General features: G+C 38.0%; 2 protein-coding genes and 2 long non-coding RNA genes across 4 annotated transcripts; 1 reads left to right on the top strand and 3 right to left on the bottom strand.

Moving 5' to 3' along the window:
• Positions 1–28,393: 28,393 nt before the first annotated feature.
• On the bottom strand, positions 28,394–31,913 carry LOC113640978. Its single transcript, XR_003440169.2, has 4 exons — positions 31,834–31,913; positions 30,566–30,667; positions 29,330–29,390; positions 28,394–28,911 (listed from the first exon to the last, which is right to left on the bottom strand). It is a non-coding gene; the product is annotated as an uncharacterized LOC113640978 (long non-coding RNA).
• Positions 31,914–34,630: 2,717 nt separating this feature from the next.
• On the top strand, positions 34,631–34,983 carry LOC125140821. Its single transcript, XR_007140074.1, has 2 exons — positions 34,631–34,672; positions 34,797–34,983. It is a non-coding gene; the product is annotated as an uncharacterized LOC125140821 (long non-coding RNA).
• A 4,075-nt stretch (positions 34,984–39,058) lies between these two features.
• Positions 39,059–41,580, bottom strand: LOC113644262. The gene is made up of 2 exons (XM_027148940.2): positions 41,512–41,580; positions 39,059–40,876 (listed from the first exon to the last, which is right to left on the bottom strand). The coding sequence occupies exon 2, from the start codon at positions 40,857–40,859 to the stop codon at positions 39,336–39,338; it is 1,524 nt and encodes a 507-aa protein (XP_027004741.2). The 5' UTR covers positions 40,860–40,876; positions 41,512–41,580; the 3' UTR covers positions 39,059–39,335.
• A 1,513-nt stretch (positions 41,581–43,093) lies between these two features.
• Positions 43,094–48,278, bottom strand: LOC125140878. The gene is made up of 3 exons (XM_047811542.1): positions 48,077–48,278; positions 47,487–47,596; positions 43,094–46,869 (listed from the first exon to the last, which is right to left on the bottom strand). The coding sequence occupies exon 3, from the start codon at positions 46,850–46,852 to the stop codon at positions 45,338–45,340; it is 1,515 nt and encodes a 504-aa protein (XP_047667498.1). The 5' UTR covers positions 46,853–46,869; positions 47,487–47,596; positions 48,077–48,278; the 3' UTR covers positions 43,094–45,337.
• Between the last annotated feature and the right edge of the window lie 23,811 nt (positions 48,279–72,089).

The following is a 72,089-nucleotide window of genomic DNA, read 5'->3' as shown; positions in this document are numbered from 1 at the left end:
AAGAGAGGCTTCTGTGTTCTCCATTAGATGTCATTATTAATGTTTGAACTTCTGTAAGAAAAAAATTAATTAATTATGTTTTACATTGTTTCTTATTTCTGTGTTGCAGTTGTAAAATAAAAAAAACTCAATTTCAGATATCCCAAAAATAAAATTTTTTTGCAGTCAGCATGTGGTTCACATGAATTAATGAAATATTGAATCAGTCTACAGGACTTAGTGTACAAAGTGTCAATATACACAAGTTAATTACATTACTGTCACGCTGTGACATTGTGAAACAAAAGGCAAGAGAGGATCCAAATGCAGATAGGACTTTACTGGACAAAAACAAGAAACAAACATACAGGCAGGCAAAACAGATCAGGACACGGAACAGGAACAGAGAACAACATGAACCAAACACCTACAACGACCAACCCCAGGGAAGTGAACAGACAGAGTAGATATAGTGGACAGGAGCCAATAACAAAGCGGAGACAGACAAGGACTAAGACAAAACACCTGGGGAAGAGATTGAATGTAATTAGTGTCCATGGTAACAGATAGGTGGGCGGGGTCAACAATTAACATCAGGGAGAGACGGCAGACAGAAACAAGGGGAAACAGACCGACACGTTACAGAACCCCCCCCCTTCCCTACGAGCGGCTTCCAGACGCTCCCAAGTCCACAAAAACCAGTCCAGGACGGTGGAGCGAAGGCGCAACCAGGGTGGGAGGGCGGGTTTCGGGTTCGTGTAGTGGTGGCGCCCGCTGAGCAGGAGGCCGGGGTGGCGCCAGCCGAGCCGGAGGCCAGGGCGGCGCCGGCAGAGCGGGAGGCCAGGGCGGCGCCGGCAGAGCGGGAGGCCAGGGCGGCGCCGGCAGAACGGGAGGCCAGGGCGGCGCCGGCAGAGCGGGAGGCCAGGGCGGCGCCGGCAGAGCGGGAGGCCAGGGCGGCGCCGGCAGAGCGGGAGGCCAGGGCGGCGCCGGCAGAGCGGGAGGCCAGGGTGGTGCCGGAGGCAGAGCCAGAGACCAGAGCAGGACCGGAGACCAGGGCGGTGCCGGAGGAGGAGCCAGAGACCAGAGCAGGACCGGAGACCAGGGTGGTGCTGGAGGCGGAGCCAGAGACCAGAACGGAGTTGGCAGCCAGGGTGGTGCTCTGGGCCTGTGAACAGGGACAGGAGGTAGAAGGGCTGGCAAGTCCAGCAAAGCAAAACACAGGAAAACAGAAACATGCATAGGTTCAGGCCAGGCAGAGAGTTCAGGTAGTTTGGGTGTCATGATGTCGACCGCGTTCTCTGACTCAGTCATTTCGGTCGACCCGGCTGAGTCGGCTGGTTCCGTCAGCTCGGCCGGTTCCTTCGACCGGGTCGGTTCGGGCGAACCGGTCGGTTCGGGCGAACCGGTCGGTTCGGCAGGTTCCGTCGACCCGGTCGGTTCCGTCGGCCCGGTCGGTTCTGTCGACCCGGTCGGTTCGGCAGGTTCCGTCGACCCGGTCGGTTCCGTAGGTTCCGTCGACCCGGTCGGTTCCGTCGACCCGGTCGGTTCGGCAGGTTCCGTCGACCCGGTCGGTTCCGTCGACCCGGTCGGTTCGGCAGGTTCCGTCGACCCGGTCGGTTCCGTCGGCCCGGTCGGTTCGGCAGGTTCCGTCGACCCGGTTGGTTCCGTCGACCCGGTCGGTTCGGCAGGTTCCGTCGACCCGGTCGGTTCCGTCGGCCCGGTCGGTTCCGTCGGCCCGGTCAGTTCGGCAGGTTCCGTCGACCCGGTCGGTTCCGTTGGCCCGGTCGGTTCCGTCGACCCGGTCGGTTCGACAGGTTCCGTCGACCCGGTCGGTTCGGCAGGTTCCGTCGACCCGGTCGGTTCGGCAGGTTCCGTCGACCCAGCAGGTTCCGTCGACCCGGTCGGTTTCCGGCGACCCGGCTGGTTCCGGCGACCCGGCTGGTTCCGGCGACCCGGCTGGTTCCGGCGACCCGGCTGGTCCAGCTGGCGGCTTAGGGATGCCGGCCACCCGAGCCGACCTCATCGGGGTATCCGCCAGTTTGGAGGCCAGCCGGTTAGCACGGACCTCAGCCGAGCTCGCCGGTACGGTAGCCATGGGAACTGGCTCAATCACGGGTGTGCACGGGACTGGTCTGGGCGGAGGAACTGTGGAGCATTCCGGCGTCCGTGGCTGATTCCACTCTGTGGCCCACGGACCCCGATGCTTGCTGCCCCCCCCAAAAAATACTTACGGCCGGCTTCCGTCTCTACAGTGCTCACGCTCTGCGTGGACCCGTCCAGGAGCAACGCCAAGTTGACGAACTCCGAGAATGTCTTTATTTCTCTGGTAGACGGCATCAAATACCGCAGGATCACCCTTAGTCCGTGCTTAAAAATGTCTTTGAGCGCCTTCTCATCGAAGTTGACCTGATTGCACAGGTCCACGAATACCTCCGTATATTCCTCAACCGGGGAGTCCTCCTGACAAAGACAAAACAGTATTTCTGCTGGATCCATTGGGTTGGTCGTTCTGTCACGCTGTGACACGGTGAAACAAAAGGCAAGAGAGGATCCAAATGCAGATAGGACTTTACTGGACAAAAACAAGAAACAAACATACAGGCAGGCAAAACAGATCAGGACACGGAACAGGAACAGGAACAGGAACAGGAACAGGAACAGAGAACAACATGAACCAAACACCTACAACGACCAACCCCAGGTAAGTGAACAGACAGAGTAGATATAGTGGACAGGAGCCAATAACAAAGCAGAGACAGACAAGGACTAAGACAAAACACCTGGGGAAGAGATTGAATGTAATTAGTGTCCATGGTAACAGATAGGTGGGCGGGGTCAACAATTAACATCAGGGAGAGACGGCAGACAGAAACAAGGGGAAACAGACCGACACGTTACAATTACATATTTTCGCTAAACAGGGTTGGGTTATTTTATCGCTTTGAAAATTTATTTATTTATTTGTTTGTTTGTTTATTTATGTTTCTATAAGCTTTAAAGAAAAAAAAATAGGTTGAACAGAAAAACATTTGTGCAGATTTGCATAGGTTTTACTGCAAGAAACCAAGGAAGAAGCCATGCTATTTCGATAGACTATGAATTATTTACAAAAAAAATTATCAATCTATAAAACTCTTACACAGAGTTGTAGAGAGGATGCTTATTAATTAAAACGACATCAATAAAACAAACCAAAAATTCACAGTCACAGTCATTGTCTAAATTAAATAAAGTAAACTAAATAAACTCTTGGCTACATGTCTGTAGTGATTTCTTCATTTAATCTATGGCCAAAAAAAAAAAAAAAAACATTTCCCTTTGCATTCAATAAAACGAAACAGCAAAAGAAAATACTGCTTAACGTAATGTAAACCTAAGTTTTCATAGTAATATGTATGTGTTGAAATGAATAAAACTTTATTATTACAATTAAAAATATTACATTATTTATATTTGCTACAACCCAGATAATAACAAGAACTTGCCTGTGTATATTTCACAACTTTAAATCTGTCTATAAATGTTATTTCTTAATGTGTTCTATGGTTATGACAGTTACAATTACAATTTGCATCATTCCACATTACACCACATCAGTAATTGTTTTGCTATAACTGAAAAACTCTAATGTCAGTTATTCTGTTCTTATATAATATGCAGACAAAAAGATGAGTTAAGTTTCAGAAATGTTAGTACTTTATAAGTATTTTAAAAATAAATTAAGCGTACACTGTAAATAATCTATTTCCTTTTTGAATAAATATTACATATTAATGTTATTATGTAGAACTTACCTTGTGCACCCAGCAAAAATGAAGAAATTAATTAGATGAAGAATGAGATTAGTTATGCGATTTACAGGGACGCTCAAAAAAGTAGAAGTATTTTACATCAGAAAAGCAAATCACAGGTGCTGTAATTATTTGGTACAATGCTGGTCCATAAGATTTACAGCAAAGTGATTATGCTATGTAACTTCATTTAAAGCACAAAGCAAAAGACAGAGGGAAACAATAATGCAGCTTGATGTACACATCTTTGTGAGCCATTTGCATGAGGACCTGCCCATTTCCGCCATTGACTATGTATTTTTTAACCCTTTAAGAACTAAACCTAAGCCTGCTAGGGAATACGTGTTTCTAAACACAAGACTAATAAAACTGTATGCCTAAGGAAAAAAAATATTTATTTGCAAGTCTAGAAAGAACATATAACATGTTAAATACAGAAAGTCAAATAAATGCTACTGGAAATCTCATGTGTGCTATATGTACATGTATGTGCTTGTTTTTATGAGCTTCATATGTAAAGTTCAAGTTTAATCTACTGTATGTAAAGTTTGCTTGATCACATTTAATTCTCTTGCACTTGACCTCAAAGCAGCTGCTGCTTATAGCATGTGAAACATAAACACACAAACATAAACACACACCCCCCCCCCCCCCCCCTGTGCAAACCAAAGCTTTACCTATGACTATTTTTTTTTATGCAGCTGACCGGCTTGTTTTCAACCTGCCAAAGTTCTCGCATATCATACCGCTGCTGCGATCCCTCCACTGGCTTCCGGTAGCTGCACGCATCCGATTCAAAGCTAAAAATGGACCAGCTCCCTCTTACCTCAAAGCCCTCATCATTCCTCGCACTGCACCCCGCAACCTACGATCTACCAGCAGTGCTCGACTGGTTCCACCATCTCTCAGGATAAGAGGCAAGTATACTACAAGACTCTTCTCTGTTCTGGCACCAAGGTGGTGGAATGAACTTCCCCTAGAGGTCCGGACAGCTGAGTCACTGGCTATTTTCAAGCAGCGGTTGAAGACCTACTTATTCAGGAAACACTTCAACTAGCACTTCTTTCATTATCTTTTGCATTTAAAAAAAAAAAAAACCTTTGACACTTTTTTATTGTAACTTTGAACAAATGTTTTAAACTCATGGTATCTTAAGTATGTAATCTAGTGAACCAGCATTAATGTAATCAATGTTAGAGATTTAAGCACTTATGTACGTCGCTCTGGATAAGGGCGTCTGCCAAATGCTGTAAATGTAAATGTAAATGTATGCGCAAAGCCTGCATTCATTTGCAATGATATGAATAAGAAATTACCATCTTTTTTGCCTAGTAAAATCTAACCTAGGTGAAAATACATTTCTAAATTTGCTGTTCAGAAATTGTACAAAAAACTTATATTTATTTTATTGGTAATAATGAAATGCCCTGCGATGGGTTGGCACTCCGTCCAGGGTGTATCCTGCCTTGATGCCCGATGACTCCTGAGATAGGCACAGGCTCCCCGTGACCCGAGAAGTTCGGATAAAGCGGTAGAAAATGAGTGAGTGAGTGAGTGAGTGAGTGAGTAATAATGAAATGTGTCATGGAAATAGTAATGTTAATATTTATTTGTTTGTTTGTTTGTTTGTTTGTTTATTGTTTTATTGTTTTATTGTTTTATTTTATATTTAACAGTTGATGAAATACTATAGATCTAAGTATCAGTACTATATTTCTCTGGTCAAAAAGAAAAACTGTAGTAGATTAAAGTGAACTAAACCTGGTCACCTAACCTTAACTAAAATGTTTCTCAGAGCATGTTCCAACAAACACCATCTCAGGTTCCAATGGAACATACAGTACACTAGGTTGAGCAGGGGGTTCAGCCGATCATTATTGTCACTTCTATTCAGTATTATAATCATAAGACATTTCAAATTAGGCTCAGGGGTATAAAAAGTATGCATTGAAGGTTTATCATGTATCCCATACCATTTGGGACACTTTACATTATGTATCTTTGGACAACCTATGCATCTTATGTCTGTGATGTAGTACTCTAAGGTTGATACTCTAAGTTATCTTCACTAATTTTTTAATATGTTGTATTATATTTGTATTAAATAAACCAGGTAATCGATTAACTCTAACTGTAACTTGTTCCAAAGTATTGGTACATTAAACATACAGTACTTCAAAGACTACCCCTGACTAAACTTGCAAGAACCAGCCTCATATATCTAATCAAATAAAAACCTCTCACAAGAGTTAATCATATACCTATTTCTTAATTAGGCTAAAAAAAATCTTCTGACTTACAGTCAATGTAAGTCTCATTGTAACACTGCTATTATTATAATACAGTACTTCTAGTATTTACTAGAAGATTTCAAAAGTGACCTTATAAAATACACAATAGTTCAGCTGCCTCTTTTTCCATCTTTGGTTGTAGATGAGCAGAAGAATTAAGTTAAATTCAAGATTTCAAGAAAAGCCAACGTTATCTCCACCTTATTCTGAATCTACTGTAATAGACAATGATGTACTAAATGGATAGAACTTATACTCAAACATTAACTTGCAGAAACTCGTCTTTCTCTTCTAAAGAAGAGATATATTTGCTGTGGTAACAGGGAGACAGCAAATATAAGTTGTGTCAGTCAAGTGGGTGTTTTTATTATTATTCTGCACATCCTGGGCTTAAATAGTTCATTAAATAGTACAATTTCCCTGAGGGGATCAATAAAGTATTCTGATTCTGTTATTTATTAGTACCCTTATTTCAGGAGTGGAGAAGATTTATATTCTATAAGTTCTGTATTGTATACTCTCACACACACACACACACACACACACACACACACACACACACACATGTAAGAACTTGCAAACACATATGTTTTAAAAAAAAAAAACTATATGCATATTCTCTTATAGAGTTAACCAGCTTTGAACTATATATATATAAAGAAAAAATATATTCTAGAAAGCTCATGTTACGTCATGTTACACACATTAATCTATAACTATACAACAATTAATGTTATCTTTAAGTGATTTGTTTATATTATATTACAATTCTAACACAATTCAAACACATCTAAAACAATTTAAATATATTTTCTTATCATAGACACATTTGACAGTAACCAAGAGAATGATTTTTGTTTTGAGGTAAAGTCATCTTCTGATATCATATAGGAGACTTAATGGAGATTCTCACATGGTTCATCCACACATCAGTTTAGGCATTTGTCAAGCTTCTCATAAAATTCATTAGGAGAAATAAATTGAGATAAAAAGGAAAAATAAAGTCTAACAGGTGAAAACAGAGGAAAACCTTTGGACTGGATTGGAACCTAAATCCCCTAAACACAACACAAACAATGTACACTTTGTAAACAGCATACAATCATTGTCTAAATGAGAGAAAAGACTTTGAGATTTGTAATGAATTTGAGTAAACATGTAATGAATATGAGTCATTGTTGCAGTTTTTATGGCACTACAAAGGAAAATAGTTTGCGATTGCATTTTTTGCCAATGTCTCAGCTTAAAATAAAAGAGCACACTTGGGATTTGAAAATAAAACAAATCCCCCAACATTAGGATGACTTAAATGCTGTACATTCTTGTAAATAACACAATTTTTGTACATTCTGGTAAATATGCAGCTAAAAACCCAAGTTATATTGGTTTTTTTATTGTACTGGGTTAACATTCTCATATTTTGGATTCTTAAAACTATGAAATAATAAAGTTATGTTTACTTGAACTAGTTCATAGTAAAGTGGGGTCAGGGATTTTAAGCTTGATTTATGTTCACAGAATTTTAAACTGATTACATTTTAAATATTCAGAATCCAGCCCGGACTTTGGCCACGTGCTTTTGTTTATGTTCTGTGTCACCTGTCTGCCCCACCCTTGTCTCTTCCTCCCCACCTCTGCACACCTGCAAAATATTTTCCAACCATTTAAGAAAAGTTAAAGCTATTGTGACAAAGCAAAACAAATGACATTATGTTGGGTTGTAGATTAATAATGAATAGAAGATGATTCAATGGTTTTAATAATAATAGTGTTTTAATAAAATACCAACACAAATTTGAGCAAATGTAATGTGCACTAATTAAAAAGACAATTTAAAACTAAAATCAGTATCTGAGAAAAAAACTTGTGCATAACAAAAATACACATGAACATACTCATACATTTACTTAAACTGTCCTCAATTGTTATTGTGTTAGACTTCTGCTTTTAGGTAAAACAATATATAATAAAATAATGATTTCATATCGTCTAAGAAAGTTTGAAAATATGGTGTATAAAAACTGTACTTGTGTACTCGGCTGTTTGCAGAAGTCTCACGATATAAACATTCTGCCACCAGGCTTGACCAGATTCTTTACCCAGTTTAATTTCACTGTGACTTTCCAGCACCAAGAACGGTAAAGCAGATGCCCTTTTCCTGCTGCCATGACCCTTATGACAAACCTCCAACACCTGAACCCATCCTGCCACCATCCTCCATCATCGCACTCATCCAATGGAACATCATGGAAGAAATTCAGCATACTTAAGCCAATGAACCCATGCCCATGGAGAGCCCACCTACCAAGCTGTATGTCCCCCAAAATATGCGACAAAGAGTCATCCGATGGGAGTACACGGCACCCAGCTCAAGTCATACTGGGATTTGCCGCACCACCAAGATTGTCCAAAACGTGTTTTAGTGACCCTCATTGATTACATACATCAATGTTGAAGTGTATGCCAACTGTGCCTAGGTCAGAACACCCTGCCAGTTACCCTGTGGCTTTTTGGTACCTCCTAACATACTTCACTGCCCGTGGCCTCACATTGCAATAGACTTTGTAACAGACTGCCCAGACTACCAGTAATACAGCATCATCTTAGTAGTGGTAGACCGCTTCTCCAATGCCTGTAAACGTGTACCCTTGTCGGGCCTTCCAACATCCATGGATCTGCTAAAATGCTTGTAGACCACATCTACCCGAAAACACCTGAAGACACTGTTTCTGATTGTGGGACCCAGTTCATCTCTAGGGTGTGGCAGGCCTTCTGCAAAAGCTGGAAATTAATATCAGCCTCACCTCAGGGTACCACCCACAGCCAAGCTGAATGGCGCTCCGGAAAACTTTGTCCACATTATGAGGGGGATGACTACAGTACCTCTTTGACTGGGAGGGATATGGACCCGAGGAAAGATGTTGGGTGAAGCCTGGTGACATCTTAGACCCCTCACTCAGAGAAGAATTCCATAGAACAGACACTGATCAACACCTTTAAGATGTTCCTTACACCCATGTGCATTGTTGGTGATGTTCATGTGCACCTTTGAGATGGTTTTACAGAATTCTGCATGCAGGGTCTGCCCCATTAATGAATTCATAATTTATATTTGGATCTGCGGTGTAAAAAAATATGCTGCCAAATATGAATCATGACTCCAACACCACATTGACCAGACCATCTTAGTCAAGCTGATTAAAAGTAAAGAAAAAACAATTATAGAGTCTGGATGAATGTAGAGTTTATGTTTATTGTCCCCAGTGCTGATTACAAGTAATGATTGGCCAAATGAGCTTCCCAACATCCTCATGAGTCACACCTTCCAAGCACTGACCTTATATTCCTTTACGTATTCATAATCTTCTCTTAAATGTTCATTCACAAAATCAGTTGATTGTATCTATGTGCACAACCTGCCTTTGATAACAAACTGGCCTTACAGAAATTAACTAAAACTAAAGCTTCTAGCTGAAGCAGAGACAGATTACAGATAGTGTTGATGAGTGGACATCCAGGCTCCAACAGTCTGACTTTGTTTTTTCTAGAATGCTGATCTCTGGTGGGAGAGTAGAAGGGAAAAGTTTTATTTTTTCCACCCCAGTTTCCTTGAGCTTTGCCTCAAGAACAGAAAATTCTTGGTTTTCTGTGGGCCTGTCTCAAATGTCACTGTAATGTGTCTGTCTGTGTTTTCCCCTTGTTTCTGTCTGCTGTCTCTCCCTGATGTTAATTGTTGACCCCGCCCACCTATCTGTTACCATGGACACTAATTACATTCATTCTCTTCCCCAGGTGTTTTGTCTTAGTCCTTGTCTGTCTCTGTTTTGTGATTGGTTCTCGTTCACCATATATACTCTGTCTGTTCACTTCAATGTTGTTGGTCGTTGTTGGTGTGTGCATGTCCATGTTCCCGTTTCCTGTTTGTTCCGCGTTGCCTGCCGGTTTGTTTGTGTTGTGTTTATTAAAAAACCTTAAACTGCATTTGGATCCTCACTCGCCTGTGTCTCACCGTGTCACATCGTGACAGAACGACCAACCTCCAATGGATCCAGCAGAACTCCTGTTTTGCCTACGTCAGGAGGACGCCCCAGTTGAGGAGTATACGGAGGTATTCGTGGACCTATGCAATGAGGTCAACTTTGGGGAGAAGGCCCTAAAAGACATTTTTAAGCATGGACTAAGGGATATACTGCGGTATCTGATGCCGTCTACCCGGGAGATCAAAACATTCTCAGAGTTCGTCAACCTGGCATTGCTCCTGGACGGGTCCACGCTAACCTTGAGCACTGTAGAGACGGAAGCCGGCCGTAAGTATTTTTTGGGGGGGGGGCAGCAAGCATCGGGATCCGTGGGCCACAGAGTGGAATCAGCCACGGACGCTCGAATGCTCCACAGTGCCTCCGCCCAGACCAGTCCCGTGCACATCCGTGATTGAGCCAGTTCCCATGGCTACCGTACCGGCGAGCTCGGCTGAGGTCCGTGCTAACCGGCTGGTCTCCAAACTGGCGGATACCCCGATGAGGTCGGCTCGGGCGGCCGGCATCCCTAAGCCGCCAGCTGGACCAGCCGGGTTGCCGGAACCAGCCGGGTCGCCGGAACCGACCGGGTCGACGGAACCGACCGGGTCGAAGGAACCTGCCGAACCGTCCGGGTCGACGGAACCGACTGGGCCGAAGGAACCTGCCGGACCGACCGGGTCGACGGAACCGACCGGGTCGATGGAACCTGCCGAGCCGACCGGGTCGACGGAACCGACCGGGTCGACGGAACCGACCGGGTCGATGGAACCTGCCGAGCCGACCGGGTCGACGGAACCAACCGGGTCGACGGAACCGACCGGGTCGATGGAACCTGCCGAGCCGACCGGGTCGACGGAACCGACCGGGTCAACGGAACCTGCCGAACCGACCGGGTCGACGGAACCTGCAGGGTCGACAGAACCTGCCGAACCGACCGGGTCGACGGAACCTGCAGGGTCGACAGAACCCGCGGAACCGACCGGGTCGACGGAACCTGCAGGGTCGACAGAACCCGCGGAACCGACCGTGTCGACGGAACCTGCCGAACCGACCGGGTCGACGGAACCGGCCGAGCTGACGGAACCAGCCGAATCGGCCGGGTCGACCGAAATGACTGAGTCAGAGGACGCGGTCGACATCATAACACCCAAACTACCTGAACTCTCTGCCTGGCCTGAACCTATGCATGTTTCTGTTTTCCTGTGTTTTGCTTCGCTGGACTTGCCAGCCCTTCTACCTCCTGTCCCTGTTCATAGGCCCAAAGCACCACCCTGGCTGCCAACTCCGTTCCGGTCTCTGGCTCCGCCTCCAGCACCACCCTGGTCCCCGGTCCTGCTCTGGTCTCTGGCTCCGCCTCCAGCACCACCCTGGGCTCTGGTCCTGCTCTGGCCTCCGGCTCCGCCTCCAGCACCACCCTGGTCTCCGGTCCTGCTCTGGTCTCTGGCTCCGCCTCCAGCACCACCCTGGTCTCCGGTCCTGCTCTGGTCTCTGGCTCTGCCTCCGGCACCACCCTGGCCTCCTGCTCTGCCGGCGCCGCCCTGGCCTCCTGCTCTGCCGGCGCCGCCCTGGCCTCCGGCTCTGCCGGCGCCACCCCGGCCTCCGGCTCGGCCGGCGCCACCCCGGCCTCCTGCTCGGCGGGCGCCACCACTACACGAACCCGACCCGCCCTCCCACCCTGGTTGCGCCTTCGCTCCACCCGCCTGAACTGGGTTTTGTGGACTTGGGAGCGTCTGGAAGCCGCTCGTGGGGGGGGCTCTGTAATGTGTCTGTCTGTGTTTTCCCCTTGTTTCTGTCTGCCGTCTCTCCCTGATGTTAATTGTTGACCCCGCCCACCTATCTGTTACCATGGACACTAATTACATTCATTCTCTTCCCCAGGTGTTTTGTCTTAGTCCTTGTCTGTCTCTGTTTTGTGATTGGTTCTCGTTCACCATATATACTCTGTCTGTTCACTTCAATGTTGTTGGTCGTTGTTGGTGTGTGCATGTCCATGTTCCCATTTCCTGTTTGTTCCGCGTTGCCTGCCGGTTTGTTTGTGTTGTGTTTATTAAAAAACCTTAAACTGCATTTGGATCTTCACTCGCCTGTGTCTCACCGTGTCACATCGTGACAGTCACAGTAAAAAATGGATTAAGATTTGTCTATCTTTCCTTTGAAAGAAGGGGATATGCATTCACTGAGACGTTTTGCAAAAATCTGTGAGAATATCAAATGCTTAACATTAAAGGTGCAGATGTCTCCTACATCTTTGTTCTTAATCAGTGTATTGTATTATTTTTTAATATCTAAGACTGTTGAAAGTCATGCATTTTATAGTATTTCACATGTGATTAAGTCAGTCTAAGACTTAATGACACTTAGTATTTCTGTCCAACTAAAGGTTTCTGACATTCTGTCAGGTATGTATGTAAAAGGCCTAGACAGCTCTATGGCAACAATTAGATTATTTAATTAATGATACATACTTGGCTTTTTCAGTTCTGCACTGAACTGTGAGTTCTAGTACAAGAGGATTGGAAATATCCTGTAGTTCAGCTATATTGGGCACTATGTAAATATTAGACACCCATTCCATTTTGCGCTCTGCCAGGAAAAACATGTTTATCCTGGACTGGCTGTCATTCTGACATTCAGAAAAATGCTCATCAGTAGGGTGTTTGTATGTCCAGGTATCTCTGAGATTAAGAGAAACTGTAAAATCTAAAATCCGTGTTGAGGCTCTGAAGATCTCTGATCAAAGCAGGGATGGAAAACTGTGTTGAAATCACCTCCAACCACTAGCACACCCTCAGTTGTTCCTATCAAATACTCTTTCAGTCTACCAAAGACATTCCTGTCTGCATTATGATTAAACACATTAACCAGTGTGTATAGTTCCCCATATAAATTACAGAAGAGCACAATGTAACCTCCACTATAATTATCATCATGACATATGTACTCAAATGGTACACTGTCTTTTATCAGTATAGCAACTCCTTTTCTGCGGGAGCTGTGCACAGTGAAGTAGGATCTCCAGCCTGGAACATCTTCCAGGCAACAATCTCTCCCAACATGTGTCTCTTGTATAAAGGCAACATCAGTCTGAAGGTTGCTAAGGCTGCTCAACAATTTTGAGAACTTTTGTGGTGACCTAGGGGTATCTTTAATACCGTTTGTTTTCCAGGAGACAAAACGGAGACTTGATTCTATTTGTGATTCCATTGTAAATGATTGAACTTCTCATCACTGCTCAGAAGTCAGCTGGTGCCACAAATGAAAGAAATGAAGAAATATATGTAAGAAGTTCTAAAATAAGGTTTCAGTAAAGTCTACAGGTAGATCCCAGCTAGTTGAGTTTCATAGGATTTCCATTGGAGCTAAAGCATGGAGATTATAAAAATGTATCACCAGTTATAGTCTCAAAAATCCAATGAGCTATTTTAATGGTATAAAAAAATTCTGTCCATGAAAAGTCTATTTTATCAAGAAAAATGTGAAGCTTAAATGGAAGAATGAGTTAGAGTGGTATTAAAAAAATTGACTACATTTTTACTTCCTGGAATTCAAGTGACTTTCAAAACAAAAACAAAGTATGAACTTTACAAAAAATTGAAAAAGAAGAAAAAGTGCACATCATTCTAACCTACTTGCACAAAAGGGACATTTGGACTTAAATATTCAATCCATAGTTTATAATTCTTCTGGTCCCAAGTTTGGACTCAATTATTCAGCTCATGTAAACACACCCCTGTAGAACGTGTAATCTACTGGCATCTCTTTTCTCTATAAGCCTTACCTTATAAAACAGGCAGCAACTTGAGAGCTAAATTTGGATCACAAAATGCAGCAACACCACGTTTTTGTAGCTGGTTAATCATTACACTTTGGGTATAGTTCAGAACGAACAGACCATCATTCATTAACATTAATGTATAATTTAAAATGTCAAATTAAAACAAATCAAGTAAGTGTAAAAATGGTTGATCAAGTGGTGATAGTTAGTATGCAAAGTAATAATTCTTTAGTGTTTACTTAAAAATATAAGATAAAAGGAAAGGAAGCTTGACAAAATTTTATCAGTTTAACACAAAGGAGTTTAGAACTTATATCAGCAACAACTTGAGGGAAAAGTAGAATGTTAGAAATATTCATTAGATATTTGTGAGTTACTATTTGACATGTTCTTCTTATTTTTGCTTTGATGACAATTTGCACTTGGACTAACTCGAACTACAAAATTTTTCTGTTTCAGCAAAGAGAAAGGATATTGTATAGATTCCTTTGTTGGGAACTTGATCATTTTTATGATTACATCTACTGTACTTAAAATATAGGTGGAAAAAGAAGCAGCAGAGTTCAAATAGCTCCAAAAATCTATTAAACTAAACTTACCAAAAAGTACAGAACTCATAGAAGATTAAATGAGGATGAGAGAAATCTAACACCGGTTTATGAGGACAAGCTCCATGTAAACTTTAAAACACGACAAAAATCTGAAACAAAGAAAAATGCAGTATTTTAACACTATTGTAAAATGTTAGTGTAATTTACTGTGTAAAAACTGTAGACACACTGTTTCATGCTGTAAACAAATTAAATCATCCTTGTTTTATGGTAAAATTTGACACTTTTGGTGTTCATAAATTGAAAACTAAGGCCTCTGAAGGTGATGGAGTGAAGAAACAACCACAACAATGTGTATGTGTTTTTTAATTTATAATATAAACATTCTTCTAAATATGATTAAATAGATTCCCCTGTTAGGAACTTACCATGTACACTCAGCTGATAGAAGAACACAAAAATCACATGAGTCATACAATCTATGCCACTGTTCTAGCTATTGTGTAACTGTCAGGTACATACGTCACACCTAAATAAAGGTAGTACCATTATCATACAAAGTCACAATTATTTAATGCCTCATTAAAAATGGAAGAAAAAATAATTTACAGCTGGACATAATTTTTAACACTTGGGATTTCATTACAATTTGAGAGAAAAGGATAGAAATATTCATATGAACTTCATATGTTTTTGCTATAATGACAATTTGCACTCAGATGGACTCAAAATTCTTCTATTTCACTAAATAAAAAGATTATTATACAGATTCTCTTGTTGGGAAATTGATCATTTTTATAATTACACCTACATTCAAAAATAAGATGCAGTATATGAGTTCAAATAGCTCCAAAAATCTGTTATAAATCTATAAAAAAATTATAGGAGCTGAAATTAAGACGATAGGAATTTACCAACAGTAAAAGAACAGGGTTGCTGTAGCTCCAGCTGTAGAAAAATCTATCAGCACTTTTAATAGAATGTCAAAGTAACTACAAAACACTAAAATTTAAAGCATTTTAACACCATTGTAAAATGTTAGTGTAATTTACTGTGTATATGCTGTAGACACGGGCGTAGGCATAATTTAAAAGGTGGGGGGGGTGAAATGTCTAGTGTTATCTGTTTTTTTTTTCAGTTAACCCTTGTGTAAATGACAGGTTTTCTTTTTAATCATGATTTTTTTAATCTTGCTTTATATGCGTTATGATTATATAGGATTATAAAACAGAAAGAAAGAAAGAAAGAAATAGAACAGCTTGCCACTGGGACAGTACCCTTAAAAGGACATCTTTGTACCTTATTTAACCCCAAAAAATTATAGTTGAACATTACGGTACACATTGGTACTCTAAGGTAGTAATGTGTACCCTTTTGAGTATAAAGTACAAAGATGTCCTTATAATGGTACTAAGAGTATATTGTTTACATATTTCAAATTGTATTTTGTGTATGCACAGTACATGGCACACAGTAATGGATACTTGCACATTTTGATACTTGCACATCTTGCACAGAGTTAAACATGCTGTAAAATCTCAGTTCAACATTATCTTTATTCTTATTTGAAGGGTTTTGATAACACACTTGTTAAAACAAAAGACGTTGTAAAAGAGTTTATAAAATGTTTGTCAAAGCAGCTATTTTTCCTTATAATTCTTTAAATTAAAGCTTGCTAATTATTCAACAAGAGCAACAGGCAGAGTTACTAAACATTGTGCAACACAATTCGGATACCATATGCCAACTTATACTGCTTGACATTTTTATAAAAAAGGAGTGAAGCGTTTTTTGCAGCTTTGAGCTCATCGTAACCGAATGCTGGACCGCGGGTGCGACTCGAGCTACAGTACTGGGGGCACGTGATGATGACGTGACAAGTGAATGACTGATTGCCGTGAACGTCATGTATAGACTATCTTAAAACTTCTTTCTTAAACTTACTTTCTGTCTCTTTGAATTTTATATCACTCTGCATTTATATACATTGCTCCATTAAAACCTCAACATGTGGTGAACACAACTCTCCACTAAAAAGTGAGGGGGACGAATTTACTTTTTATAAAATGTGCCTTTTTCTTACGCGTCCCCCGCGTAATCTACGCCCCTGGCTGTAGACGATGTAAAACATCATTGATTTATGGTGAAATGTGACACTTTTGGTGTTCCACAAAATGAAAGCGAAGAAACAACCACAACTTAACAAATCTAGTCTATATATAAAGTACTATATAGTGTATAGAGGAACGTGTAAAACCAGACAGACAACATAGGAGCCAAATTTGGATCCAAGAAAAAGCAACACCAGGGTTTGCTTTTGTTGTATTGGTGTAGCACTCCACTTCACACCTCACCAGGACTAAATGTTTTCTTAACACTACTAAACTTACTAAAAACAAAGAGAAAAATCCATCTTTCAAGTTTTTTTTCATTAATTCAATTGTCATATAAAGTTTGATAGAAGTATATTTGTCCGCTTAAAGGTTTGGAAGTGATTATGTTTTCATGGTATTTTGGTCTCATGGTCATTTAAAAAAAACAATTGTATTAAATTCTTGGAATATTGGGAAAAAAATCTATTAGTCTTTAGTAAAATTAATCTGTGCTGCACTCAATGTCCATATAGAGGACAACATAGCATTATTCACTACCCTTGTTTGGTACCCTTCAGAGTCTAGAGCTATTAGAATGGCTTTAAGAGAATTTCTGGGGATTCACACATTAAATGGAGACAGAGAGTTTTTCCATTGTTATGTAATTGATTCTTTTCTAATAGGATTAATGTTGTTCTTTGATTTTAATTTTTCTTGTTTTTGGTTAATGCTTAATGAAGAACTGTGGTGTTTTTCTTAGTGATGTTGAGTTTCAGTCCGGGTGTTAAAAAAACAAAACAATTTCTTGCTAAAGTAAAATATTTCTGTGTGAATGACCATAATTTATTAATTGTATATAATAGAAAACCTTTTTTCATTATTAATAATGCTTATTGCTGTATTGTCAAATATGAAAGACCACTAGATTTCCTGTGTCTGTGTCAAAGGTCACATTGAGAAAGATATAAAGGGGTAAGAAATATGATAAGGCACTTTTTCCAAAATGTGAAGGAATTACAAATGTCTCCTGTCTACGGTACTTCAGAACCATCATATCACAGGTATCTGTTGTTCTGAGTGTGTCAAAGACAACATTCCCTTTAATTTGCTTCAGAACTAGGAGAAGGTAAAAAGTAATGTTCGGAAACTTTCTGAACTTCTAGTTCTGTTTCTAGATTTCTGTTTACCTAAAGGGATACACTTATTTCTGTAAAACTAGTTTGTGGCAATGTCCACAGTTAACTGAACTGAACTGAATTCAAAGTTGTCAATACCTTGCAGTTGAAAGTCTGTTTAAAGCTGGGATCAGGAAACAGGGAACAACCTTATTTTGTTACTTATTTTGCTAACAACACACCCTCAAGAAAGAAATTACATACAAGAGATGTTTTTCATATAAGTTTCTCAAAAACAATAAACATAAATGTATTTGAATTTAGCACAAATGTTAAAGCCCGATGTTAAAGATTAGCTTTCTATAAATCCAACACATTAATTTACACAACTGGACAACAATGTGAAATAGAACATATCTTGCTAAATTATCTTTTTTAAAGGTATTTTATGCATATAAATATATCCATACCCCTTGTTAAATTAATCCAATTTTCAATTCTTGAAGTAAATCTAAATGTTCATTCATTCATTCATTCATTCATTCATTCATTCATTCATTCATTTTCTACCGCTTATCTGAACTTCTCGGGTCACGGGGAGCCTGTGCCTATCTCATTCGTCACCAGGCATCAAAGCAGGACAAATCTAAATGTATTTATGCAAATAACTTGAATGTAAGTCTGCAACCTCTTTATAATTTTCTGAATTTATTTTTATTCTGTCTGGTTGTCTCTTCTCTTCTAAGATTTATAATAAAGTCAAAAGCAGGAGTCATGTGGAAGAAACATTCCTCAAAACATATTCAATTTAATTACATCAAAATGTATATTGAAAGATTTTCTATATCTTTTAAATTAGAAATTTAATTAGTTTGTTTTCAGGGTGCAGTTCTGTTAAATATAGTAAATATGTGTGGAAAAAAGCTAAAAAAATGAATAAATGTACAATAATCTGGTTATATATAAATGTGCACACCCCTAAACTAATACTTAATGTATTTATATACTATATTTTGGCCACAATTTGGTCATCTGAGACAAATTTTGACTCTTTTGACTAAAAGATTTCAGGAATCCTAGGGTAATATCTGTAGTCTTTTAGTCAGCCGATTAATGGCCGTTGCGATCAGTTTTGTCTTCCGATGAAGTTCTAAAATTGAAGCAATTTTAGATTTTATGCCAGCATTCAATCTATTTTTTTTTAAACTCTGTCAAATTGGTTTGCCAGCTTCTGTGAAAAAATTCTGCACAAACTCCCAGTCATTTTATTCAACAGTTGTTAAAAAGCTCTTTGGAAATTTCCTATAAAAATTCAGCCTCAATGTAGGTTTATTTGTTTGTATTTAAAAGTATTTCAAAATGATCATGATCTTTAAATGTCACGTAACCAGTTTACTACTAATTGTAACTCATGACTCACTCTAGAGTTTGTCATACTACTGTTATTTGAACTCCTGATTTATTCTGGAATTCTTCTACTATCTTAACAGTTTGCTCCTGTTTGTCCTGCTGTGCATGTATTATCAGAGTCTGTTTGTGATAACAAGCTATGGTTTTCTCAGCCTCATTACTGACCATCAGATTCAGCTTGTCCAGAGCCAGATAAAGGACAGCACTGGTTAGTGGACAGCCAGGCTGCAAATCTCTGAAATCTCCAGAAGTGCTCTGGGTTTTAGGAAGAAGGGAATCTAGAATGCTGAAATTTGCTGGTGGGACAAATGGGGCCTGTTTTGGTTTTTTATCATTTTTTTAGCTCCTGAAGTCTTGAATTCAGGAAAGACCAACTGATTTTCTGTTCACTGCTTTTAAAGATCACAATAATAGTATCACAGATACATGTAGTGCGTTTTGTCTCTAAAGATAGGAATGCATTGAGATGCTTAGCCAAAACCTCTGAAAATATCAGATAGTCTCTTGTGAACTCATGGCTGTCTTGTTCATGTTTAAAGTTTTCAGGTACCTTGTGACTCTGTAACATATCATTGTATTTTCGCTTTAAGGTCTCAGTCAGTAAATGCCAATTATCTTCTCTGTATTTCTCAGGTAAGGACTTTTTAGCACTCAGTATTTCTGCTCCACTAATCTTTCCTGCTCTCCTGTCAGAATTGTATTCAAATTTCTCTAAGCTTGTTACAATCTTTGGGAGTTTCCATTCGGATTGCATCTGACATTGGAGTTCAAGGACAAGAGGATAATGATCAGAAATGCTTTTATTTTTCACTTCAATTTCATTCAACATTACACAAACAGTAGACAATTTGAAACCAAATTGCTGGTTGATCAGTTGATCTTAATTCAGGTACTTGATGCACACATCTTTGTGAGATATTTGCATTAGTAGTTGTCTATATCTGCAATGTATTTTTTAACCCTTTAAGACCTAAACATGAGCTTGCATGGAAATATGTGTTTCTAAACACAAAACAATATTGAAACAAAAAGGAAAAAAATACTGATTTGTAATTCTAGCAAGAATATGCATGATTCAATATGCTAAATATGGGAAGTACAATAAATGCTACTCGTTCTGTTTGCGTCAGGTCCTTTTTTCTTTTGTATTTTTCTTATGTCAAGACTTTGACTTGTTTATTTCAAAACATTATTTAAAAAAATAAAAATATTAAAACTGAAACGAATCAAGTAAGTGGAAAACTGGCTGATAAAGTGGAAAAGGAAAAGTAGCGTGATATAATTTTATCAGTTTAACAGGAAATATTTTGTAACTGATATCAGCAACAACTTGAGAGCAAATCAGAATGTTTTAAATATTCACCAGTTTATGAAGGCAGGCTCTCTGTAGCTCAGACTGTAAAAGTTTTAATTGAATGTTTTCAAAGGTACTTTAAAAGTAATTAGAAAACAGAAAAATACAGTATTTTAACAGCATTGTAAAATGTTAATACAAATATTCTTCTAACTTTGATTGTTATATAAATGATAAGGAACTTACTGTTGGGAACTTCCCATGTACACTCAGCTGACAGAAAAAAACAAAAATCAAATGAGTCATACTATTTAAAGGAAATGTCAAAAGGTACATACGTCTGTTATGCGAGACACAGAGGAGGAAGCCCGAGTGAAAGCAAACAGAGTTTATTTGCAAAAACACGGAAGTAGAGTAATCTAGTGGTGCGCGGGAAAGCACGGCCCACAAAGGTCCAGAGTTAAGAAGGCAGTCTGTGTATTCCGGTGGTGCACGGTGGAAGCGCGGCCCACAAAGTCCAGAGTATTGGTGATGAAAGGCAGTCGGTGTAATAACCAGGGGAGCGCTTAGGAGAAGCACGAAGCTGAACATGAACACAGGAGTGTAGAGGAATGAACAGCCAAACCATGGATAATAACTGACGGTGAGTGGGATTGAGAGAGGGGATTATAATATACTAACCTATAATATAATAACATTATAATATGGTGGTTGATGAGAGTGAAATGAGAGTCAGGTGTGTGCAATTAGTAAGCCGGCGAGCCACTCCGTGCGGGCGCACACGGGAAAAGAGTCAGAGAGCTCCCTGACACCACCCCCTCCCCCAGGGGCGGGACCGGACGCCCTGACCCTGCAACGAGGACGACCCCTAGCCCTGGGCGCCGGGCTGTGCGGGTGGGCAGCATGGAACTCCGCCAGCACGTCCTTCCGGGCCACCCATGACCGATCCTCCGAGCTGTAACCCTCCCAGTCTACCAGGTATTCGAGGCGACCCCCGCGCCGTCTGGAGTCCAGGACTTCCCGCACTGCGTAGACGCCAGGCTGAGCCACGACTTCCGGCTGGACGCGCGCCACGGGGTCACCTGGAGGGCGGAGAGATAGGCGAGACACAAGGTTTAAGCAAGGACACGTGAAAGGTGGGGTGTATGCGATACCTTGACGGCAGCTCCAGCCGGTATGAAACGTCGCTGATCTGCCTGGAGATCCTGAAAGGCCCAATGAACCTGGGGCTAAGCTTGCGGCTCGGCAGCTTCATCTTCAGGTCCTTAGTGGAGAGCCACACCCTATCCCCGGGGCGGTAACGAGGAGACTCTAGACGCCGAGCGTCAGCATGCCGGCGGGTGTTGCGGAGAGCCCGGCGCAGCTGGGTGTGTGCTGACTCACAGACCCGGTGGCTCTCCCAGTACTAGGCATCCACCGATGGTACGTTGCTAGGCTCGTCCGACCATGGGAACAGGGGCAGCTGGAACCCCAGCACGCATTGGAAAGGGGTGAGGCCCGTGGCATCCTGGGGGAGCGAGTTCTGGGCATATTCTGCCAGGGCAAGTAACGAGCCCAATCCCCCTGATCCTGGCTGCAGTAAGTCCTTAAATATCGGTTCAGCTCCTGAATCTTACGTTCCGCCTGGCCGCTGGATTGCGGGTGGTACCCTGACGTCATATTGACCGACACCCCTAGGAGGTGGAAGAAAGCTCGCCAAACCCGAGACGTGAACTGGGGCCCACAGTCTATTTCCTCCGGGAGACCAAAGTTCCTGAACACATGGTGGAACAGGGCCTCGGCAGTTTCGAGGGCTTTGGGCAGGCCCTTCAGAGGCACCAAGAGGCAGGCCTTGGAGAAACGGTCCACCGCTACCAAGATGCATGTGTTACCTCCTGACCGTAGCAGGTCGGTCACGAAGTCTATCCCTAGGTGTAACCTGGGACGCTGAGGTACGGGAAGCGGCACCAACTTGCCGACGGGCAGGTGGCGTGGTACCTTTGCCATGGCGCAGGTGGCACACTCCTGGATGTAGCGGGTCACCTCCTCTGCCATCCTCGGCCACCAGTAACGCTCCTGAAGGAGCTGGACCGTCCTCCTCTCTCCCGGGTGGCCCGTGCCTGGTCCCTCGTGGACCGACTGGATTAACCCCCGACGGCAGGCGGTGGGGACAAAGACATGTCCCTCGGGGCACCCTCTGGGGGCAGGCTCCTGGATGGAGGCAGCCCGGACTTCGCTGTCCACGTCCCAGACAAAAGGCCCCTTGACGATTGAAGGAGGAAGGATGGGGTCTGGATCGCTGTGTTCCTCAGGCCCGAAGACCCGGGACAGGGTGTCGGCCTTCCCGTTAAGCGCCCCCGCTCGGTAGGTGACGTGGAACTGAAACCGTGTGAAGAAAAGGGCCCAGCGAGCCTGCCTGGGATTGAGTCTCCGGGCCTCCCGCAAGTACTGGAGATTCTTGTGGTCAGTGACCACGGTAAACTGGTGCTCCGCGCCATCTAACCAGTGCCTCCACTCTTCCAGGGCAATTTTTATTGCCAGTAACTCACGGTTTCCGATGTCGTAGTTCTGTTCCGCCGCCGAGAGCTTGTGTGAGAAGACAGCGCATGGATGGAGCTGTGGTGGGGTGCCTGACCGCTGAGAGAGAGCGGCCTCCACCCCTGTCGAGGAGGCATCTACCTCAACCACAAAAGGCTTCCGAGGGTCTGGATGATGTAACACGGGGCAGAGCAGAAGCACTGACAGAGCACCTTGAATGCCCCCTGGGCCTCCTTGGTCCACCTCAGGGTCCGTGCCTTACCCCTGAGGAGAGAAGTGAGGGGAGTGGTGATCTGGCTGTACCCCTGGATGAATCGCCGATAAAAGTTGGCGAAGCCCAGGAAGCATTGGAGCTCCTTAATCGTCTCCGGGACAGGCCAGTTCCTTACTGCTCTAACCTTTCTCTCGTCCATCTGTATTCCCCGTGCACTGATGATGTAGCCCAGAAACTGCACCTCCTCACGGTGGAACTCACACTTGGAGAGGTTGAGGTAGAGCTGTTGGGAACGAGGGCCCCTAGGACCTCATATACATGGGCATGGTGCTCCTCCAGGTTCTTGGAGTATATCAGGATGTCATCGATGTACACCATGATGAACCTTTGAAGGTAGGGTCAGAGCACTTCGTTCATGAACCCCTGGAGATCAAGCTTGGTGAACACACGTGCCTCCCTTAGGGCCTCAAGAGCTGCTGGAACAAGTGGGAGAGGGTAAGGGAGAGGAGAGATCTGGGCGTTCAGCTGTCGGTAGTCTATGCAGGGACGCAGGCCCTCGTCCTTCTTCCCCACAAAGAAAAAGCTCGAAGCAACCGGGGAGGATAACTTAGTGATGAACCCCTGCTTAAGAGCCTGCTGACGTACATTGCTCGATGTTCTGGAGCAGAAAGGGGGTAGAAAGGGGGTCGCCCCTTGGGCAGCTTAGCCCCGGGAAGCAGGTTGATGCAGCAGTCACCAGGCTGGTGAGGGGGGAGACGAGTGGCCGCCTGAGGACAGAACACGTCCTTGAAGGCCTGGTACTCCTGGGGGATCTCTGCCTGCTTTGACGTCGTGGCTGCTTCCACCCTGGTGGTGCCTACCATAGCCTGGGGGACCCTTACGGGAAGCTGGGAGATGCAGTGCTCCAGGCAGTGGGTACTCCAACGCAGAACGCCGCAGGGGTCCCAGGAGCATGCAGGGGCGTGTTGGCTTAGCCAGGGCCTTCCCAGGATCACGCTGACGGTGGAATCGTCGAGCACCATGAACTGGATTTCCTCCCGGTGGAACAGTCCCACCTGTAGAGTGACTACCGGTGCACAGTACTTGACCCAGCCCCGACCCAGTGGGCGTCCCTGGATGGTCTGGACGGCTAAGTCCTGGGAACCCCTCTCACGGGGGAGCCGTAAGCTGTTGAGGCAGGCTTGCGAGATGAAGTTCGCAGCCGAGCCGGAGTCCACCAGAGCATCCATGGAGAGGGAGAGAGCGGGAGTTAGAAGTGTCACGGTGAGTGTAGATAGAGTAGATATGTTTCTCGGAAACTCTACTGTACCCACCGCTGCTCGAGCTGGGCGTGTGGGACATCTGGCGATGGAGTGACCTGGGTTCCCACAATACAGCCATTTACCAGACGCCAGATGGCTGTTCTTCTCTCTCCGGGACAGTCTCTGAGAGCCCAGCTGCATGGGTTCGGTGTCTGAGTCGGTAGTAGGGTCTGGTGGAACCCCTGGGGTTGGCGACACGGGGTGGCACGGCCCCAGCCGCTGAGAAAGGCCAATGGACTTCTTAATGAAGTCCTCCAATCCAGTATTGTCCTGTTTTATTTCTGGAGACAAACCCTGCCGATATACCCCCAGTAACGCCGACTCGTTCCAGCCACTAAATGCCGCCATGGTGCGGAAACGCAAGCTGTAAGCAGTGATGTCATCAGTTCCCTGACACAAGCTAAGCAGCTGGTTGGCTGTGGATAGGACCCCGGAAGCGGCGCTGAAAACCTCGATAAAGTGCGCGGTGAAATGGGCATACACATTTATCATCGGGCTGGCCGAGTCCCACAATGATTGAGCCCAAGCTAGCGCTCTCCCGGACAAGAGTGAGATGAGGAACGATACCTTGGACCGCCCGGACGGAAAGCGCTGCGGTTGTATCTCTATGTAGAGGTTTACCTGGAGTAGAAAGCCGCGGCATGCTGAAGCATCTCCTGAAAAAGTTCCCGGGAGCACCATGGGGCTACCGGTGATAGCCGGGGGGTCAGGACGAACCGCGGTGGAGAGAAAGAGGAGGAAGCCCGAGTGAAAGCAAACAGAGTTTATTTGCAAAAACACGGAAGTAGAGTAATCCGGTGGTGCGCGGGAAAGCGTAGCCCACAAAGGACCAGAGTTAAGAAGGCAGTCTGTGTATTCCGGTGCTGCGCGGTGGAAGCACGGCCCACAAAGTCCAGAGTATTGGTGATGAAAGGCAGTCGGTGTAATAACCAGGGGAGCGCTTAGGAGAAGCACGAAGCTGAACATGAACACGGGAGTGTAGAGGAATGAACAGCCAAACCATGGATAATAACTGACTGAGAGTGGGAGTGAGATGGTCTCATGGGGAAAAATGCATATGTGTATCCAGTTCTTAAGTGATGGTGTTACTACTAGAATAATGGCATACAATGTATTAGTCTTTTGTAAAATGCCAAGGTGCAAATGTTGCACTTTGATTTCTTTGAGCTCTTTGGTTTCTAGTGTGTCAAAGACAAGATTTCCTTTAATTTGCTTCAGAACTAGGAGAAGGTAAGAAACTTTCTGAACTTCTAGTTCTATTTACAGTACATATTCCTATTTAACTAAAGGGATACACTTATTTCTGCAAAACTACTTTGTGACAATATCCACAGTTAACTGAACTGAATTGAATTCAGAGTTGTCAATACCTTGCAGCTGAAAGTCTGTTTAAAGCTGGGATGGAAGTAACACATTAATATACAACAAGATGTGATAAGATTTCATAATGACTTTTAATTTAACAACACACACTCAAGAAAGAAATGACATACAAGAGATGTTTTTCATATAAATTTCTCAAACACAATAAACATTTTATAATTTATTAATGAATGCATTTGAATTTAGCACAAAAGTTAAAACCCGATGTTAAAATTTAGCTTGATATAAAACTAACACAATAATTGACATAACTGTACAACAATGTGAAATAGAACAGATATCTTGTTAAAATCTCTTTTTAAAACATATTTTATGCATAGAAATATATCCATACCCCTTTTTAAATTAGTCCAATTTTCAACTCTTGAAGCAAATCTAAATGTATTTAAGCAAATAACACGATTTTAAGTCTGCAACCTCTTTTTAATTTTCTGAATTTATTTTTATTCTGTCTGGTTGTCTCTTTTATTCTAAGATTTATAATAAAGTCAAGAGCAGGAGTCATGTGGAAGAAACATTCCTCAAAACATTCAATTTAATTACATCAAAATGTAAACTGAAAGATTTTCTATATCTTTTAAATTAAAGATTTAATTAGTTTGTTTTTAGTGTGCAGTTCTGTTAAATACAGTAAATATGTTTACTCAATAAAACAAAAACAAATAAATAAAATACAAACAAAGAAGGACCATAAAATCATAGCATTTATGATTGATCATAATAAAGAAATACATAAGAAATAAACACAGCAAGTATTATTTTTTAGTTTAAACATAGAAATGTAACCCTCAGATTTTTATAGGTTGAAGAACAACTTACAATGTTACATGGATATAAAATGTCTACATGACCCTGTTAACATGTTTTTGTGATGTAAAAAAAAAATTAAACCCAGATAAATCCAGACAGAACCTTTTATAACTTTATAGTGAAATTACAAGCTATACATTAAAGTGAAAAGCAATAAGAATAATTTTAGGGGAAAAAGCTAAAAATGAATAAATGTACAATAATCTGGTTGTATAAATTTTCACACCCCTAAACTAAAACCTAATGTATTTATATACTATATTTTGGCCACGATTTGTTTGTCTGAGACAAACTTTGACTTATTTGACTAAAAGATTTCTGGAATCCTAGGGTAATATCTGTAGTCTTTTAGTCAGCCAATTAATGGCCATTGCGATCAGTTTTGTCTTCCGAAGTTCTAAAACTGAAGCAATTTAGATTTTTTTGTCAGCATTCAATCTTTTTTTTTTTAAACTCTGTCAAATTAGTTTGCCATCTTCTGTGAAAAAAGACTACATAAACTGTCCCAGTTATTTTATTCTACTGCTGTTAAAAAGCTCCTTAATATTTCCTTAAATATTTAGTATCAAAGTAGGTTTATTTGTTTGTATTTAAAAGTATTTCAAAATGATCATTATATTTAAATGTCATGTAATTAGTTTACTACTAATTGTAACTAATTGTAACTCTAACCTAGAGTTTGTATTGATGGCATTGGACATCCAGTCTAACATTTGAATCTTTCTGGAATTTTTCTACTATCTTATCTATTTGCTTCTGTTTGTCCTGCTGTGCATGTATGACCAGAGTCTGTTTCTGATAACAAACTATGGTTTTCATAGCCTCATCACTGACCATCAGATTCAGCTGGTCCAGAGCCAGACAAAGGACAGCACTGGTTAGTGGACACCCAGGATGCAAATCTCTGAGATCTCCAGAAGTGCTCTGGGTTTTAGGAAGAAAGGAATCTAGAATGCTGAAATCTGCTGGTGGGACAAATGGGGCCTGTTTTGGTTTATCATTTTTTAGCTCCTCAAATCTTGAATTCAGGAAAGACCAACTGATTTTCTGTTTTTTGCTCTTAAAGATCACAATGATAAGGCAGATATTGCATTTTGTCTCTACTGAAAGGAATGCATTCAGACGCTTAGCCAAAACCTCTGTAAATATCAGATATTTCTTTGTGAACTCATGGCTGCCTTGCTCATGTTTAAAGTTTTCAGGTACCTTGTGACTCTTTAACATATCATTGTATTCTGGCTTTAAGGTCTCAGTCAGTAAAATCCAATGATCTTGTCTGTATTTCTCAGGTAAGGACTTTATAGCACTCAGTATTTCTGCTCCACTAATCTTTCCTGCTCTCCTGTCAGAATTGTATTCAGATTTTTCTAAGCTTGTTACAATCTTTGGGAGTTTCCTTTCGATTTGCATCTGACATTGGAGTTCTAGGACAAGAGGATAATGATCAGAAATGCTTTCAATTTTCACTTCAATTTCCTTCAACCTTTGCTTTTGGTCCTCATGCTGGAAAAACATGTCTAAGTTGGAAGAACTGTCACCCTGCTTCCTTGTTAACCGGTTCTCAGATTGCATCTGACATTTTTGGACAGGAGGATAATGATCAGAAATGCTTTCATTTTGTTTAAATGCTTTCACTTCAATTTTAGTAATCCTTTGAATTTGGTCCTTCTTCAGGAAAAACATGTCTAATCTGGAAGCACTCTTACCCTGTTTCCTTGTAAATCTGTTCTCAGTCTCAGTATCACTATGTTTTTGTGACCAGGTATCTATGATATTCAGTGATTCCGTAAAGCCTTGTAAAATAGGTTCTAACGGTGAATGCCATGTAGATGAAGGTTTCCGATCTATGCTGGGATCTAAAACTGTGTTGAAATCACCTCCAACCACCAGCAAACCCTCAGCTGTTTCCCTCAAATACTCTTTCAGTCTACCCAAGACAATTCTGTCTGCGTTATGATTGTACACATTGACAAGAGTGTACAGTTCACCATACAGATGACAGAACAGCACAATGTAACCTCCACAACAATCCTCATCATGACATATATACTTAAATGTTATGCCTTCTTTGATCAGTATAGCGACACCTTTGCTGCGGGAGCTGTGCACAGTGAAGTAGGATCTCCAGCCTGGAACATTTTGTAGGATTTTGACACATTGTGTCCCAACATGTGTCTCTTGTATAAAGGCAACATCAGTGTCTCTTGTATAAAGGCAACATCTTGTATAAAGGCAACATCAGCATTAAGGCATGTAAGAATTTTTATTATATCATGAAATTTTTCAGATGGGTATTTTATACCATTTGTGTTCCAGGTGACAAAACGGAGGCTTTTTTTTCGTTTTGATGTCATGATTAATGGTTGAACTATAAAATACACAAATAAATTCACATTTTATTTTGTAACATTTCTCTCTATAGTATATTTTGGTTTGTATTAAGGATCAAACAGTAACTATTTTAATTATTCCAGAACAATACAATTGTTAGATTTATACCAGGTCATAAATTTATGAAGGAGTTTTGAGAATGACATTTTATGAATTTCTCTATTCTTTATGTTCTCAATAAAGTTTAACATATACTAAATAAACATTTTCATAGATAAATATGTATATAAGCATAATATATATTAGTAAGGATGTATGTAAATCTGACTAAAATATATTTTGTTTAATATTAATCCCAAAATAAATATACTATACTGTACTATACTGTACTATACTATACTGTGCTATAAATAAATATTATATTTTTTTACATAGAGTCCTTACTGGAAAGTTACCTCGCACCTGCAACAGGTGGCAGAAATAAATCCGATGAATCCAGTTGGTAAGATGATTTATCTGGAATAATTTACATAAGAAAAACACAACAGCTGTGGTTTAATACAAAGCTACATACAAAGCAAGAGAAATTAAATTGAACAATAAAAGAAAGCAGCCTAATTTATACATGAACATTTGCATGTCTGTTTCCACACTGTATTGTTGAACCTTTTAAAAAACCCAAGCTTGCTTGAGAAGTTCTTGCAGCATAGCACATAGTCTAAGAACAGGCCTAGTTAATCTGTGAAAATTCAGAGCCAGGGCCAGGGAGCAGACAAGCAGGCTAATCTGATTGTGTGTGGTTTACAACTGGAGATATTTTGTTGCAGATTAGACATAAAGCATAGTATCTGGCTAAGATTAAAATCTATACATTAATATAACAACAACGCATTGCGACAATTACAAAAATCAGCAGAGAAAATATTTTGTGTCAATCTTAGATTCAGTAGGGGTTAATTAGCATGTAATATTTTTCACTCATAATGGAGGTTACACTGTGGATCTCATTCTAACATACGGATTGAATAATAAAATATAGAAATATATATTATAATACATATTTCCACAGTCTGAAGCTATTCCAGATCATTATCTTCTCTCATTTAAATTGTGTCTTAAATACATGTGCTATGTGCTTTGCCATGGTATCGTGATAAACATACATTTATATCTGCAACTACAGAAAGATTCATAAATAGTCACCCAGAATTATCATCTATGAACCGATCACTGTCCAACCCCACAGAACTCGATCAGGCAACTGATTACTTAGTCAATTTTCACTACAGCCTACATAATGTAGTGCCATTTAGAAGAAAAATAATTAGAGAAAAAAGGACAGCCTGGTACAATGATCTCACACACACACACACACACACACACACACACACACACACACACACACACACACACACACACACACACACACACACTATAAACAATCTGCTACGAAATTAGTACAAATGGAATCAAACTAAATTGGTACCAGTTCAAGTAGAATTGAAGAAAAGCCTCCTAAACTACAGAAAATCTGATGTGAGACCAGCGTATCTCCTCTTTATCTTCAAGATCTTAGAAAAGGTTGTAATGTCGTTGGAATTAATGAAACAGCCCTCTTCTTTCTCTTTTTTATTTGACTGATCATTATTAGTTTGGGTTTGGGTTATGAATAGTGACAACATTATGCTTACTTAGGTTATGTTGGTGTTCTTGTTTTTTCTTATCTTGTTAGTCTCTGCTTGAATCTCCAATACAGAGACTCAGTACAGGTGGTCAAAGTTCCATAGCTAAGCCTACATACATTTGCAAAGATAAGAATCAGAAATGACACCAACTGGATTTTGCATACTCAAATCTGACCTATATGAAGGACAAACACTGCATTTATGGTAAAATAAGACACACAATGAAAAATGAAAATGACTACTTGCAAACTTGAAATGCATGTAACTAAAGTTTAAGATAAGTATCTAATGATCTAGTATTTAATGTCTTGTACTTAAACATATTGTCTCAAAATATACAAATATGTAATCATATTTCAAACTTCATGAACTGATATGTATTATTAGTGTCAAATTATAACTAATGTATATTAATGTATATAATCTATTATTGATGTAATCATGAAAGGTAATATATAAAAAATAAATTATAATAAATGTGTTTATATATGTGTATCTTTTGTTTCTTTGTGTATAATTCTAGGGATAATTTACATAATCACATTTATGTATTTATTTATAGTATTCAGGGTTCTGAAATAACAGTAGCATAAAATTAAATTTAGTTAAATCTAGAGTTTTATGACTAGCTTTAATTTTGTCTCATCAATGTAAACTGCATGCAGCAGAAATACATTCATATTTGTTGAATAAACTGTCCAGCTTTATTTACAAAACTGGTTTCTTCCTCTCTTTTTAATGGATGAATATATTTTGGACTGAATTAACCCTCTGTATTTATGTGCTATACCACAAAAATATTTGTCTGCAAAATATGGAAAAAGTTTCCTAGCTCTCCAATCAGTCACTACATTCTGCAATACCAGTACAGATTCCTTTGCAGATAAAGGAGTTAATGTATTTCTTGTACAGAATTGAACATATACAGTATTGAGTCCAGTTTTGTCTAATCTATGTATTATTCTGACGTCATTTCAAAACTGGCTAAATATGTGTACAACTACAAGCATAAGCATTATGGCTTGTTTATTAATTGACTTGTGCCTAAAGTCATGGGTAAAAAAAAATGGCAGATTGGTTGTATTTAAGCAAATGTATAATCCATATATAGCCCATTGTTTTTTCAGAATTGTACTAAAATAAAATATGGAGCCAAAAATATAAGAAAGTGAAAATCAAGAAGTGTTTCTAAATTCTATCCTATTTCTGTGTTTATTTGTTTTAAAAATAAATGAATATAATATTTTAAATAGATTCCCTTTCTGGGAACTTACCTTGCTCACACAACTGGTGGCAGAAATAAATCAGATGAATTCAGTTAGTAAGATGATTTATCTGGAATATTTTACATAAGAAAAACACAACAGCTGTGGTAACTATCGGATAAATATCTGATCCCAACCCAGTCTCACGGCAGTTCGTGACAGAGGTCACGAAATGTAATCTGTTTGATTCGTGTTCGTGGAGACGAATTTTCCTTTTTTTCGTGTCACTCAGCACGGACTTTCGATCTAATGTATTTCAATAGGAAGCATCTTTCGTGTCTGCACCACGTTTTTTTCTGCCACTCGGAAGCATTGTTTTTGCTCATTTGTTAATCATTTTTAAACTTTAAGCACTACATTACTCAACATTCAACCAGGAGATTTTATCCTTGTTTTTATTGCTTTGTGCTATGGTCTACTTTTACTGTGTTGAAGACGTCAGCTAAAACTACATGATGACCCACCGCCAATTCTCTTTTAATGACATCCTCATCTTTCTTTCAACACATAAACACGAAAGTGTGCTTGATAATTCAACAATACGATGTCATGACCATCCGTATTATTTTATTCTCCTTTTATTATATCCCAGTCTCACGGCAGTTCGTGACATAGTCACGAACTGTAATCCATTGATTCGTGTTCGTGGACACGTATTTCCCTTCTTTCAATCTAATGTATTTCAATAGGAAGCGTCTTTCGAGTCCGCTCCACGGTTTTCTTTCTGCCACTCGGAAGCATTAGGACAGTAAACTAAATACTACAGTACCCATGAGCCTTTTCTACTTTTACTATGTTGATGACGTCAGCTAAAACTACCTGTTGACCCACCGCCTATTCTCTTTTAATGACATCCTCATCTTTCTTTCAACACATAAACACGAAAGTGTGCTTGATAATTCAACAGTACGATGTCATGACCATCCGTTTTATTTGATTCTCCTTCTATTGTGAGGAAGGGGGATTAGTTGTGGTTATTGACTGAATTAAAATAAAAATAAAAAATCAATTAAATTAATTAGTGGACGCCCGCATTACCCGTGAGCCTCAGCGGAGACGGCTGCTATGGAGACGGAGCCAACCCGCTTTGCGATTGGTTGATTTCTGCAGGCCGCGAATTCTCCTTCATTGCGCTCAAAACCACTTCCCAGGTAAGCCACGAGACTTGAATGTGATGATCAAATTTGTTTAAATGTTATAATTGATGCTTTTCTTTGCCATTAGACTCACATGGTTTACATGTTAGCGCAACGAATTAAAGGCCGACCAACTGTTTCCATATTAACAGTAAAAAAAGAAGAAGAAGGGAAAAAAAAAACGACGCGCCTTTTGTGCAGTCATACAGAAAATGGGAAAAAACGTGAATTTTATTGATTTATTAAGTATTTTAGGGACAATTTGTCACATTAAACATTTTTTTCAACATATCTAGCCTTCACTACATAATGAACTTTTTCTGTTCTCCCTGCAGATCCCGTCACACTTCACCTTCACCCTATTTAATCACCTCATTTCCTAAAACCAAAGGCACTTTTAAGAGCCAACCTCTATCTATCTATCTATCTATCTATCTATCTATCTATCTATCTATCTATCTATCTATCTATCTATCTATCGCTCTCTCTATCTCTCTGTCCATCTATATTTCTATCCATCTCTTCAATATCTATCTGTTCTCTCTCAATTTCTCTATAGTGGTTGAGGTTGATTTGGGATTTAGAAAGTAATAAATAAGTAAGTAGACCAAATTAATAAGTAGACCAATACTTTCTATAGATAGTAATTATTACATTAATCCAATTAGACTGGTTGAAGATGTAATTTGTAGTTAGTAATTAAGAACTATTTTAGAGTAAATTACCAACTGTTATAATATCAGAGGTGAAATTGGAAGAACAGAATTTTATTAAACCCATTAATTTAATTTTCATGTATAGGTGCAATCCTGCAGGCATTAAAAGAATGTGGCAGCAGCCATACATAATTCAAACAGGCAAGCCTTGAGCATATCATAGGTGTAGGGTACAAGGCTTTACAAACATTTGACATATTAAATATCTAAACAGCATTCAGTGTCTAGCAGTGCAGCAGCATTTTTATCATGGGCCTAAATGTTCATTCTCCTGCACCACTACCTCTGACAAATGCAGAGGAGATGGGCCTGAGCCTGAATGCTGGAAGGCCGATGGCTGAGGGAATTCCTGGAGGGACTTCATCAGAGCTAGTCACTCCAGATTTAAGTGCCTTCATAAAATGTAAGAGGTCTGCCTCTAAGAGGTGTTATTTTTATATAGACTTTTTGTGATATTTTCATTTTTATTACTTTGGGTTGGGTTTTTCATTGGTCCCAACAGATTCGTATGGTAATATCTGTCTCTTGGAGCCTTCTGTCCCAACAGAACCCCAGGCAGTTGTAAGTAGCCTACTCAATACACCATAAATTAAAGTGACGTGATGTGACGTGACATGACCCATGCTCAGAATTCATTCTCTGCATTTAACCCATCCAAAGTCCACACACACACAGCAGTGAACACACACACACAACGTGAACACACACCCGGTGCAGTGGGCAGCCATTTATGCTGCAGCACCCAGGGAGCAGTTGGGGGGGGGGGGGGTTGTTTCGGTGCCTTGTTCAAGGGCACCTCAGTCGTGGTATTGCCGGCCCGAGACTCGAACCCACAACCTTAGTGTTAGGAGTGAAACTCTCTAACCATTAGGCAACGACTTCCCCATAAATTATGACAAATGATATTATAAAGTGTACTTTATGGAATGCTCATCTTTACAGGATGATGGGGATGATGAAGAAACCGTTTCTTCTGCCACGGAGAGGCCTACAGAGGTAATGTTAATATTATGTGTCTACAAATCAAACAATCTACACATTCACATTTCTTCACATTTTTATCTGGAGTAGCCTATAGAATCTAAGTTTATATCTATAAATGGTCATTCTTTCTTGCCAGAGTGTGGAGGAATAGCAGGAGGAAGGTCCATCAACTTCTGGTGCACAGATGAACACAGTTCAGTTATTTACAGTAAATGCCACAGTTTAATTCTGTAGAATTTTAGAACTACATTATGTAACTCTAATCTACTGTAATTTCAGTTGCCAGTTAAAGAGTTATATAGACTTCTTCTTAAAAAAGATAGTAAAAAACAGCAAAGAACTGGTATACTTGGACCCCCAGATCCAAAAGGCAGATCTGGATATCAAGATTCTGAAAAAAAAGCAGTGTATGGTCACAGGTGAATTCTAGGAAGTACTGAGATTAAAATATTTTATTTTATTTTATTTTATAATTTTTTTTTTAAATAAAGAACACCATATAAATTTTCTGCGATTTTGTGCTTAAACATTTTCTCTATTTTTGTTTTGTGGTGGTGGATATCATGATTAATTAGCCTTACTAATATCTTCTGCATCCCCAATGTTATACAGAAAAATACCATTTGCAAAGAAACGCAAGGCAAAGCAAAGCATCTGCTCGGATGTAAGAGCACGGCCGCGATGGCTGATGTTTCTGATGTAAGTACCGCTCAAATAAAAATGCATAGGGATTTGACCAAAAATCCACTCTGGGCCTCAAAATCCTCTCCCGATGTAAATGTAACTCCCTACGAATTAATACAGCCTCTTCATCAACAGGATCCATAAAAGGACATTTCATTCCCTTTGATGCTCCCCGCGTAACTGAAATGTGTGCAATGAATGAGGTGTTTAAACATTGCTTCCACTTTAAAAAAGGAGAGGAGACCGAAAGAAACTCCTGGGTTTACCGAAGAAAACCTGCTCCCGACCAGGTTAGGTTCATAAAGTAAATTACTATGGTAACTGACTCTGAGTATGAGTTACCTCTCTTTCAGAAATGGGATTGACTTAATCTGCTTTCTCGGGTTTAACATACCTCACTTTCTGAAACGGAAAACCCAGAGTTTCCCTAATTTCAGGGTTAACATACTCAGAGTTTTCACTTAACCTCCTTTCTGAAACAGGCTCCAGGTGGCCAAAGGTCCTTAGCTAAGCCTACATACATATGCAAAGATAAGAAATGACACCAGCTGGATTTTGCATACTCAAATCTGACCTATATGAAAGACAAACTTTGCATTTATAGTAAAATAAGGCATAAAACAAAAGTAGACTACTTCTTGTATTGTAATATTGTAAGAGACAATAAAGATTTTACAGCCATTAATATGCTAGAATAGCAGACATACTGTATAAATAATATGGACGTTGTTTAGCACTAATTCACTTACTACTGTATATAGTCAGTTCAGTCTTTTGGTCACTCTCACTTCTATTGTACACATAGATATCAAATTCCATCAAGTTTTCACCCTTTTAAAATCTGATCTAAAAATCATCCATGGGTGTAAATGGAAAGCAGATCATGGAATAAAAATCGTTCCAATTTTGTTGTATTTCATCTGCTTAAATACTAGAGTCATGAACCAAAATTTACTCATTTAAATCTTATTAATAATTTAAGATTTAGGACTGTTGACGAAGAAAACATTATTTATTATGGTGAACTGTACACACTTATTAATAAATCACTCACACTCACACCGAATCTCCATGTTTATTACACCACTGCTTAAATGTTGGCATAAAGTCCAGTGACAGAGAAAATGATGAAATATATTTGTTCGTTCTGCCAAAAAAAAAAGTATTTCATAAACATGATTTGGAGTATGCATCATGCAAAGATGTAGCTATGTATCTTTCATGTAAAGATAAATGTACACAATTTTATTTATTTAATATTGTATTAACATGCACAGGAAATTGAGATGCATTTATTGATAGATTAGAAATCTTAATCTTAAGCATAAATGCTGCTTATAGTAATCTAAAATTATTGAATTAATGTCTTACACATTTGTAACAAGTTTTTACCAGCACACAATCTGCATGTAACTAAATATTACTTATCTAATGATCTAGTATTTAAGGTTTTGAATTTAAATATATTGTCTCAAAATATACAAATATTTAAACATATTTCAAACTTCAAGAACTTTATGTATTATTAGTGTCAACTTAATCTAGGCTAGAAGATGATAGTACTTATCATTCATATTGGAAATATGCACAAGGTAATCATCTGTTCATAAATATTTTACATAAGAAAAACACAACATGCCGTTGTTATCAGAAAAATGCATAGTTCATGACTTCATTACCCTAAAAGGAAGAAAGAACTCATAATATGTTTATCACATTAGTGTTCAGTACAATGTGTAATCTTATAGGAATCTTACCTAACAAGGAGGCTACACTGGTATAAAAGAATGCAGATAGACACCATTGTTTACTTTGTTGCTGCTTATTTTCCAACTGATACTCGGTCAGATATAAAAGCTAAAGTTAAAAGTTTCCACGGATGCTGATTTATTTACCACAGATTGTTTTCTCCTATCCACTACAGATCCAGTTTACTAACATTTACCTGATAATACTGTCCTACTACACACACGGTATTATATGTAGCGGAAACATAAGATTACGAAGCGGACATTGAAGGTCCTAGCTCTATGTTTTTTGTTTTCCATTAACCAGACATGACACACTGGCCACGCATAGACTAATAACCAATACACAGAACACACATGCCATGTCATGCCTCAGTCATCTTCATAAACCTATCGGTCACAACTGTTCACAGAGAAATGAAGTGAGCACAACAGAAGAGAAAGCAGCCGAGATAGACCTGATCATTATGCATGTATCATTGCTGATGAAACAGACCCACAACTCAACAAATCTAGTCTATATATATAAAGTACTACCTAAATAGATTTAGAACTTATTATTCTTTTTGTTAAAGTCTGCGCGGGAATGATTTGATTGCATTGATAGTTGACATTCTAATGTTGATTCTATCAATTCAGCATTTTCGCAGAAAGTGGAAGCTAAATCTATAAGTGATGAGATACACACATGTGTTACTTTCCCACTTCATTTATAGTCATTCAGTCTTGCTCGCACCCGCAATCTACAAGACGTCACACGTGGTCTCTAAAAATATGTTGAAAACCAAAATCCAAAAACTGTACATACAGTCACACGTTTTATTGATGCACATGTATGACTACTGTCTCTGTATGAGATAGACATAGATCAGTATAGTCTTCTAAAATAATTATTAGTGATGAATGCCTTCAGCTAAAATGTAATTGTAAATGATAATTTAATAATGCAAGCAAGTTTTTCAAATTAAATATGATGTATATTTCCCCAAATATAAATAGACTTGAACATACTATGTACATAAAGTAAGTAAGCAAGTTTTACATAACACCACACTAATTTATTAAGAAAGAAATATGACATTTTCACAAATTCTGTCTCCTTATAAATGCAGCAAACATTTTGTAAATGCAGTTGAATGTACTGTAGAATTAGACTAGACAAAGGCTAAAACTTGCTGTATAAATCTTTAATGATTGCAGTAAGACACAACACACTATATCATTGCTGTTATAATGAACAGGACTGTAAAAAAATGAAATATAATTAAATCTAATGAATGGATCAATGAAATATAATGAAATAAAATGAAATGAAAGAGATATATTGTTAGATGAAACATTTTTAGTAAAAGTACATTACTTCTGGTAAATAGAACAAATGTTTTATGCAGAATTCAAGCAGACAAATCATTGGTCAAGGCAGAATTGTAAAGCAAAATAAACAAGGCTAAACTATAGGCAAAGTCTATAAACTACAGTATAGGCAAAAACCAGGAAACATGATAAAAAACAAAAACAAAAATGTTGCATACACTCCAATAACCCAAGCTAATTAAGTGCATCTTATCTGTATAAATCCACAGATAAGATTGAAAACCTTTATATTTTAATGAATCTATTTTACTTGTCTCCAGTGAAGTACAGTGATCACCTAATGTAGTACTAATGCACTCTTATACATGGTCATTCCTGAAATGGCCAACAGAAAACCCTTTCCTCCAAGGTTTTGTAAAATGCCAAACTACTGCTATTTAACGACAACTAAGAAGACCATATGGATATACCATGTAATTACTTCAAAATAGACAACATTCCAGAAAATATAGTTAACGTTCATTATATACAACTAAGTATATTCAATAATGAAGAAATTTATTAACTAAAATCAAAACAACATTAACAATTATAATATATTTATAGTTTAGAATGTGGATAGATAGATAGATAGATAGATAGATAGATAGATAGATAGATAGATAGATAGATAGATAGATAGATAGATAGATAGAAAAGGCAAATAAATGCACCCCTGAGAGACAGGTTGCAATAAAATTTACAGTGCAGATTCTGTTGAAAAACCTTTTAAAGGTTCACTAACTATCATTAATTATATCATTTAATTAAAGTTATGACAATTATAAAATTAAATAATCTGCCTTGGTTGTTTATTGATTTGTTTTAATCCTACCAGATTAAGTCTACAAATGTAATTTTTTCACACACATCTGTGCGCTTTAATCATCTTAATCCCTTGTGTGATTTTTTCTCAAGAATATAATTCCTGAATCTTCCTGGAATTTCTCGACTTCCATAACAACTTTCTCCTGTTCGCTCTGGTCTGCGTGTATCAGCAGAGCCTGTCTCTGAAAACAAACACTGCTCCTGCAGTCCGTCTCCTCATTGAGAATGTAATTTAGTTTATTCAGAGCCAAATTAAGGATGGCGTTGGTAAGCCGACAGTCAGGCAGCAAAAGTCTGAGTTCCCCAGAAGAGCCTTGGTCTTCTGGAAGGAGGTGCTCCAGAATACGGAACTTTGCTGGGGGTTCAGAGGACCACAGTTTCTTTTTCCATTCACTTTCTAGTTTGAGGCTTTTATCAAGGAAAGACGACTTGATTTTCTGTACGCCTCTGTCACATGTCACAGTGAGAAATGTAGCAAGATTTGTTTCTTGCTTCTCCTTGGTATAGGGGAAAATGTATGCACTAAGTCTTTTGGCTAAAATTTGAGAGAGTATCAAATATTCTACATTGAAGATATGTCTGTCTTGTGAAAGATGATATTCTTTAAAAGCTTCAGAGACTAAATTTCTCTTTAACATGTTGTTGTACTTTATCTTTAGGATTTCTGTAACTGGACACTGATGACTTTTGTAGTGCTCTACTTGCTTTTGATCAGGCCTTTGTTCTTCTGAGTCAGACAAAGTCTTGATGGCACTCAGTATTTCTGCCCCACTAATCTTCCCCGATATCCTGTTGGGTTTTCTGATGCATGTTACGTTTTCAATGAGTGAGGCCACTTTTGGAAAGTTGTTTCCTGTCTGTCGCTGCACTTCAAGTTCCAGGACAACAGGATTATGATCAGAAATTTTATTTTCCTCTACTTTGATATTACACACTCTTCTCATTGTGTCACTGTGCATGAAAAACATGTCTAGCCTAGAATGACTTTCATTTTGATGGCGTGTAAATCCCTCATCAGCAAAGTGTAAGTATGACCAGGTGTCTCTGAGATGCAGAGAAACAGTAAAGTTTTCCAAAATAGACCTAAATGGTGAATTCTTTGAATCTGAAGGACTCCGATCAAAGCGGGGATGTAAAACTGTGTTGAAATCACCTCCAACCACTAGCACACCCTCAGCTGTTTCCATCAAGTACTCTTTCAGTCTACCCAAGACATTTCTGTCTGCTTTATGATTGTACACATTAACCAGTGTGTATAGTTCGCCATACAGATGACAGAACAATACAATGTAACCTCCACTACAATCTTCATCATGGCATATGTACTTAAAAGGTACATTGTTTTTTATCAGTATTGCGACTCCTTTGCTGGAAGAGCTGTGTACAGTGAAGTAGATTTTCCAATCTTTAATGCCTGTCAAAATTTGGTAATTATTCGGCCCAAGACGTGTCTCTTGAATAAAGACAATATCAGCCTGAAGATTACTGAGACATTGCAAAACATTTGAAAACTTTTCGGGTGGGTGTCTTATACCATGAGTGTTCCAGGTGACAAAACGGATGCTTGTTTTTCGTTGTGACATCATGATTAATGGTTGAATTTCTATAAATAAAATACAAAATTATATTCACAGTTATTTTATAACATTTCTCCCTGTAGTATATTTTTGTTTATATTTAGGAAAGACAAGCACCTATTTTAATTAGTTTTTAGTTTTGTGAATGTCATTATGAAGTTCTCTATTTTTTATGTTCTCAATACAGTATATTCAAACATATAGATACATATGTTTGTTAGCATGATATATTTTAGTAACATATATGTAAATCTGAATAAAAAATATTTTGTTTAATAAATACAATCCCAAAATAACTATACTATACTATACTATACTATACTATACTATACTATACTATACTATACTGAAGAAATACATATGTAAGAATTGAAGATATTTTCCACAAGATAATTACATCTGTGTTGGCTGACAGGTAAATATTCTCTTATTGAAAACTGTATGAAAATTATTACCAGGAAAAATTAAGAAGAATGATTTAATTGTTTTCACTGTAAAGAATTCCATAAAGGAAAATGAGATCGTGAAAATAGAAAACACAAATTTCTTGAATTTCTTTAAATGTGCATAGATTTATGGTTTTGCATTTTGTAAAGGAAGAAATAATACTTCCTAATACATTTACCACAGTACACAATGTCTTATGTCATGTCAATCTTACCTTAAAGAAAAGTCAGGCAGCTTGAGAGGCCACAATCAATCACTTGATCTCAGTTCCTCTGTCAGAACTGTTATGGAAAAGTTTTTTTAACTGTTGTATTATTCTCATTAATGCTGTAATTTTAATTCTTAACTCATTCATATTTTATATTAAAAAAGATTAAATCAACTGATCTACTGCAACCAACTAGAGCAATGACACTGCATTGGTTGTACTTACAAATTTAATAAAATAAAACTAAAAATATTTTTTTTTATATTAAAACTTAAACAAAGCAATTTTTGAGAAAAAGGTGTCAAAGTAACATACATATCTATGCACAGATTTTAAGACATTGCTTAAACAATTTAGTTAAACATTGTGATATGTGTTATTCTGCTGTTTCCATAATATGACCATTTCATTATTGTATATAGAATGATAAAATATTATTTAGTAAATGTTATACATTTTTACTATAAAAATATTAAATTCAATTAATGTGTTTATTTGTTTTAAAAATAAATAAATATAATAATTTTTATTATATAGAGTCCATTACTGGGAACCTACTTTGCACATCCAACTGGTGGCAGAATCAGATGAATCCAGTTAGTAAGATGATTTATCTGGAATATTTTATATAAGAAAAACACAACAGATGTGGTAACTACTGGATAAATATCTGATCCAGAAGATGTACTTCAAAAGCTGCTACATACAAAGCAAGAGAAATGAAAGTGAACAACAGAAGAAAGCAGCCTAATGTATACATGAACATTTGTACACCATTTGCATAAGCACACCTCTATTTCCGCACTGTATTGTTGAACCTTTTAAGAACCTTTGTTGGTGCTATACAAGGTGCTATTTTAGGCCCGCTGCTTTACTCCATTATATATGCTACCTCTTGGTACAATTATTTGTAAACATGAAATTAAGCTTATGTTTTATTGTTATCTTGTTAGTCTCTGCTTGAATCTCCAATACAGAGACTCAGTACAGATGGTCAAAGTTCCTTAGCTAAGCCTAACATACATTTGTAAAGATAAGAATCAGAAATGGCACCAGCTGGATTTTGCATACTCAAATCTGACCTATATGAAAGACAAACACTGCATTTACGGTAAAATAAGGCATAAAACGAAACTAGGCTACTTCTTGTATTTTAATATTGTAAGAGACAATGTAGATTTTACAGCCATTAATATGCTAGAATAGTAGACATATAAATAATATGGACGTTGTTTAGCACTTTATATTTACCTATTTGGGAGATTCTATTTTAAAAGATTTACAAATTATTACTTAATTCACATACTATATAGTCAGTTCAGTCTTTTGGTCACTCTCACTTCTATTGTACACACAGATATCAAATTCTGTCAAGTTTTCACCCTTTTAAAATCTGATCTAAAAATCATCCATGGGTGTAAATGGAAAGCAGATCATGGAATAAAAATCAGAGTCATAAACCAATATTTACTCATTTAAATCTTATTAATAATTTAAGATTTAGGACTGTTGACAAAGAAAACATTATTTATTATGGTGAACTGTACACACTTATTAATAAAGCACTCACACTCAACCAAATCTTTATGTTTATTATACCACTGCTTAAATGTTGGCATAAAGTCCAGTGACAGAGAAAATGATGAAATATATTTGTTAGTTCTGCCAAAAAAAAAAAAGGATTTCATAAACATGATTTGAAGTATGCAGACATAAACATCATCCAAATATGTAGCTATGTATCTTTCATATAAAGATAAATGTACACAATTTTATTTATTTAATATTGTATTAACAAGCACAGGAATTTGAGATGCATTTACTGATAGATTACAAATCTTAATCTTAAGCGTAAATGCTGCTTGTAGTTTAATCTAAAATGATTAAGTTTTTACCAGTACACAATCTGCATGTACCTAAAGATTACTTATCTAGTATTTAATGTCTTGAATTTAAATATATTGTCTCAAAATATACAAATAGTTAAACATATTTCAAACTTCAAGAACTTCATGTATTATTAGTGTCAACTTAATCTAGTCTAGAAGATGATAGTACTTATCATTCATACTGGAAATATGCACAAGGTAATCATCTGTTCATAAATATTTTACATAAGAAAAACACAACAGCTTTGGTAACTATTGGATAAATATCTGATCCAGAAGACGCACCTCAAAAGCTGCTACATACAAAGCAAGAGAAATGAAAGTGACCAACAGAAGAAAGCAGCCTAATGTACTGTATACATGAACATTATACATGAAACAGCCACAACTCAACAAATCTAGTCTACTGTATAGTCAAACATCCTTAGCCAAGCCTACATACATTTGAAAAGACATGAATAAGAAATGTCATCTGCTTATGCATAGTCAAATCTAACCTATGTGAAATAGAAACTCTGGATTCACTCATTTTTAATGAATCATTTAAACATATTTCAAACTTCAAGGACTTCATGTATTATTAGTGTCAACTTAATCTACTGTAGGCTAGAAAATTATAGTATTTATCATTCATATTGGAAATATGCACAAGGTATTCATCTGTTCATAAATATTTTACATAAGAAAATCACAATGGCTTTGGTAACTATTGGATAAATATCAGGTCCAGAAGACGCACCTCAAAAGCTGCTAAATACAAAGCAAGAGAAATGAAAGTGAACAACAGAAGAAAGCAGCCTAATGTATACATGAACATTTGTACACCATTTGCATGCCATTTGCATTTGCATGTTTCCACACTGTATTGTCGAATCTTTTAAGAAACTCAAGCTTGCTTGAGAAGTTGTGTTTTTGATCAATAAAAAAATATGAAAATTCTTATAGCATAAAAGCATAACATTAAATTTAGTGAAAGTCTAGAGTTTTATGACTAGCTTTAAATTTTGTCTCATCAATGTAAAGCTGTTTTCTTTTAAAAAAAAAAAAGTTTCCTAGCTCTACAGTCACCACATTCTGAAATACAAGTACAGATTCCTTTGCAGCTAAAAGAGTTAATGTATTTCTTGTACAGAATTGAACATATACAATATTGAGTCCAGTAAATTTGAGTCCAGTCTTAATTGCCAACGGTAACTAGAACTGTACTAAAATAAAAGTAAAAATATGGAGTCAAAAATCTAAGAAAGTGAAAATCAAGAAGTGTCTAAAGAGTAAAAAATAAGGATTTTAACTGATGAAAAGAGCTAATAATAAGTTCATTGTGCTTAACCTAGCCTGACTAGCTGTATAGTTCATAAGCCATCACTCATCAGGAAAATATTCTGCTAACACAGAATCTATGAACTTTTATTTTTGGATGCCATAATTGACCCTTTACTATCAAGATATGTATAAAATGCTTTCCAATTCTTTTTCCATCTAATCAGTCTCTATAATATAATACAAATCTTCACGGTTTTCATGACACCGTCAAAAAACAAGCACATAGCTGTGTGTGAGACTGTTGTCTCATCCAGGGAGTATATTACTGTAGCAACATAAACCCTATGCATTTTTTAGGCTTGTTACATAGCAGAATGAACAAAAAACTTTGATGGACATAGTGTCAAAAGTGTAACAGCGATATTCTCAATTATATAACACTACTGTCTGAATGTAATTAGGATAGATCCTTTCTAATATGAATTTCTGAAAATATTTTTTTTAATAAAGGTGAAAAACCATAATTTAAAATGACCAAAAATATGCACAATGAACATACAAGTTATACAATACAATGCAAGTTTTGTAACTGATTAAAAGATTCTGGAGAGAGCTTTGGGAGAGAATTGAAGCTATGTGAACTGTCCAGTCTTTATATATTCTATATACCTTGACGGTGTTTATTGATTTTTTATTTTTTTTATTTTTATTTTAAGTCCTGAAATTTTTTCGAAATCCTTAACTGTCTGAAGCACTTTCTTATATGCTGTTGACTGTGTATTTATCAGCAGAATCTGCCTTTGAAAGCAAGTACTGGCCATAGACCTGATCTCCTTACATGCAGCCTTGTGACGCTTGCATCGTTTCTCTCCAACGTCCTTACATTTCAGGTCATGAAGGGAAACCATACTTCCCAAATGTTTCAGAGCCAGATTAAGGATGGTGTTGGTGAGAGGACAACCAGGCTTCAGAAGTCTGTATTTATGATCCTGATCCTTTCTTTTAGGAAGTAGGGAATCCAGAATGCCAAACTTTGCTGGTGGAGCATAGGGGATCTTTTTTTTTTTCAAGTATTCAAGTATCCTCTGAATGTAAGACCACTTGATTTCCCACAATTCTGTATTGGCAAAGGTCACATAAAGATCTATATCAAGTTTTTTTGCTATCTTTCCTTTGAAAGAAGGAGTAATGAAAACACTAAGGCGCTTGGCTAAAATTTGAGAGAATATTAAATATTCTACGTTGAAGATGTGTCCGTCTTTTGAACGACGAGATTTATTGAAATCTTTAAGTATTTGATTCGACATTAACATTTGGTAGTACTGTTTCTTTAATCTTTCAATATTTTGTTCTTTATGGTTAGCCAAAGTCTTGATGGCACTCAGTATTTCTGCACCACTAATCTTCCCTGATATCCTCTTGGATTCCTGATCACCATATGTACTATCTGATCCTGAGGGATATTTTGAATGCTGGATTTCAAGATCCAGGACAACCGGCATATGATCAGAAATTTGATCTGGCTTTACTGAGATATCGCAAACTTGTGCCAATGTGTCACTGTGCATGAAAAACATGTCTAGCCTGGAATAACTCTTTGTATCTTGTCGTGTAAAACCATCACTGTCCTGGTGTTTGTATGACCAGGTGTCTCTGAGATTCAAAGAAACCACAAAGTCCTCTAAATTAGCTCTAAATGGTGAATGCCTTAAATCTGAAGGACTCCGATCTAAGCAGGGATGTAAAACTGTGTTGAAATCACCTCCCACCACTAGCACACCCTCAGCTGTTTGCATCAAATACTCTTTCAGTCTACCCAAGACAAATCTGTCGTCCTTTTGATTGTATACGTTAACAAGAGTGTACAATTCACCATAAAGACGACAGAAGAGCACAATGTAACCCCCACAACAGTCTTCGTCATAGCTTATGTACTCAAAAGGTATGGTTTTCTTTATCAGTATTGCGACTCCTTTGCTGGAAGGTCTGCATACAGTGAAGTAGACTTTCCAATCTTTAACATCTGTCAAGATTTGGTAATGTTTTGGCCCAACATGTGTCTCTTGTATAAAAACAATATCAGCCTGAAGATTACTGAGTTTTTGCAACACTTGTGAAAACTTTTCGTCTGGGTTTCTTATACCACGAGTGTTCCAGGTGACAAAACGGAGGCTTGATTTTCCTTGTGACATCATGAATAATGGTTGGTCCTCTGTAAATAAATACATGACTAAAATGAGTTATTTTCTATAATATTTTGGTAAACTGCATGGTATGATTTATAGCAAAGATCAAACAGCACCTATTTTAATTATTTCATACCAGTTTTGAGACGTTTTTATGTTGTCAATACAGTTTAACATAGACTCAATAAACATTTTCAAATTTGTACATAAATATGTATGCAAACATGATATATTTTAGTAAGGATATATGTAAATCGGACTAAGACATTTTGTTTAATAAATATCAATCATACTGTACTATACTATACTATACTATACTATACTATACTATACTATACTATATTATACTGAAGAAATACATACTGTATGTAAAAAGTGAAGATACTTTCTACAAATTAATCACATCTGTGTTGGCTGACAGTCAGGTAAATGTTCTCTTATTGAAAACTGTATGAAAATTAATTGAAAATCATGAAGAATTATACGAGATCGCAACTACTTTATTGCATCTGAATTGGTTTAATATAGAAAACTCAAATTTGCATATATTTATGGCTTTACATTTTGTAAACGAAGAAAGAACTTCCTAATATATTTATCATATCAGTGTACAGTACAATGTGTAATGTCATGGCAATCTTACCTTAAAGAGCAGTCAGGCAGCTTGAGAGGCCACAATCGATCAAAGTATACAGAGAGACACCAGATTTTACTTTTACCCTTGTTCACTTGATCTCAGTTCCTTTGTCAGGACTGTTAAGGAAAAGTATTTAATTTAAGTGTTTTGTTTTTTTTATTAACAATTGTAATATTCTCCTTAACACTGTTATTTTAATTCTTAACTTATAAATATTTTATATTAAATCAAATATTGAGATTGAGATTAAATCAATTGATCTACTGCAACCGACAAGAGCAAATGACACTATATTGGTTGTAGTTACAAATTTAGTAGAATAAAATTAAAACTACATTTTTTAGAATGAAACTAAAACAAAGCAATATTTGAGAAAAACGTGTCAAAGTACACATTTCAGTTATACATTGTGATGTGTTATTCTGCTGTTTTCATATGACTATTACATTATTGTATATAGAATGATACAATATTGTTTAATGAATGTTAAAAATTTTGAGTTTAAAAAGATTCAATTCTATTTCTATGTTAATTCATTTTACAAATAAATCAATATAATGCATTTTATTATATTGAGTCATTTTCTGGGAACTTACCTTGCATACGCAACTGGTGGCAGAAATAAAATCAGATGAATTCAGTAGGTAGGAATATTTCTCTTTAATATTTACATACGAAAAACACAACAGCTGAGGTAACTATTGGATAAATATCAGATCCAGAAGACGTACCTCAAAAGCTCCTACATACAAAGCAAGAGAAAAGAAAGTGAACAACAGAAGAAAGCAGCCTAATGTATACATGAAACACCCACAACTCAACAAATCTAGTCTACTGTCAATCATCCTTAGCCAAGCCTACATACATTTGCAAAGACATGAATAAGAAATGTCGTCAGCCTGCTTATGCATAGTCAAATCTAACCTATGTGAAAAAGAAACTCTGGATTCACTGGAAATGGAAAATGATGTTTAACACTCCTCTGGTTCACAGAGTTCCTGAAGTTACAATAAATGTGTATAAGGTTTAAACAGTTACTGTGTACATTTATTATGCCCTTGTCTTTTTTTTTTTTTTTTTTATTAAACACTCATTTGATCAAATTTAACCATTTTTTCAAAATGTATATATTAAATATATATTTTGCAATAATATATATATTATATGTAATTTAAAAGCACATATCCATTGACAATTTAACCCCAAAGTGAGCAAACCAAAGCTACTGTACACTTACTGTATGCCTATTTTCAAAAGCTGGCATTAATTTGCAATGATTTGATATGAATCATTTAATTAAACATATGTAACCAAACAGCATTTTTTTCAAAAAGTACTTATTTTTGTAAATGCAATTTAAAGGCATACAGCCATATCTATACTTTAACCTCCCAGTGTGCAAACAAAAGCTACACCTATGCCTTTTTTGCCTACGCAAAGCCTGCATTCATTTGCAATTATATGAATAAGAAATGGCTTGACCTTTTTTGCCTAGTAAAATCTAACCTAGGTGAAAATGCATTTCTAAATTTGCTGTACAGAAATTGGGTACAAAAAGAAAGTATATTCGTTTTATTGGTAATATTGAAATGTCTCATGGAAATAGTAATGCTAATATTTTTCACTATTTATTTGTAAGATAGTCTATCTATCTATCTATCTATCTATCTATCTATCTATCTATCTATCTATCTATCTATCTATAATAAATAATAATAATAATTATTATTATTATTATTATTATAGTTGTTGTTGTTATTATTATTAATTTATTAATATTTAACAATTGATGAAATACTATAGCTCTAAGTATCAGTACTATATTTCTCTAGTCAAAAAGATTAAAGTGAACTAAACCTGGTCACCTAACCTTAACTAAAATGCTTCTCAGAGCATGTTTGGTTTCATTCTAATCCATATTTCATGGTGAACAATGTGGTGACATCATAAAGATCATAAAGATTTATGAAACAACATTGACAGTATATAGTTTTCTATAGTACAGTGCTTACACTTTGACATACTGAGACTACCTGGTGTGTTTTGGTGTTTGTTCCCACCAGCTCTATCTCAGGTACGAAACGAACATACAGTATGTTTGGGGGAGGGAGGTTTCAGTCAATCATTATCTATATTGTGTCTCTTCTGTTTAGTATTATGGTCATAAGACACATCAAATAAGGCCCAGGGGTATAAAAAGTATGCATTGTACACTACATTGAAGGTTTATCATCATGTATCCCAAGGCCCATACCATTTGAGACACTTTAGGGCCTTTACCATTAGGCACTTTTAAATTATTTTACCATCTATGCATCTTATGTATGTGATGTAGTACTCTAAGGTTGTGTAAGTTATCTTCACATTTATTTTGTGTATACATTGTATTTATATTTGTATTAAATAAAGCAGGTAATTGTTTAATTCTAATTGTTACTTGTTCCAAAGTATTGGTACATTAATCATGTTTCAAAGACGACCTCTGACTAAACTTGCAAGAACTAGCCTCATATATCTAATAAAGTAAAAACCTCGGACAAGTGTAATGTAAAAGCCAAGTCTCACATGCCATTAGACACCTCAGAGTTAATCATATACCTTAATTAGGTATATTCTTAATTAGGCAAAAAATATGTTGATTTTCAGTCAACATAAGTCTCATCGTAACACTGCTATTATTATACTTCTAGTACTGACTAAAAGAGTTAAAAAATTATGTTAAAGAATCACATCATTATTTACAAATACACAATTTTTCAGCTGCCTCTGTTAATTTAAAGATTTTAAATTTTTTATTTCATTTTAAAGACTTTGAAGAGACTTTATCTCCACCTTCTGAATCTGATAGACATTGATGTATTAAATAGATGGAGCTCATACTCAAACATTTCTTTGCAAAAACTCATCTTTCTCTTGTAGTGATGTAGTAACTATTTTGCACAATCTGGGCTTAAATGGATACAAATTCCTTGAAGAGATCAATAAAGATTCTGATACTGTTATTTATTAGTACCTTGATATCAGGAGTGGAGAAGTTCTATATTGTATACTCCTTAATTCTCTCTCTCTCTCTCTCTCTCTCTCTCTCTCTCTCTCTCTCTCACACACACACACACACACACACACAAACACACACACAAACACACACACACACACACACACACACACACACACACACGTAAGAACTTGCCAGAGATAAACACAAACATGTTTATATGTTTATTCATACATGTTTATGCACTTAATTTTGTTCACAAGAAATTGATGTGCATATTCTCTTATAGAGTAAAATATTTAGAAACCTTAACCAGCTATAAACTAAATATATAAAGAGCCTTCACTGTAATTTAAGATCTAATCTAGAAAGCTCTATCACTAAGTCGTTACACACATTAATCTATAAATATACAATAATCATTATCTTTAATGTTTAAAATTGTAAATACAATTCTAACACAATTAAAACACATCTAAAATAATTTAAATATATTTTCATAGCATAGACACATTTGACAGTAACCAGGAGAATGATTTTCCTGTTGAGGTAAAGTCATCATTTTGATATCATTTTGGAGACTTAATAGAGATTCTCACATGGTTCATTTACACATTAGTTTAGGCATTTGTCAAGTTTCATTCATTAGGAGAAAAAAATGAGATAAAAATGAGACATAAAGTCTAAGAAGTGAAAACAGAGGAAAACCATTGGATTGGATTGTAACCTAAATCCCCTAAACACAACACAAAAAATGTACACTTTGTATATAGCATACAATCACTGTCTAAATGAGAGAAAAGACTTTGAGATTTGTAATGAATTTGAGTACTGTAAATATATAATGAGTACAAGTCAGTGTTGGAGTACTTATTTTAAGTTAGCATGCACATTCTAAGTCCTTAAATTTTCCTGAAACTCTTGTAGAATAAAATCCACAAACTCAGGTGTGACAGACTTTGTATGTATGCGCATAACCTGTCTTTGATAGCAAACAGTGGCCTTATAGTCTTTAGTTAAAACTAAGGCTTCTAGCTCATTTAGAGCCAGACTGAAGATAAATTTGGTGAGTGGACACCCAGGCTTCAACAGTCTGAGTTCAGAAGAGCCTTGTTCTTAAGAGAGCAAGTAATCCAGCATGTCTAACTCCAGTGTGAGGTCAGGAAAGTTCTTGAGCTTTGTCTCAAGGAAAGACCACTTGATTTTCTGTGGGCCTGTCTCAAATGTCACAGTGAAATATGGTTCAAGATTTGCCTCTATCTTTCTCTTGAAAAAGGGGAAATGGACTCACTGAGACGCTTTGCTAAAATCTGTGAGAATATCAAATACTTAACATTAAAGAGGCAGATCTTTGTTTTTTATCAGTGTATTGTATTCGGTTTTTAAGGTTTCAGACAGTTGACAGCAATGCTTTTTATAGTGTTTCACATCATTATCAAGTGAGTGCTCTTCTAATTCAGTCAAAGCCTTAATGGCACTCAGTATTTCTGCCCCACTAATCCTTCCTGGTCTTCTGTCAGGTATGTATGTAAAAGGCTTAGGCAACTCTAAGGCAACATTTGGGAGGATTGTTTTGGTCTGTGCTGAACTGTGAGTTCTAGTATAAGAGGATAATGATCAGAAAGACTCTTTACATCTTCATTGTATTCTACTTTAATATTAGCCACTCGTCCCATTTTGTGATCTGGAAGGAAAAACATGTCTATCCTGGAGTAACTATCATTCTGATGTCGTGTAAAGCCTTCATCAGTAGGGCGTTTGTATGACCAGATATTTCTGTGTTTAAGATAAACTGTAAAATCTTTTAAAAAAGCTGAACCCCTTGGTGGACACTTTGCTTCAGAAGTTGATCTCCGATCAAAGCAGGGATAGAAAACTGTGTTGAAATCACCTCCAACCACTAGCATGCCTTCAGCTGTTTCCTTTAAATACTCACATTAACCAGTGTGTATAGTTCCTCATATATTTTACAGACTAGCACAATGTAACATCCACTATAATCCTCATCACAGCATATGTACTCAAATGCTACACTGTCTCTTATCAGTATTGCAACTCCTTTGCTGCGAGAGCTGTGCACAGTGAAGTAGGATCTCCAGCCTGGAAAAAGTTAGTGTTTCCAGTGTTACATAGCAGTCTGTCCCAACATGTGTCTCTTGTATAAAGGCAACAGGAGTCTGAAGATTTCTAAGGCTGTACAGCAATCTTGGGATCTTTTTTTTAATCCAGGAGACAAAATGGAGACTTGATTGTGTCATTATTAATGAACTTCTGTAAATAAAATACACACACCATTATATAACACAATCTCTCTTTCTCTCTCTCATTTTTAATTTTTTTTATATTTATTTTGTCTTGTTTTGTGTTGTGTTGTATGTTTAAAGCAAGAAACTAATCAAGCAATCTTAGATGAGTAACTGAAAATAAATACTACATTATACAGATTTCTGCCTATAATGTCCTTATTACTGATTGAACTTTTGTAAAATGAAATACACAAAATAAACACAAATATATATTATATTTTTCTTTTTTATGTTGTATGTTAAAATAATCCTCAATCTTAAATAAAAAATCCCAAAATGACTATATTATATAGATAAGTCTACATGCTATACATACTATTGTAATAGCATATTTCTATTTGCTATTTTCTATATGTTCCATAGTTATAACATTAACTCTAATTTGTTTTCCTATAAGAGTACATTCCAGTGTCAGTTATGCTGTTTTTATATAATATTTCTGAAACATAACTACATCTTTCTGTCTGCATATGTTAGTATAAGTATTTTATAAATATAATTATGCATACACTGTAAGTAATCTATTTCCTTTTTAAATCAATATTACATATTAATGTTATTGTGTAGAACTTACCTTGTGCAACCAGCACAAAATGTAGAAATTAATTAGATGAGGAATCAGATTAGTCATGCGATTTACAGGAACTCTCAAAAAAGTAGAAATATTTTACATCAGAAAAGCAAATCACAGGTGCTGTAATTATTTGGTACAATGCTGGTCCATAGGGTTTACAGCAAAGTGATTATGCTATGTAACTTACGGTGGCCGAGAAGTGCAAAACACAATAACAAGTGCAAAACACATTAACAAATCCGAAAACAAAACAGCAAATCCGAAAGCAAATTAACAAATCCGAAAACAAATGAACAAATCCGAAAACACATTAACAAATCCGAAAACATATTAACAAATCCGAAAACACAACGACAGTTCAGAATTATTTCTACTAAGATTTTTTACAACACTTGCCCATTTCTGCCATTGACTACAGTATGTGTTTTTTTTTTTTTTTTAACTCTTTTAAGATCTAAACCTAAGCCTGCTTGGGAATATGTCTCCAAACACAAAACAATATTAAAATTGTCTGCTTAAGGAAAAAAAATATTTATTTGCAAATCTAGCAAGAATATGCAAAATGTTAAATACAGAAAGTCGAATAAATGCTACTGGAAATCTCATGTGTGTTATATGTACATATATGTGGTACATATATGTGCTTGTTTTTATGAGCTTCATATGTAAAGTTCAAGTTTAGAAGGCAAAAATATATTTTTGCTTGTTTACATTTAATTCTCTTGCACTTGACCTCAAAGCAGCTGCTGCTTAAAGCATGTGAGACATAAACACAGTTTGATGCAAATGTCCAAAATCAGTTTCCTTATCTTGTAAGTCTTTGCTTAAAACTCACAACCTGATTCTCAATACGGATAGTCAAACATCCTTAGCCAAGCCTATATACATTTGCAAAGAATTGAATAAGAAATGTTGTCAGCCTGCTTATGCATAGTCAAATCTAACCTATGTGAAATAGAAACTCTGGATTCACTGGAAATAGAAAATGGTGTTTAACACTCCTTTGGTCCACAGAGTACCTGAACTTACAATAAATGTGTATAAAGTTTAAACAGTTACTGTGTACATTTATTATGCCCCTTGTCATTTTTTTAAAACAATAATTTGACCAAATGTAACCTTTTGGTACCAAGATTTGGTAATTGTTTGTCCCAACATGTGTCTCTTGTATAAAGGCAACATCAGCATGAAGGTTGCTAAGGCTGTCCAACAATTTTGAGAACTTTTGTGGTGACCTAGTGGTATCTTTAATACCATTTGTGTTCCAGGAGACAAAATGGAGACTTGATTGTGTCATTATTAATGACCTTCTGTAAATAAAAATAGACATACAATTATTATTAAACACAATCTCTCTCTCTCTCTCTCTCTCTCTCTCTCTCTCTCTCTCTCTCTCTCTCTCTCTCTGTTTTTAAAAAAATATATTTCTGTCATCGTGTTTTGTGCAAGAAACTAATCGAGCAATCTTAGATATGAAACTTAAAATAAATACTTCATTATACAGATTTCTGCTTGCAATGTCCTTATTACTGACTGAACTTTTGTAAAAGTGAAATAAAACACAGAAAATAAAACAATTATATATTATATATTTCTGGTCTGTGTTGTATGTTTAAATCCTCAATCCTAAAAAAAACAACTATATTATACAGACATATTAGACAGATTACCTTGTTGGAAATGTACTTTTGGCTCAGTAGTCACCTGGTGGTAAGAAATAAAGTGGTACATATTTAAGCATTTATGAAATACTATACATACTATTGTACATAGTGGAAATATTGTGCAAAACTTAATCAGAACATTTGTTTGGCAACTGTAATCAGAGCCGATCGGCCCTATACGCACACTACGCAAGTTGCGTAGGGCCCTGCAAATTACACAAGGCCCCGCCTCCCCCTGCCCCATTTTACAGCACGTGTTAATGTTTACTGTGTAGCATGGGCGAGGCTCCCCTAAAAAAGGAGCTCATGGGCTTCAGCACCCCTAAAAAGGAGCTCAGCACCGATAAAAAGGAGCTCAGCACCCCTAAAATTTTTATTAATATTTTAGTCCAGCAAGTCGCCGCTGCTGTGAAGTAGCACAGGACCTGAGTGACTCGTCCATAGTCATAAACGGAGAGAAGTAGCGCCGTTACAACGTTCTAGAGCGTGAAACAAAAACAGCAGCGTGACAAATTTACATGACTCCCGATTTTAACAATCGGGAGTCATGTAAACATGAAGCCCTGGCATTTGGACCAGAGTGAAAATAAAAGAGATCACTGTATACCACCAGTATGTGTGAAAACACTCACTGTGGCTTTTTAAATTAATTGTTATTCATTCCTAGATTTAGATCTGTTGTTTTTCACTTGTGGCTGACTATCAAACTAAACAATAAAATAAAGTTTAATGTTTTTCTTTTGCTGTATTCATTAATTCCTCACACATGGAGGATTTAACCTGAACCAGGCTTAACTCCTGAACTCCTAGCATTACTCTCTCTCTCTCTCTCTCTCTCTCTCTCTCTCTCTCTCTCTCTCTCTCTCTCTCTCTCTCTCTCTCTCTCTCTCTCTCTCTCTCTCTTTTTGTGTGTGTGTGTGTGTGTGTGTGTGTGTGTGTGTGTGTGTGTGTGTGTGTGTGTGTGTGTGTGTGTGTGTGTGTCTGTCTGTGTGTGTGGCCTGCCAGTGAGCAATGGACATACGACAGTTCTTTAAAAGAAAAAAGACAGAATCAGGTGAGAGACTAGGGACAGTCCATAATGATCTTGTGAAAGGAATTTGTAATTTAATAAAAAGTTAAAAGCCCAATAATAATAATAATAATAATAATAATAATAATAATAATAAATAATAATAATAATAATAAAAAAAGAAACAAAATGAGAGTGAAATTCGAGAACAGCAATCAGGTAAACTTGTGTTCTCTTCAAGTTTGATGTCAGCAAGAGCAAATAACAGTAAAGTTAAGTTGATGTGATTCTGTCTCTTGTCTCTATCTGACTAGCTAAATTAGCTGTGCAGTGCTGCCAGTGCATCTCTTGGCCTGTCTGTCTGTTTGTCTGTCTGTCACACAACAATTTATTGCGTGAACATTCGTGTTAATAAACGCCCAAGGTCAACAGTGTCTTTTCTTTTTAATTTTTACATTTTTTTTTGGCAACAGTGTTTATAAACGGCAGCTCGATAACAGCGCTTTCCAGCAGCAGCATCTGTGTGGGGACCAGTACAAAAAGTGGTATGATAGCACTCCTAAATGACAATGTTTAATGTCTCTCAATCAGGTTACAACAACGTTAATGCAATATGGAAACCAATATAATGAAATGGAATTGGAATGGGATCGGAATGGAATTGGAATGAAGTGTTGCTCTCATGCATACTATAGAACACAGTGATACGGTATAGCAAGCCATTTTAGCTTTTATACATTCACATGATATGGATTTTTGATATCAAGAATTCAGTTTTCAATACTTAAAATGTAAATATTAAGAGTGTTATTTCTAGTAGTAACCATATTTTTGATATCAGGAATTACATTTCACAATAGTAAAAACGTCATTTCTGATATCTGTTATTGCAATATTCACTAGTTCAGGGGTCGGCAACCCGCGGCTCCGAAGCCGCAAGTGGCTCTTTCATCCCTCTGCTGTGGCTCCCTGTAGATTTGGAAAATAAATATTTAATTTATATTTATTTTATTTTAGTTTGTTAGTTTTAAAAAAAATGTCATTCTAAGATTATGATGCTCTTTTAACATTAAAGTAAACTATTCGTGTTATTTTGTCGCTCAAAATATGTGTCATAACTGCCGACTTGCGAAATCCGACACAGAAGCAGACGCATTTTTGGTTTGCTGCAGCCGGCAAGTTAAAATATTTAAGAAGCCGCAGCACCAAAATGTATCAGTCCGCACCGCTGTTTCTATGGAACCGGGCAGGAATCAAGCGCGTCTCCCCTGAAGTTATTAGTCGAGCCTGACACTTATCAGCCAATCAAAAAAAGAGGCTACACAATAGCCAATCAGAAAATAGCACTATCTGGGAAAGATTTAACGCAACAACCAATGAAAATTGGGGTTGCAGATGTCACGCTTTCCTGACTTCAAAACTTGAGAGCCCTGGTCATGAATACAAAGAGGACTCAATTAGACATTGAACATTTTATTTGAAAGTAACCTTCAACCCAGCATCTTTTTTCTTAAGGTTAGTTCAAACTGTTCAAAAATATTTTTGTTTGCTTGCAGAAATAAAATTTTGTTTACTCGGTAGCAGTTCATTGATTTCATAAATGCAACACACTACAGTTTTTTCTATACTTTCCACAACGGTAAAAAATGATATATGCAGTGTTATCCTTATTTTGTATGTCAAAAGGGTTTTGTTGCTCCCTGTGTTTTGTTTTGTTTTCTGTGGGAAACGGGTCCAAATGGCTCTTTAAGTGTTTAAGGTTGCTGACCCCTGCTCTAGTTGAATATTTCAAGAGCTAAGCCATATTGTAAATAGTATTTCATATTTGAAAATGGATAAAGAGGAATCTGAGGGAGGCAGTTTAAGTGGGGCCTAATGCAGCTTATAAAATGAATAATAGTAGTTATCTATAACTTACAGGTGCTATGCTGAAATTTGTTAGTAGAGGAGATTCTGTCAAGTGTGAATGTGTGGCAAATAGTTTACATGACTCACGGGTCAGGTAGGAGGACCCCTTAGCAGAATTTTGCTTAGGGCCCCAGGGAGCTCAGGATCGGCTCTGACTGTAATAAATGGTAAATTTACTTTGGTGAATTATTTTATATAGTATGTTAAAGCTTTTTATGGCACAAAACTGTACAAAGGAATATAGTTTGTGATTGCATTCATTGCTTTGCTAATGTTTCAGATTAAAATAAAGCACACACTAGTGATTTGACAAAAAAAATGAATGATGTGCATATCAAAAATAACAAAACTTCTTTACCTTTGTGTAAATATGCAGCTAAAAACCCAAGTTTTTACTTTTAGCTATTGTACTGGGTTAAAATTCTCCTATTGGAGAAGTGTTCTTAAAACTACGAAAAAAATAAAGTAATGTTTACCTGAATCAGTTCAATAGTAAAGTGGGATCAGGACTTTTAAGCTTGAATTACATTTAAGTTCACAGTTTTTTAAACTGATCAGACTTTAAACATTAAAGATCAAGTGTTTCAGCAAAGTTTTGTTGGATCTTATGAAACAAGACAGTTGCTACATAAATTTGTAAAAGAATAATCCTTGATACTCTGCACATCATACTCAAAGAGTGCTTAGATAAATTTACTAAGGATTTGCACATGGAAATTATTGCCACACATTCAAGAAATGTTAAATGTTTATAAGGGAGAAACACACCCTTAGTGTAGAGTAATGTTCTCTCTCTTCATTGGCCTTACATAAAAACAGTAGACAATTTGAAATCGTCAGTTGCTGGTTGATCATTCATTCATTAATTTTCTACCGCTTTTCCGAACTATTCTCAGGTATCTCAGGTGTCATCGGGCATCAAGGCAGGATACACCCTGGACGGATCCTGCCAACCCATCACAGGGCACACTCACTCTCATTCACTCACACACTACGGACAATTTTCCAGAAATGCCAATCACCCTCCCATGCATGTCTTTGGACCAGGGGGAGGAAACCGGAGTACCCGGAGGAAACCCCCGGGGCACGGGGAGAACATGCAAACTCCACACACACAAGGCGGAGGCGGGAATCGAACCCCCAACCCTGGAGGTGTGAGGCGAACGTGCTAACCACTAAGCCACTGTGCCCCCCTAAGTATAAACAATAATGAAGAAATCTATTAACTAAAATTAAAACATTCAAAATTCAAAATAGATAGATAGATATATGTATAATGTATAAGTATGTAGGAATGTATAAGTAATTACAAAACACTAAAAGGTCAATCATTTTAACACCATTGTAAAATGTTACTGTAATTTACGCTGTAAACAAAGTTAAACATCCGAGATTTATGGTGAAATGTGACACTTTAGGTATTCCATAAAATGAAAGTGACAGAAGAAACAACCACAACTATAAATCTAGTCTATAAATTAAGTATAGTGTATATTGTACAGAGGAACGTGTAAAACCAGGCAGATAACTTTGGATCAATTTGGATCAAAGAATGAAGCAACACCAGTGTTTGTTTTTGGTGTCTTGGTGTAGCACTCCACTTCACACCTCACCAAGAACAAATGTTTTCTTTGGCTTATTCTGATACTACTAAACTTACTGAATAGGTAAAAAAAAACATCTTATATATAAAAAATCATCTTTTAAGGATTTTTCATTGATTCGATCACTATATAAAGTTTGATAGAGATTTGTTTGTATGTGGAAATATAGACATTTCTAAAGGCTTCACAAACTTTCAAGCAACACTGTATATACATATACTGTGTAAAGTTTATAAAGCCTTTAGAAATTTCTATATTTCTGCATAAATATAACCCAAAATAACATCAGATTTTCAAACATGTCCTGAAACTAAACAAAGTGAACACAATCAAACTAATGAGCCAAAGGTAGTATATTTTATTTAATTATTGAGAAAAATGTCCCAGTATTATATATCTGACTTGCAAAAGTATGTGAACCTTTGATTTTTTAGTGTCTGTTGTGAGCTCTTGTGCACAATTACTGTACGTAAAGCATGATATTTCCACCACCATGTTTCACAGATGGTATAAGGTTCTTATTCTGGGATTCAGTATTTTCCTTTCTCTGAAAATAATGATTTTTATTTAAAAATGAAAAGTTTTATTTTGGTCTCATACCTGCACAAATATTTACAATAGTCCTCTGGCTTGTCTACATGAACTTTAGCAAACTTCATGGGCAGCAATGTTCTTTTTGGAGAGAAATAGCTTTCTGCTTGCAACTCTGCCTTGCACACCGAGGTTGTGCAGGTTCACCTTCTACTCCCGCAAACTTACATGACCCTCAGCTCCTATCCAGGAGTCCTGACCCCATCCTACCACCATCTGTGATACTCTGTCCAGTGGGACTTGATGGAGGAAATTCACCAGGCCCACCAGTCAGAGGCACCTCCACCTGAATGCTCACCTTCTAGACAGTACAGTATGTTCCTACTCGCTTATGGCAACAAGTAACCCAGTGGATTCATGCAGCACCCAGTTCAGGCCACCCTGACCTTCCAACATCTAACAATTACACCAAATCTATAGTGATGAGATACACACATTGTTACTTTTTCCTACTTTATTTATAGTCCATTCAGTCTTTTGCTCAATCTCAATACTTCACACTTTTCCTTAAAATATTACGAAAACCAAAAATCCAAAAACCGTAAATACCACTTTTTATTGTGCACATGTATGAACTACTGTCTCTGAGATTCAGACAGATCAGTAAAGTCTTCTAAAATAATTATTAGTGATGAATCCCTTCAGCTAAAATGTAATTGTACAGTAAATGTAAATGATAATTTAATAATGCAAGCAAGTTTTTCAAATTAAATTTGAAGAATATTTCCCCAAATATTCATACACTTATACATACTATATACATAAAGTAAGTAAGCAAGTTTTACATAACACCACACTAATTTATTAAGAAAGAAATATGACATTTTTACTAATTCAGTCTCCTTATTGTAATGAGGTGTCATGAGGCTGAGGATCCATTTGCAGTCTTTATTGTACACTCCGGTAAATCACAACAGGCAGGGTCAAACAATGGCAGACACAACAAAGTAGGCAATTCAGAAACGGGGTCGATAATAACAGGCAGAAGGTCAGGGAAGGCGGCAAACAATCATAAACAAAGGTACAGGAACAGATCAAGAAACAGGTAATCATCAACAGACAGGAAACGCTCAGAATGACAGCCAGAGCAAGTCGAGACTTCACACTGAGGTCAAGTTCAAGTTCCTTTAAATAGGAAGTGAGTGATTGGAACCAGGTGGCGGTGTAATCAGTCCCGGTGAAGAGTTATGGGAAGTGTAGTCCGGAAGTGGCTAGTATTCAGGCGAACGTTCCCTCTGGTGGCGCTCAGGGGATAAGGTAGGTGCTTCATTCATGACACTTATAAATGCAGTAAACATGACTTTAGTTGAATGTAGAATTAGACTAGACAAAGGCTAAAACCTGCTGTATATGTCATTAATGACATAAAAAATGTCACACTATATCATTGCTGTTATAATGAACAGAACTGGACAAGAAAATTAAATATATTTAAATCTAATGAATGGATCAATGAATTATAATAAAATAAAATGAAACAACAGAGATATATTGTTAGTTGAAAATTTTTTAGTAAAAGTACATTACTTCTGGTAAATAAAACAAATGATTTATGCAGAATTCAAGCGGACAAATCATTGGTCAAGGCAGAATTGTAAAGCAAAATAAACAAGGCTAAACTATAGACAAAAGCTAAAACTATAGGCAAAAACCAGAAAACAAGATAAAAACTAAAACATGACAACATTGAAGCAGGTGTGTGGAATGCAGCATGACATGGACCCCAGTGCATCTTATCGGTATAAATCCGTAGAAAGGTCTGAAACCCTTTATATTTTAATAAATGTATTTTAATTGGGTCCAGTGAAGTACAGTGATCACTCAATGTGGTACTAATGGGCTCTTATACATGGTCATTCCTGAAATGGCCAACAGAAAGACCCTTTCCAAGATTTTGTAAAATGCCAAATTACTGCTATTTAACCACAATAAAGAAGACCATATGGACATACCACATAATTACTTCAAAGACATTCCAGAAAATATAGTTAACATTCATTATATACAACTACGTATAAACATTCATTTATTCATTCATTCATTTTCTACCGCTTATCCGAACTACCTCGGGTCACAGGGAGCCTGTGCCTATCTCAGGCGTCATCGGGCATCAAGGCAGGATATACCCTGGATGGAGTGCCAACCCATCGCAGGGCACACACACACACACACTCATTCACTCACGCAATCACACACTACGGACAATTTTCCAGAGATGCATGTCTGCCATGCATGTCTTTGGACTGGGGGGAGGAAACCAGAGTACCTGGAGGAAACCCCCGAGGCACGGGGAGAATATGCAAACTCCACATATACACAAAGCGGAGGCGGGAATCGAACCCCCCAACCCTGGAGGTGTGAGGCGAACGTGCTAACCACTAAGCCACCGTGCCCCCCTAAGTATAAACAATAATGAAGAAATCTATTAACTAAAACATTCAAAATTATAATAGATAGATAGATAGATAGATAGATAGATAGATAGATAGATAGATAGATAGATAGATAGATAGATAGATAGATAGATAGATAGATACCCTGTACACACCCTGCTCTGTGGTTGCCGCTGAAAAACTCTTTAAAGGTTTACTAACTATCATTAATTAAGTCATTTAATTAAAGTTATTATGACAATATAAAATTAATAGTCTGCCTTGCTTGTGTATTGATTGTTTTAATCTTACAAGACTAAGTCTACAAATGTAATGAAATGTAATTTGGTCAAACACATTTGTGCGCTTTAAACATGTTAATCATTTATGTGAAATATTCTCCGAAATGTAATTCCTGAATCTTCCTCGAATTTCTCGACTAGCATAACAACTTTCTCCTCTTCGCTCTGGTGTGCATGTATCAGTAAAACCTGTCTCTGAAAACAAACACTGCTCCTGCATTCCGTCTCCTCATTGAGAATGTAATTTAGTTTATTCAGAGCCAAATTAAGGATGGCGTTGGTAAGCCGACAGTCAGGCAGCAAAAGTCTGAGTTCCCCAGAAGAGCCTTGGTCTTCTGGAAGGAGGTGCTCCAGAATACGGAACTTTGCTGGGGGTTCAGAGGACCACAGTTTCTTTTTCCATTCACTTTCTAGATTGAGGCTTGTCTCAAGGAAAGACAACTTGATTTTCTGTATGCCTCTGTCACATATTACGGTGAGAAATGTAGCAAGATTTGTTTCTTGCTTCTCCTTGGTATAGGGGGAAAAGTAGGCACTAAGTCGTTTGGCTAAAATTTGAGTGAATATCAAATATTCTACATTGAAGATATGTCTGTCTTGTGAAAGATGATATTCTTTAAAAGCTTCAGAGACAAAATTTCTCTTAAACATTTTGTTGTACTTTATCTTTAGGATTTCTGTAATCGGACAATGATGACTTTTGTAGTACTCCACTTGCCTTTGATCAGGCCTTTGTTCTTCTGAGTCAGACAAAGTCTTGATGGCACTCAGTATTTCTGCCCCACTAATCTTCCCTGATTTCCTGCTGGGATTTCTGATGCATGTTAAGTGTTCAATAAGTAAGAACACTTTTGGAAAGTTGTTTCCTGTCTGTCGCTGCACTTCAAGTTCCAGGACAACAGGATTATGATCAGAAATGTAATTTTCCTCTACTTTGATATCACACACTCTTCTCATTGTGTCACTGTGCATGAAAAACATGTCTATCCTTGAGTGACTTTCATTTTGATGGCGTGTAAATCCTTCTTCTGCAAAGTATAAGTATGACCAGGTGTCTCTGAGATGCAGAGATACAGTAAAGTTTTCCAAAATAGACCTAAATGGTGAATGTTTTGAATCTGAAGGACTCTGATCAAAGCGGGGATTTAAAACTGTGTTGAAATCACCTCCAACCACTAGCACACCCTCAGCTGTTTCCATCAAGTACTCTTTCAGTCTACCCAAGACATTTCTGTCTGCTTTATGATTGTACACATTAACCAGTGTGTATAATTCACCATACAGATGACAGAACAGTACAATGTAACCTCCACTACAATCTTCATCATGGCATATGTACTTAAAAGGTACATTGTTTTGTATCAGTATTGCAACTCCTTTGCTGGAAGAGCTGTGTACAGTGAAGTAGATTTTCCAATCTTTGATGTCTTTCAAAATTTGGTAATCTTTCGGCCCAACATGTGTCTCTTGAATAAAGACAATATCAGCCTGAAGATTACTGAGACATTGCAACACATTTGAAAACTTTTCGGGTGGGTGTCTTATACCATGAGTGTTCCAGGTGACAAAACGGAGGCTTGTTTTTCCTTGTGCCATCATGATTAATGGATGAATTTCTATAAATAAATTACACAGTTAAATTCACAGTTATTCACATTGCTCTCTCTGGTATATTTTTGTTTATATTAAGGATCAACAAGCACCTATTTTAATTATATAATACCAGGTCATAAATTTATGAAGTAGTTTTGAGAATGTCATTATAAAATTCTCTATTCTTTACGTTTTCAATCTAGTATTTTCACTTATAGATAAATATGTATGTAAGCATGATATAAATTAGTATGGATATATGTAAATCTGACTAAAAGATATTTTGTTTAATAATCAATCCCAAAGTAAATATACAATATTATATTATACTTGTCAGGATCCAGCCCGGACTTTGGCCACATGCTTTTGTTTATGTTCTGTGTTCACGTGTCTGCCCTGCCCTTGTTTACTCCTCTCCACCTCTGCACACCTGTTCCCTTTTGTTAATTGTCTTGTGTATTTAACCGTGCCATGTTGCGGATGGCAGCACGGAATCGTCCTCCTATGTCGTCTTGCCATGTCATGTTTTGTCGAGTCCTTGTCCTGTTTCATGGTTTTTAAGTTAATAAATCCAGTTATTTTACGCTATCTTGCATTTGGGTCTGTTTTTATCCTCCATTGCTGACTATACTATACTATACTTTATTAAATTATTTAAAACACAAAGGAAAAGACAGAAGGAAACAAAAATGCAGCTTGATACACACATCTTTGTGAGATATTTGCATTAGTGGTTATAAAAATATGCTACTCATTCTGTTTGCATCAGGTCCTTTTTTCTTTTGTATTTTTCTTAAGTCAGGACTTTGACTTGTTTATTTCAAAACATTATTCAAAAAAACTAAAAAATACTAAAACTGAAACAAATCAAGTAAGTGAAAAACTAGGTGATGAAGTGGAAAAGGAAAAGCAGCATGATGTCATTTTATCAGTTTAACAGGAAATATTTTGTAACTGATATCAGCAACAACTTGAGAGCAAATTAGATTGTTAGAAATATTCACAAGTTAGTGATTTACTTACCAAAATCTAATGAAGGAAATGAAATGAAGATGATAGGAATCTAACACCAGTTTATGAAGGCAGGCTCTCTGTAGCTCAGACTGTAAAAGTTTTAACTGAATGTTTTCAAATACTTTAAAAGTAATTAGAAAACACTGAAAAATACAGTATTTTAACACCATTGTAAAGTGTTAATACAAACATTCTTCTAACTTTGATTGTTATATAAATGATAAGGAACTTACTGTTAGGAACTTCCCATGTACACTCAGCTGATAGAAAAAAACAAAAATCAAATGACTCATACTATTTAAAGGAAATGTCAAAAGGTACATACGTCACACCTAAACAAAGGTGGTAAAATTTTACCAGCTGAACATCATTCCACAGGGGATTTCATTCCAACTTTAAAGAAAGGTTGTAACTGTAGTAACAAAATCAAAAAATCAATAAGCACCTTTAATGGAATGTATAAGTAATTACAAAACACCAAAAGGTCTATCATTTTAGCATCACTGTAAAATGTTAGTGTAATTTACTGTGTATCTGCTGTAAACAAAGTTAAACATACTTGATTTATGGTGAAATGTGACACATTAGGCATTCTATAAAATGATAAGTGAAGAATCAGCCACAACTCTAAATCTAGTCTATATATAAAGTACTGTATAGTGTACAGAGGAACGTGTAAAACCAGACAGATAACTTAGGAGCCAAATTTGCATCAAAGACTGAAGCAACACCAATGTTTGTTTTTGATGTCTTGGTGTAGCACTCCACTTCACAGCTCACCAAGACCAAATGTTTTCTTTGGCTTATTCTGAAACTACTAAACTCACTGAACAGGTAAAAAAAAATCTCAAATATAAAAAAATCATCTTTTAAGGATTTTTCATTGATTCAATCACTATATAAAGTTTGATAGAGATCTGTGTGTGTGTGTGTGGAAATATAGAAATTTCTAAAGGCTTCACAAACTTTTGTATATACATATATATAAAGTTTGTGATATATATATATATATATATATATATATATATATATATATATATATATATATATATATATATATATATATATAAAATAAATATATATATAAATAAATAAATATACCCCAAAATAACATCAGATTTTCATACATGTCCTGAAACTAAGTGAAGACAATCAAACAAATTGTGACCCAGTGGATTCATGCAGCCCACAGCTCAAGCCACCCTGACCTTACAATATCTAATAATTACACCATAATCCTCATAGTCACTTCTCGAAAGCCTGCCTTTTTTGGCTCTAATGGGCCTACCTCACTACCACTGCTCAAGCCCTATCCCACCAAGTATCTAGCCCAAAAAGCATTCTGCCGCCTCTTGAACATTAACATTAGCCTTACATCTACAAGTTAGCATCCATAATCTAATGGTCAGGTAGAATGGCTCAACCAGGAAATCGGGGACCAGATTAGTTGCTATCAGAAAAATGCATAGGTTCATGACTTTCCATTTAAAAAGGAAGAAAGAACTTCATAATACTGTTTATCACATTAGTGTTCAGTACTTATCTTATACTGTAGGAATATTACCTAACATGGAAGCCACACTGGATAAAAGAATGCAGATAGACACCATTGTTTACTTTTGTTGCTCCTTAGTCAACTGATCCCAGGTCAGATAAAATTAAATTAAAAGTTTCCACTGAGGTGATTTTATTTAGCAACAGATTTTTTTCCCCTCCAATCCACTACAGTCGAGTTTACAAACAATTTACCTAAAATGCTGTCCTCTACACATTGTTATGGGAAAACATCATATTATGAAAGCGTGACATTGAGTCCTAGCTCTATGTTTTCCATTCCCCAGCACCTGTCCACATCAGACTCAAACACGCAGAACACACATGCACTTTCATGCTCAGTCATCTTCATACCTATCCTTCACACCTGTTTCCAGAGAAATGAAAGTGAACAACAGAAGAAAGCAGCCTAATGTATACATGAACATTATACATGTATACATGAAACAGCCACAACTCAACAAATCTATATACACTGCTCAAAAAAATAGAGGGAACACGCAACACATCCTAGATCTGAATTAATGAAATATCATGAACGGAACACCTCCCTAGAATCGGGCATCCGGAACAGATGCCCGAGACACCTCAGCTGACTCCTCTCGATGTGGAGGAGCAGTGGTTCTACTCTGAGCTCCTCCCGAGTGACCGAGCTCCTCACCCTATCTCTGAGGGAGCGCCCAGCCACCTTATGGAGGAAACTCATTTCGGCCGCCTGTATCCAGGATCTTGTCCTTTCAGTTATGACCCAAAGCTCATGACCATAGGTGAGGGTAGGAACGTAGATTGACTGGTAAATAGAAAGCTTTGCCTTGTGGCTCAGCTCTTTCTTCACCACAACAGACTGGTATATCGACTGCATCACTGCAGAAGATACACCGATCTGCCTGTCAATCTCCCGCTCCATCCTTCCCTCACTCGTGAACAAGACACAAAGATACTTAAACTCTTCCACTTGAAACAGGAACTCTCCACAAACCTTAAGGGGGCAAGCCACCCTTTTCCTGCTGAGAACCATGGCCTCGGACTTGGAGGTGCTGATTCTCACCCCCGCCGCTTCATACGCGGCTGCAAACCATCCCAGTGCATGCTGAAGGTCCTGATGTGAGGAAGCCAACAGGACAACATCATCTGCTTCCAGCCCCACAACATCCAGAGACTTGAGGTACTCAGGGTGGATCTCATCCACCCCCGGTGCCTTGCCACTGAGGAGCTTCTCAACTACCTCAGTGACCTCAGCTTGGGGGATCGACAAGCCAACAACAGAGCCCTCAGCCTCTGCTTCCTCAGTGGAAGACATGTCGGTGGGGTTGAGGAGGTCCTCGAAGTACTCCTTCCACCATCCAAGGATGTCCCCAGTCGAAGTCAGCAGATTCCCAGTGTGTGCAGGGTACTGCTTCCCCATCCTGAGGTGCCGGATGGTTTGCCAGAATTTCTTCAAGGCCGACCAATAGTCCTTCTCCATGACCTCACCGAACTCCTCCCAGACCCAAGTTTCGCCTCCGCAACTACCCAGGCTGAAGCTCGCTTGGCCCTCCGGTACCTATCAGCTGCCTCCGGAGTCCCCCGAGCCAACCAGGCTCGATAGGACTCCTTCTTCAGCTTCCGGGTTCGGGGATTGCCGCCATGACAGGCACCGGAGACCTTACGGCCACAGCTCTGAGTGGCCGCGTCGACAGTGGAGGTGGAGAACATGGTCCACTTGGACTCAATGTCTCCATCCTCCCTTGGGATCTGGTTGAAGCTCTGCTAGAGGTGGGAGCTGAAGGTCTCTCTGACTGGAGACTCCGCCAAACATTCCCAGCTGACCCTCACAGTATGTTTGGGTTTGCCAAGTCTGTCCAACTTCCTCCCCCACCATCGGATCCAACTCACCACCAGGTGGTGATCAGTTGACAGCTCCACCCTTCTCTTTACCCGAGTGTCCAAGACATACGGCCGGAGGTCAGCTGAAACAACCACAAAGTCGATCATCGACCTCCGACCTAGGGTGTCCTGGTGCCACGTGTACTGATGGACACCCTTATGCTTGAACATGGTGTCAAACTGTGACTAGCACAGAAGTCCAATAACAAAACACCACTCGGGTTCAGGTCGGGGGGTGGGCGTTCCTCCCAATCACGCCCCTCCAGGTGTCACTGTCGCTGCCCACGTGAGCGTTGAAGTCCTCCAGTAGAACGATGGAGTACTGGGTTGGACCACTTTCCAGCACCCCTCCCAGAGACGCCAAGAAGTTCGGGTACTCTACACTGCCATTTGGCCCATAAGCACAAATAACAGTGAGAGACCTATCCCTGACCCAAAGGCACAGGGAAAGAACCCTCTTGTTCACCTGGGTGAACTCCAACACATGGCGGCTGAGCTGGGGGGCTATGAGCAAGCCCACAATAGCCCACCACCTCTCACTGCGGGCAACTCCAGAGAAGTAGAGAGTCCAGCCTCTCTCGAGGAGTTGGGTTCCAGAGCCCAAGCTGTGCGTGGAAGCGAGCCCAACTATCTCTAGTCGGTATCTCTCAGCTTCCCACACCAGCTCAGGCTCCTTCCACCCAGGCAAGATGACATTCCATGTCCCTAGAGATAGATTCTGTGTCTGGGGATTGGGTTGCAGACTGCCACCCAATCCACAATGCACCGGCCCCTTACGGTTCCTCCTGCAGATGGTGGGCCCACGGGAGTTTGGCCCCACGTCGCTCCTTCGGGCTGAGCCTGGCAGGGCCCCGTGGGGTAATATCCGGCCACCAGGCGCTCGCATGCGAGCCCCAACCCCGGGCTTGGCTCTAGGGTGGGGCCCCGGTTTTGCCATACCGGGCGACATCATGGACCTTGAACTTGAGCTCTTCATAAGGGGTGATTTGAACCGCTCTTTGTCTGGCCCATCACCCAGGACCTGTTTGCTTTGGGAGACCCTACCAGGGGCAGAAAGCCCCATACAACATAGCTCCTAGGATCATTCAAGCACACAAACCCCTCCACCACAATAAGGTGGCGGTTCAAGGAGGGAATGAATTAGTCTTATTAAATACTTTGTTCTTTACATAGTTGAATGTGCTGACAACAAAGTCACACAAAAATTATCAATGAAAATCAAATTTATTATGGAGGTCTGGATTTGGAGTCACATTCAAAATTGATGTGGAAAAACACACTAAAGGCTGATCCAACTGATCCTTAAAACAGGTCAAAATGAGGCTCAGTAGTGTGTATGGCCTCCACGTGCCTGTATGACCTCCCTACAATTCCTGGGCATGCTCCTGATGAGGTGGCGGATGGTCTCCTGAGGGATCTCCTCCCAGACCTGGTCTAAAGCATCAGCCAACTCCTGGACAGTCTGTGGTGCAATGTCGCGTTGGTGGATGGAGCGAGACATGATGTCCCATATGTGCTCAATTGGATTCAGGCGAGCCAGTCCATAGCATCAATGCCTTCGTCTTGCAGGAATTGCTGACACACTCCAGCCACATGAGGTCTAGCATTGTCTTGCATTAGGAGGAACCCACGGCCATCCGCACCGGCATATAGTCTCTAAAACTCTCTCTCCAGCACTGCCGCCACTTTCAAATGCTCCCTGGTTTAACTGCCTCCCTTGTTTTCCATACAGACAACAAGGCTTTCAAAAGGCAACATCACCATTCCATCTATATAGGTCCACTTTAATGGATACTGCAAAATATTCCTACAGAGGGAAGTTATGTAATGACACTGCAGACATAAAACAGATTTATTTTAATTTTATTTATTTATCTATTTAAATGTAATTTAAAGGCATACATGGATACCATTCACACTTCAACCCCCAGTGCTCAAATCAAAGCAACACCTGTGCCTATTTTAAAACTTTACCTGGGAAAAGCTTGCAGTCATTTGCAGAGATATGAAAAGGACATGACTTCACCTTTTTTGCCTAGTAAATCTGACCTAGGTGAAAGGCAAATTCTAAATTTGCTGTTCACAAATTATGTATAAAATGAACACATCTCAGAGTATGTTTGGTATCATTCTGATACATATTTCATGGTGAACAATGTGGTTCATAAATATCATACAGATTTAGGAAACAACATTGACAGTATATAGTTTTATATTGTACAATGCTTACACTTTAACATACAGAAACTACCTGGTGTGTTTTGATGTTTGTTCCCACCAATGATATCTCAGGGACCAAAAGAATATACAGTACACTAGATTGAGTAGGGGGTTCCGCCTATCATTATCTATATTATCACTTCTATTTAGTACTATGGTCATAAGACACTTCTTTCGGTTTTTCCCTTCAGGGGTTGTCACAGCAAATTATCTCTCTCCACCTATCCCTATCTTCTGCATCGTCAACACTTGCACCCACTAGCTTCATATCCTCATTAATTACATCCATATACTGTACCTTCTCTTTGGCCTTCCTTTTAGCCTCCTGCCTGGCAGCTCCATGTCCAACCAGTATACTCACTCTCACTCCTCTGAACATGTCCAAACCATCTTAATTTGGCCTCCCTAACTTTGTCCCTCAAGAGAACCTCAACATCTTCAGCTAGCTACCTCTAGCTCTGACTCCTGTCTCTTCTTCAGTGACAATGTCTCTAAACCATACAGCATGGCCGGTCTCACCACTGTCCTGTATACCTTCCCCTTGATTCTCGCTGATATTTACACACAGAACTCCTGACACCTTTCTCCACCCATTCCAACCTGCCTGCACTCGCTGCTTTTCCTCTTTCCCACTCTCTCCATTACACTGGACTGTTGACCCCAAGTACTAAAACTCCTGTACCTTCTTCACCTCTTCACCCTGTAACCTTACTGTTCCACTTCCCTCCCTTTCATTCACACACATGTACTCCGTCTTACAACGACTGACTTTCATTCCTCTTCTCTCCAGCACAAACCTCCACCTCTCCCTGCTCTCACTACAGATCACAATGTCATCTGCAAACATCATCATCCAAGGAGACTCCTGCCTGACCTCCTCTGACAACTGGTCCATCACTATAGCAAACAGGAAGGGGCTCAGAGCGGTACCTAACCTACAGCACACCTCAACACTGTCTTGCTCCTCTAATATACAGTATGTCCTGCACCACTCTGACATACTTCTCTGCTACTCCTGACTTCCTCATACAGTACCA

Source organism: Tachysurus fulvidraco, chromosome 3 (genome assembly GCF_022655615.1).
Source record: "Tachysurus fulvidraco isolate hzauxx_2018 chromosome 3, HZAU_PFXX_2.0, whole genome shotgun sequence".
NCBI classification, from domain to species: Eukaryota; Metazoa; Chordata; class Actinopteri; order Siluriformes; family Bagridae; genus Tachysurus; species Tachysurus fulvidraco.
Note: the sequence above shows the minus strand (reverse complement) of the source record. Positions and strands in the feature narration are given on the sequence as shown.

What these genes read in the sequence shown, in the direction of transcription:
- LOC125140878 (XM_047811542.1), bottom strand. Translation starts at nt 46,852, where the DNA reads ATGATGTCACAAGGAAAATCAAGCCTCCGTTTTGTCACCTGGAACACT.
- LOC113644262 (XM_027148940.2), bottom strand. Translation starts at nt 40,859, where the DNA reads ATGATGTCACAACGAAAAACAAGCATCCGTTTTGTCACCTGGAACACT.